The 72,089-nt window shown below is 45.4% G+C and overlaps 1 long non-coding RNA gene across 1 annotated transcript; it reads left to right on the plus strand.

Annotated features, from left to right (window-relative positions):
- The first annotated feature begins 31,478 nt into the window (after positions 1 to 31,478).
- On the plus strand, positions 31,479 to 52,280 carry LOC137528130 (uncharacterized). Its single transcript, XR_011023277.1, has 3 exons — positions 31,479 to 31,534; positions 37,776 to 37,845; positions 51,695 to 52,280. It is a non-coding gene; the product is annotated as an uncharacterized lncRNA (long non-coding RNA).
- The last annotated feature ends 19,809 nt before the right edge of the window (positions 52,281 to 72,089 follow it).

Here is a 72,089-nt window from a genome sequence, read left to right on the forward strand (position 1 = left end):
CACCAGTGCCATAGTCTTCTGTGCTGCTGCTGAGTGCTTAGTCCTCTTCCTCTACCTGCTGCCGCTGATGTTGTTATTCACTACTGCAGTCTGTGTTTCCACCACCAGGGTCCACGGATGGTTACAATTTTTGGGCAGAAATATCATGCTGTGGTTCCACCAGTGAGGTGCCATAGTCTTCTGTGCTGCTGCTGAGTGCTTAGTCCTCCTACTCCACCTGCTGCCGCTGATGTTATTCACTAGTGCAGTCTGTGTTCCCACCGCCATGGTCCACGGATGGTTATTGGTTACAATTCTTGGGCACAATTATCGTGCTGCGGTACCACCAGTGAGGTGCCATGCTCTTCTGTGGGGCTGTGGAGTCCTTAGTCTTCCTTCTGCTGCCACTGATGTTCTTTTTAATTATTAAAGTCTGTGTTCCCACCACCGCACTACTTTTAAACTTTTAAAGTAATAAAATGGTATTACTCTATACCAGTGTCTTTTTGAGTTTTGAAGGAATTTAAAGCGACTGGAAAGTGGAGATAAACTGAGTGCTGTTTGCTGGTCTGTACTGGGTCCGCCATATAATCCGGTGAGAGGCTTGCATTTTTTTTGGTGTGGGTTCACACAAAGGGTTTTGGAGTGTGCGGGAGCACTGAAGGTGTTTCAAACCAATATAGACATATTACACCATGTATTTTTTTTCCTTTCCCCTCTCTTATGAGCTTGTGAAGAATCTATTTTTTCCTTTGGGAAGAGAGACCTACTAGCTGCTGGGTCAAAAGTGCAGTTGCTAATCTGATCACGATTAGCCTGGAAGTCTGGTGAGCACATTCTGTTGAATTTGCTGTTGAATTAAGATACAATTTATTGCAGTTGGTTTACTGGGACTGTTTATGTGGGATTGAAAAACATAACACTGAAGGACTTTGTTGAGTGCCAGACCATTCACAAATTTAGATTTTTCTAGACAGGGGTGCCCTCTCTCTCCAGGTCTATTTGCCCCAGGTTTAGAGCCCCTGGCAGATAAATATTACACCTCCCCTGACATTCCAGGAAATGCACTGGCAGGTAAGAATTACAAGGCCAATTTATTTTTGGATGATCTGCACCTTACCCTCACCTCCCACACATCTCTATTCCAAACTTATAACGACTAGTTAAAAAAAATTTTGAGCCATTTTTGGATTTTGCCTTAATATTTATAAGACGAAAATAATCTGTAAGGAAAAAAAAGTGCTCCTATGTGGTTCTTACCTCAGGAGGGGGAAGCCCATGAATCCTAATGAGGATTCCGCTATACTCTTCAGACTAGGGGATCTAGCCCTTTTAGCCCCCGTAATTCCGCCAACAAGCTTGCACAAGTAGGGGTTCAGCGTGGGGCAATATTTGCCAAGCCTCGCTCCGGTGCACTCACCATACAAACTTCCTCTTGGGTACTGCAGGAAATAGCTGAGCCCGATCAGGTCCAGTTTACTGTGCAGTAGAGGGTACCCGATCAGGCTCGGGTATTTCCGCTGGATTCTGGAAGCTTGTACTGCGGATGCTCTGGAGCGCGGATAGGTAAATATTGCTGCATGCTCTTTGGGGGCTGCAAGCGCTGGATCCCCAAGTCTGAAGAGAACAGGGAAGCTTTATTAGGATACAGAGGGTTTCCCCTTACTAGGTAAGTACCCCATAGGGTATTTTTCCTTACAGATTCTCTTGAAGTTCTGTTCACTAATTTCCCTCAGTAAAAAGATGTTCACTTAGCCTCATCACTACGGTGTCATACTGCAAATACATCACCTACCTAGGCATAAAGATTCCTGTGGATCATTAGGAACTTTTTCAGCTCAATTATAAACCAAAGAAAGTGCAGCTGAAGCAGGACATGATCTTGTGGGGTTCCCCTTCCATATCCTGAACAGGAAGGTAGTGTTGAGCTGAAATTTGTGTAATTTCAGGTTTCCATAATTTAAGGATGCAAATTTTGCTGCTACGACGCAAATTTGTAATTTTGTAATTGCCATACAAACCATAATTAACCTCCCTGGCGGTAAGCCCGAGCTGAGCTCGGGCTATGCCGCCGGGAGGCACCGCTCAGGCCCCGCTGGGCCGATTTGCATAATTTTTTTTTTGTTACACGCAGCTAGCACTTTGCTAGCTGCATATAACCTCCGATTGCCGCCGCTGCCCGCCGATCCGCCGCTATACCCGTCGCTGCAGCCGCCCCCCCCCAGACCCCGTGCGCTGCCTGGCCAATCAGTGCCAGGCAGCGCCGTGGGGTGGATCGGATTCCCCTTTGACGTCACGACGTCAATGACGTCGGTGACGTCATCCCGCCCCGTCGCCATGGCGACGGGGGAAGCCCTCCAAGAGATCCCGTTCTTTGAACGGGATCTCTTGATCTCCGTTCGCCGGCGGCGATCGGAGGGGCTGGGGGGATGCCGCTCAGCAGCTCATACATGAAAAAAAAAAAAAAATTAAAAAAAAGGTATTTGCTGCCCCCTGGCGGATTTTAACAAACCGCCAGGGAGGTTAAGAATTCTGTAAGCGTAATTTCTGCTGCATAATTTTGCGTTTCCATGCAAATTTGCGTTTTAAATTTAGTCATTTTGTGTTTTCTATTGAAACAAAGTCGCTTTAATTATGAAAATGGACTTAAGTTCGTTTTTAATAGTAATTATGTAAATGTAACTAATAACTACACTCAGGAAAGTCACTCATTGATTGCAACTACTGATAAAGCAAAGGCCTCTGTACGTGCTGTCGCTTTAAATGTATCAGGAGTGTACCTGCAGCCAGTTCTAAGAGAGGTGCTCTTTGCCAAGGTACACTTTGAGGTAATGCTGAGACACTTGGCTTTGGGCCTTGCAATATTTGATAATGCAAAGGTCTCTGCACGTGCTGTCACTTTAAAGTGGACCCAAACTAAAAATACAAGATTTCAGAAATAAAATCTATTTTCTAAATTATAATAATAAATAGCAGCCTTTTTTCAGCTGCATGATGACAAATATAAAATATTTTACATTTATTGAAGGAACCCCTCCCTTCCTTTCATATTGCCGGGACAGAAGCCGGCAAACTGGTGGAGTAGATGGTGTCCAGCAATGGAGGAATTGCTAATGGCTGCCCCCAGTATAACCCTAGCCATGAAAAGAGATGGGTGAAAAGCATGCACTGAAATGCTCATAGGTTTGAAGGAGTGTTTATCTTTGTATGTGTCCGAGTGGTGCAACTAAATATTTTGAATTAAAAAAATGTTTGGTTTGGGTCCACTTTAAATGTATCAGGAGGCTCTACCTGCAGCCACTTCTAAGACAGGTGCTCTTTGCCAAGGTGCACTTAGCGGTCATGCACGCTGGGACACTTGGTTTTGGGCCTTGCAATATCTGATAATGCAAATGTCCCTGCACGTGCTGTCACTTTTAGGCTACTTACACACCAGGACGTTGTGTTTAGGGGACGTTATAGGTCTCATAACGTGCCCCTAACGCAACGCCTGGTGCTCTCTGATGTGGACGTCGGAGTGAGCCGCGTTGTGCAGATCACTCTGGCATCCGTGATGCCGTGATACGTACTCTTGGACGCATGCGGCATCACGTGCGCCTGTAACGTCCTAATGTGAAAGCAGCCTAAATGTATCAGGAAGCTCTGGACTGGAACGCAGTTTCAAAAATGGCTGAATATCCGGATTAAACACGAATTGTTTCCATTACAGAAACAATCGTAATTATGAAAAACAATCTGAATTACAAAATTGCGCATAAACGTGAAATTTCTTATTATTTCACAAAATTACGAATGTCGCGAATTATGCAAAATGTTGCGTAATTGTAATTGGGTCATTACGCTCATCACTACAGGTAGAGCACAAGTGGTATGGATGACAAATCTGCACTGCATTCTACACTTATTTAGAACACTCCCCATCCCTCTCACACAAATGTCCTTCAAAAATCTTCAATACTCTATTTTATAAATTAATCTGGACTGGTAAGAAAAGCAGGATCAAAAGAAAAACTATTGAAAAAAAACCCCCTAAGTTTTAAAAGCTGAATCTATCAGGGTTAAGGAACGTAAACGCTGCACCTTTTCCAGAGAAAGGAGTGTGAAGTGTGTAAGAATGACTCACCTTGTGTACGCTGTAATCTAAATGACATGGAGCGCTTAATGCACCAGATAATAATTGTGATAAAACAAAAGCTTCCTGTTCCCTTATCAAAAATCATTCTCCAACTGCTATTCGTACAAGCAACATAGAAGGTTTTAATACATAGACATTATTTATTTATTACCCTACATTAAACAATAATTAGTAATACAGCCCCTGTGGGGGCAGATGGGGGAACCTGGGTCTATGGGGCTTGGCCTTTACCTTATTTCCTTCCACATGTCCCCTTTCCATGGCAATTCCTCGAAAGCCACTGCTTACCCACCTTCTGAGTAGATCAGTGGTGATGGAAGGTCAGTTAGTAAAGTACCAAAAACATAAAGAAAAGTGGGTGCAAAAAGGCAAGGCAAGCCAATAAACCAGCTGATGTCTGTAATTTTTTACAAATAATTTCTGCCCCAATCAATACAAATCATTGTCAGATGGTTTAGTCCTAACTGGATTCTTAGCTTATACTTATACTTAGCTTTTTATCCTTTGTATTCACTGATGAGACAATAAAGACCTCTTTTCACCCAACCTTTAGTGCAGCGGAACCTTTTTCTTCTTGATTATTTCCTCCCATTATATGCCCCGTTTCCATGGCAATTCCCTAAAAGCCACTGCTTACCCCCCTTCTAAGTAGATCAGTGGTGAAGGAAGGACAGTGAGTAAAGTATCAAAAACATGAAAAAAAGGGGGTGCATATAGGGAAGGCAAACCAAATCAGCAATTTTTTATAAATTAGTTCTGCCCTCATCAATACAAATCAATGTCAGATGTCAGCTGGTTTAGTCCTAATTGGCTTCTCATTGCCAATCACAAATGCATCCCTAAACACACCTCATGATGGGTATAAGCAAAGAACTCTCTCAAGACCTTTGCAACCATATTGTTGCAAAATGTACTTATGTTGTTCTGTACACAAAGGCAGACCAGGCACTGTCACTTGTACGCTTTATTGCCTCTGTAGCCATACATGCAAATTGTCTTCGTATAGAAAATACATTACATCTGCCATACAATATTGGATCAGTCAAACCTGGTACATCTGGTGCTGGGGTGCTGGGGATAGTGGTGACCGTAGGGAAGAAAAGGACGGTACTTATGTTGTTGCATACAAATGTATTTCTAAGCTTCAGAATGTTTTTGTGACCACTATAGGAGCAATAATCGTAATACACCGTGACGTAGTGGCAAGCACTCTAACCTTGCAACGCTCAGGGCCGGATTTGTACTTTCCAGTGCCCTAGGCCTGCTGTCACCAAGCGCCCCCCCCCCCCCCCCCAAAAAAAAATGTGTCCAACACTCTGACTAGCGATCATTGGTTTGAATGGGTTCATCTCAGTTGTGCTGCTCTGCCTCCCATTCAACAAATAATTCCTGTAATTTGCGCTCCTGCCCGAATGTGCACAGCACGCGATAGTGTTCTGGGCATGCATACTTGAGAAATGACGCTGATGTATGACCGGTACTTGTCAAGAATGCATAACACTGTACCGGCCTCAGTTGCTGTGCACATCTGGGCAGGAGCGAGATATTACAAGGAGCGCGAGTGGCCAGAGCATGCGCTGCTTCTTTGTCCTCTGTGCGACTGGCTGCAGTCAGAGCCACATACAGGTGACAGGGAGCGCGAGTGGCCAGAGCATGCACTGCTTCTTTGTCCTCTGTGCGACTGGCTGCAGTCAGAGCCACATACAGGTGACAGGGAGCGCGAGTGGCCAGAGCATGCGCTGCTTCTTTGTCCTCTGTGCGACTGGCTGCAGTCAGAGCCACATACAGGTGGCAGGGAGTGCGAGTGGCCAGAGCATGCGCTGCTTCTTTGTCCTCTGTGCGACTGGCTGCAGTCAGAGCCACCAACAGGTGGCAGGGCAGTTCAATGGAGAGAAGCCCATCCAAAACAGAGAACAGGTAAGTAGAAAACATCCTGTCAAGACCCACTTTGGATGTTCTGTTGTAATTACAGTGGACCTGAACTCAGAACTTCCTCTCTGCTCTAAAAGATACGCAACAACATAACCTTTCAATAAAAACATTTTTGTTACAGCTGATACAAATCCTGCAATAAATTTGCAGTGTGTCTACTTCCTGCTTTTATGGAAGCAGACATATTTTTAACATCCTGTGCTTTCAAATGAGCTTAGCTGTTGTGGCAGTCAGGTGACACAGTGTAGAGAGCAAATTACAACTTGTGACACAGAGGAGGGGGAATTAGACAGGCTCTCGAAATACATACAGGGTACATTTCTCTGTTTTCCCTCTGTCCTGTGCAAGAGTTCAGCTCCACTTTAAAGCATCTGAATGACATTTATTTATATTTGCTGAAAAATCTATGCATCTCTTGAATGCTGAATGTACATATGGTGGTGTGCTCTAACATATTGACAGTATACAGGAACAAAGTTTGAAGAAGGCTTATTTAAATTGCCTTTAAAACGTTTTTTTAGGGTAAATGAGGCATGTAGCATCATGTTTTTTTAATGATGTGGGGACTTAAAATCCCTCTCTCAGATGGGAAATCCAAGTTTGCTCGGATAGTGCCATTCAGATTTTAAAAAATATCCGAATTGCTATTCAAAGTTCGGATAGTGGAAAACGTTCAGATTATCTGGGTAGTTCGGATACCAAAATATTGGATGAGCACCACTGCTCAGGTGTATTTAAAATGACAGTTTAGCAATGAAAGGGAAAAAAACAGCATTTTTTAGCCTGCAGTCTCATAGATGGTGGGAGCTGGAAGACAGAAAATGAGTCAGGAAAGAGTTAACTAAGGAAGAGAAGCGACCACTGCTAAAACAGTCATAAATTAGGACTAGCTAAATTAACAACTGCTGGGGTCAGTGTCAAAGTTGTAAAAGTGGTGAAGAAACTGCAGATGCTTGTGAATGTCTGCATTAAAACTCAGCGTAACTTCGTTCTATTTGCTTTGTAATGTAAATCCCTGGTATTTCTCACATCGATCTGTAAGTCTATCATACAAAGAAAGGAATGGATTATCAGGTGACCGTTATGATTGATCCTGATTGTTTTAACACATCAGGAAGTGAGAGAGAGATGCAGGGATTGGGGAACTGTGGAATTCAGCTATTAGTGCAGAGCAGGGCGCTGGCTGGCTGCGCTGCGGGACCAGAAGAGATGATTTACTTTGACATATGACCTCTTGTCTCTCCATGAAGAAGAGAGAACCGAGAGCCCGATATGGTGTAGTATGTCAAGGTAATTGGATAATTAGAAAGAGTATGAATTGTATACTCACAAACCAGGGTTACCTCCAGGCAACCACTGTGTAGGCAGGTGAGGAGATTAGCCTGTCCTCACTCAGGAATAAGAAGTCGCTCTCTGTAGGCTTGAAAAACAAGAAGGGGTATCCCCCTCCACCAAAGGTGGATACAATCAGTATTATGGTAGAGAACAGAGGCGCCAAAAGGATAAAAACAATATTTAAAAGTTTTAAAATTATTGCTTAGGAGGCAGTGGTGGACTCACCTCCCACAAGCAGACACAACAACTGTGTATTCACAAAAGGGACATTTATTGGTATACTCCAAATAAGGTTGCAACGCGTTTCGCAGGTCAAACCCGCTTCATCAGGCAATTACAGGAAGGAGCACACAACAGCAGTATGTCCAGATAGCACCTGGCGCCTCCTCTTGTCTCTCCAAGTCATGCCGCCCTTCTTATCTTATCTAATTTTATCGCCCTAGGCCGTGGCCTTTCTGGCCTTTCCAGAAATCCGGCCCTGGCAACGCTGGGTCATCATCTGCAAGGAGTTTGTATGTTCTCCCCATGTCTGTGTGGGTTTCCTCTGGGCACTCCCGTTTCCTCCCACATCCCAAAAATATACATGTAAGTTAACCATTTAAGCCGTCTGGACGTAGAAGCTACGTCCAGAAGGCTGTGTGCGCTTATTGCGTGCACGCGTGCTCCCGTGCGCAGACCATTAGCCCAGGAATCAATCAATCGGGACATGGTGCCAGATGATTGATTCCTCTTCCACGCAGAAAAAGCAAATGCTTCTCTTGGAAGCCTCGCTTTTTCTGCCTCTTGCATGCCCCTACGTTCCTCTAAGCGTACATGTTACGCTTAGAGTAATGTCATGTAAACAAACTCATGGCTGCCATCTTGTGGCTAAAAAGTAAAACTACATCTACATATACAAATAAACATATATTTACATAAAAAAATTACTATTTACATCCCACCCTCCCAAAAATACCCAAATAAAATGTTTAATAAAAAAAAAGAACAAAAAAAACCCCCAAACATTACAATAATAATAAAAAAACGTAAATATTTTCTTAAGGGTCTAAACTTTTTAAATATCAATATAAAGATGAAATATTTATATTTTTTTTTATTATAAGCTTGTAAATAGTGATGGATGCAAACCAGAAAAAAATGCACTATTAGGCAATTACTACGGGACTATTAGGCAAATACAATACATGGGTTTTAATCATGAAAGCATGTATTATTTTAATACTATAATGGTTGGAAACTGAGAAATAATGATTTTCTTTCTGTTTATTTCTTATTCTTCCTGTTAAAATGCATTCACAGTACAGTGGCTCTAAGCAAAATGTACACCCCAAATAAAGCCTAATTGGTGGCAGAAAAAAGATCAGTTCATTGTGATAAGTAGTGATAAAGTTATAGGCTAATGAATGGGAGGTGAACATTGCTCGGATGCATAAAGTGAAAGTGACTTAAAGAGACTCCGTAACAAAAATTGCATCCTGTTTTTTATCATCCTACAAGTTCCAAAAGCTATTCTAATGTGTTGTGGCTTACTGCAGCACTTTACACTATCACTGTCTCTGTAATAAATCAATGTATCTTTCCCCTATCAGACATGTCGGCCTGTGTCTGGAAGGCTGCTAGCTATTACACAGCAATTGGGCTTGTTTCACAAAGCGGCGCTAAGTGTTAGTGTCGCTGTGAAAAGCTACTTTGTGCCTCCTAAGTAGCTTTGCGTGCACTAACAGTCGTGCAAAGCTACTTTGCGCACAGACTTGCTAAGTGCGCGCGCATCGCGGGTTATCTGTACCCCCAAAACGGCGCATCAATGCGCTGCTTTAGGGGCACCCGATGCGCCGTTGTTTACAGGGCAGCGGGTGCGATGTTATTGTTGCACCGCGCTCTATTACCCGCGCTGCACATGCACTGAACGGGACTTTATTCAATGTTTGGGCGCAAACCACCTAACACCCAGGTTTGCGGCCATTAACTGTTAGGGCTTACTAACCGGCTTAGCGCCAGTTAGTGAATCAAGGCCAATTGTGTTTTGGGTTAAATATAGGTGGTATCAGCACAGCAGCAGTGGCCTGTGGCACCCTGGCGGTGGAAGCAGCAGAGGCAGCAGGAGCAGAGCAAAGCAGCAGCAGCAGGTGTAACGTCTGCCAGGAGCATGTCGGACGTGGCACGTGACACGTGTACGTGGCACGTGTATGTGGCATGTGTACGTGGCATGTAGCGTTGGTACCATGGCTGTAAAAAAAATTGTGAACCAGGTGGCTTAGTTAGTAATAGTTAATAGAGTTGGGCCGAACGGTTCGCCTGCGAACGGTTCCATGCGAACTTCAGTGGTTCGCGTTCGCGTCCCGCAGGCGAACCTTTGCGGAAGTTCGGTTCGCCCCATAATGCACATGGAGGGTCAACTTTGACCCTCTACATCACAGTCAGCAGGCCCAGTGTAGCCAATTAGGCTACACTAGCCCCTGGAGCCCCACCCCCCCTTATATAAGGCAGGCAGCGGCGGCCATTACGGCCACTCGTGTGCCTGCATTAGTCAGAGTAGGGCGAGCTGCTGCAGACTGTCTCTCAGGGAAAGATTAGTTAGGCTTAGCTTGTTCCTGTCTGGCTGCATACCTGTTCTGTGAACCCACCACTGCATACCTGTGCTGTGAACCCACCACTGCATACCTGTGCTGTGAACCCACCACTGCATACCTGTTCTGTTCAGTGGACCCGCCACTGTATACCTGTTCATTGAACCCACCACTGCATACCTGTGCTGTGAACCCACCACTGCATACCTGTGCTGTGAACCCACCACTGCATACCTGTTCTGTTCAGTGGACCCGCCACTGCATACCTGTTCTGTTCAGTGAACCGCCACTGCATACCTGTTCTGTTTAGTGAACCCGCCACTGCATACCTGTTCTGTTCAGTGAACCCACCGCATCAGTGCGCATACCTGTGCAGTTAAGTGAACCCGCCACTGCATACCTGTTCTGTTCAGTGGACCCGCCACTGCATACCTGTTCTGTTTAGTGAACCGCCACTGTATACCTGTTCTGTTTAGTGAACCCGCCACTGCATACCTGTTCTGTTCAGTGAACCCACCGCATCAGTGCGCATACCTGTGCAGTTAAGTGAACCCGCCACTGCATACCTGTTCTGTTCAGTGGACCCGCCACTGCATACCTGTTCTGTTTAGTGAACCGCCACTGTATACCTGTTCTGTTTAGTGAACCCGCCACTGCATACCTGTTCTGTTCAGTGAACCCACCGCATCAGTGCGCATACCTGTGCAGTTAAGTGAACCCGCCACTGCATACCTGTTCTGTTCAGTGGACCCGCCACTGCATACCTGTTCTGTTTAGTGAACCGCCACTGTATACCTGTTCTGTTTAGTGAACCCGCCACTGCATACCTGTTCTGTTCAGTGGACCCGCCACTGCATACCTGTTCTGTTTAGTGAACCCGCCACTGCATACCTGTTCTGTTCAGTGGACCCGCCACTGCATACCTGTTCTGTTTAGTGAACCGCCACTGTATACCTGTTCTGTTTAGTGAACCCGCCACTGCATACCTGTTCTGTTCAGTGGACCCGTCACTGCATACATGTTCTGTTTAGTGAACCGCCACTGTATACCTGTTCTGTTTAGTGAACCCGCCACTGCATACCTGTTCTGTTCAGTGAACCCACCGCATCAGTGCGCATACCTGTGCAGTTAAGTGAACCCGCCACTGCATACCTGTTCTGTTCAGTGGACCCGCCACTGCATACCTGTTCTGTTTAGTGAACCGCCACTGTATACCTGTTCTGTTTAGTGAACCCGCCACTGCATACCTGTTCTGTTCAGTGGACCCGCCACTGCATACCTGTTCTGTGAACCCGCCACTGTATACCTGTTCTGTTCAGTGAACCCACCGCATCAGTGCGCATACCTGTGCAGTTAAGTGAACCCACCTACCTACGTGAGTGCACGCAGTGTGATATACCACTCCGTGCATACCCGATATGGACAAAACAGGTAGAGGAAGAGGTAGTGGCGGAGCCAGAGGAAGGCCACCCGGCAGGTCTGCGCGAGGTCGTGTAAATGTAATTTTGTGTGGACCTGGCCCACAGTACAGTGCTCGGAAGAAGGCACGTCCCATCACCTCCCAAGATTGTCAGGACGTGGTTGAGTATTTAGCGACACAGAACACCTCATCTTGCTCAGCCACCAGTGCTACTACTAGCACCACTTCCGCTGCATTTGACACTTCGCAAGAATTATTTAGTGGTGAAATCACTGATGCACAGCCATTGTTGTTACAGCCAGATGAATTTTCACCAGCTCATATGTCTGAGTTACGCGGCAACATTATGGACAGTCACTGTTCTGTCATTCAGCTACATCAGCCAGGTGACCATATGGGCTGTAAAGCCACCAAAACCTGCACTCTCGCCATGGTGCGCACCAGTAAAGCACGGCCGTCACTACACAAACAGCTGTTTGCGGTGCGTTACACGATGAGTTTGGTGTGTCAGTGTGAAGCAGTACCTTAATTACACTACCTGATTGATGTATACACATGCAAGATGTTTGAAAGCACTTTAGGCCTGTCATTTAGCATTCAATGTGATTTCTGCCCTTAAAACGCTGCTTTGCGTCAAATTCAGATTTTTCCCGGGGACTTTTGGCATGTATCCCACTCCGCCATCCCCCCCTCCAGGTGTTAGACCCCTTGAAACATCTTTTCCATCACTTTTGTGGCCAGCATAATTATTTTTTTTTTCAAAGTTCGCATCCCCATTGAAGTCTATTGCGGTTCGCGAACTTTAACGCGAACCGAAGCTTTCGCGAAAGTTCGCGAACCCGGTTCGCGAACCGAAAATCGGAGGTTCGGCCCAACTCTAATAGTTAACAATCAGTAGGAGCCAGGAGGTTGTGGTGGTGGTGGTAAAGGGTGGTAAGGCAGGCATAGTGATTCCCAGCTACTTCATGTCCCCCTCTTGCCAATAACAGGGAAAGACTCGCCCAACAGGGTCTGGCGGTGGTCTTTCCTTGCACGGGAAGCGGTGGAGGGAGCAGAGGAGGCCACTGAGGGCTCTCTGCCAGAACAGCCCTCAGTGTCGGCAGGAGTGGCAGAGGGGGTTCTGGTGCTCCAAGTCTGACCACTGCCAGTGCCAGCTTGCTGCGAACAGGACTGCTGGTGGGTGTGGAGGTCTCAGTTGTAGAGCTGGTGGTGGCCTGGTCATCCACCATCAGCTGGAAAATGGCTGCTACATGCTGCTGCGCCTCTGCAGCTTGACTACCCCTAACAGCTGGACGGCCAGTGGGTAGCGGCGGAATGGACACTGACGCGGCTGAACTGCACACGGTGGCTGCAATGTTGCTCGCTCTCCTTTTGGCATTGCTGCCCCTCCCCCGACTGCCAGTGCCAGCAGACATAGTACAACTTATATGTGATGATGTCACCAGATGATGTGGGGTACTTGTACTTTAGTAAAATTGGGGTTGGACTTTAAAGCAAAACAGCCCAAAGTGGCAGACAGCAGAGTAGAAGACAGCTCACACTAACTGTGTAACTGTCACACTGAGACTGCTCAGCACAGCAGCACTGCAGTAATCTGTAGTAAGCTAACACAGTACAACTCTAACAGCTAAGTAGCACTGCAGTACTAACTACTCAATAACACAGTAATCCTATTCCCTAACCTATACTGTAGCTAAGGCTAATAGCAGGCCAGCAGCAGGCCTGGTCTGTGCACAGCGCACACGGACACAGGACCTAACTAGCAGCTGCTGCAGCACAGAGTCTGACTGTCACTGAATGAAATCAAGCTAGCTAACAAATAAACAATACTGTAGAACAATAGTGTAGTGAATGTGTTTAGCACTGAAAAGCTTTAGGTTTATCACTGAATACAGCAATTGCTAGGCCAGCAGCACTGGAGCATGTCTCTCAGTGAGCAGCAGTCACAAGCAAGGATGAGATTTCTCATCATGGCACCCCTCCTTAATATCCAGGGGGGGCTGGCCAGGGTTCCCTTCTGTGATTGGGTGCTAGGGCTTAGGCTCGGAGCGCTCTGATTAGCTCAATGAGGTCAGGACAGGAGGGGCTGGCCAGGGTTCCCTTCTCTGATAGAGTTTAGGCTGGGAGCCCTCTGATTGGCTCAATGACATCATGGACGTCATCTCCTTAGTTACAGTATCCGGATTCGGATATCCGAACTCAGTATCCGACTGGATTCCAGATAGATATCTACATTAACTCGAATAGCGCTATTCGGATTTGCACAGATATCCGGAATCCGAGGTCGGATAGTGGAAAAAGTTTGGATTATCTGGGTAGTTCGGGTACAGAATTTCCGTCAGAAGACCGAGTCACTGCAATAGCCAGAAGAGTTGTCCAAGAACCCAGGACCACTTGCAGGGAACTTTAGAAAGACCTGGAATTAGAAACTACAGTTGTTCACGGAAAAAAAAGTAATGCACTCAACCGACACAGTGGGGGTGGGGGGGATTTGGGTGGGGGTTTGGGCAGGGGGACGGCTGCGGGAGGGAGGGGCGTGGGGGGATGCTATGCATGTGACCCTGTTGGCGCACTCTGCTGCAGGGTCATATGTGTGACTTTTTTGACGATGCAATGCCCCATCACATTGCAATGCCAAAATCAAGTATGAAAGGGGCCTTAGATGTTAGAACACAAAACTATTTGCATTTTCAGTGATGTACCTTGTGATACCACCACCAGTTATACTGTAGATCTTAAGAGAGGAAAGATATTACAATGGGCAAACTGACTAAATAATCTATAAATGGAAATTATAAAAAAATAAATAAACAATTTCATTCATTTCATTATTTCACTACAGTTCCTCTTTAAGAACAGTATATAAGTTATAAGATTAACTGGTGGTGACAAATGTGCCTCCCTTTCCCCTCTCCATAAAGGTAAAACTATACTGTTCGCTAAGTCAGTCATACATGTTTATAAATGGGATGAAAGACAGCAATCTGAGAGTGGCCAAATCCTGCGACTGATGACATTCTAAAGGTGGCCAATTTCTAGCGAAAAATTATTGGAGAGATCAGAAATTCTGATCGGATTGGTTGTAAATAATCTCAGTTGATGGGCACAATCAATTACGAACGTTTATAAAAATAGTCCTCCGATTGGATTTTCATCGAACCAAATTTGGATTTTCTTGTTGGCTGCTGTGATAGATAGGAAGCAAAGATTGGTTCATTGATGGTGTAGTGAACTATTTTTCTTCCGATCAGAGCGATAAGATAATTCTGATTGTAAGAAAAATCGTTCACTACACCATCAACGAACCAATCTTTGGTTCCCATCTATCACAACCAACAAGAAAATGCAAATTTTGGTTTGACCAAAATCCAGTCTGACAACTATTTTTATAATTGTTCCTAATCAATTGTGCCCATCAATGGAGATTATTTACAACCAATCCGATCAGAATTTCTGATCACGATTTTTTGCTAGAAATTGGACTGTTAATGGCCACCTTAAGGCTGGGTGCACACATAATATAAAAGGAAAGGTCGCATTTTCTGGGGGGATTATTTTCTGGGTGCGTTTTTACTGCGTTTTATTATGTTTGCATTTTTTGTTCCCCATATGCATTTTTCTAGCATTTTGCCTGTGTTTTGAATTTGATGCATTTGTGGTTGGCATATACCAAACACATATGCGTTTTGTATGTGTTTTCCATGCCTTTTTGCCTTGCGTTTTATGCAAATCACTTGGAAAACAACAGGAAGCGGAAATACACCACAAAACAATTTTTTTGGGTAAAAAAACGCATGAAAAACGCATACAAAACGCAATTCATTGCGTTACTATTGACTTTTATTGTGTGCGTTTTTATGCATTTTTGAAGATTATGCAACAAAAACAGCGTTTTTAAAAACACACGCATACAAAACGCATATGCATTTTTTATATGCATTTTGAAGATTATGCAACAAAACCAGTGTTTTTAAAAATGCACGCATACGCGTTTGCCTATGTAGAGTACATCCTATTGCAGAGGCGCTATTCGTGCTACTGACGAGCTACTGTTTGTCCCCCTATCTTTTTGCCTGATGATGCGGGCTGTGCCTGCGAAACGCGTTGCATCATTTGGGGGAACCAATAATACATTTATTTGTTTAATTCAGACAGTATTTTGAGTCTGCTTTCCGGAGGTAAGTCCACCACTGCCTTCCAGCAAATGTTAAAATTTTTATTACCTTTTATCCTGCTGGCGCCTCTGTTCTCTTACGATAATATTGTGTCCACCCCTGGTGGAGGGGTGACCTACCCCTACTTTCCTGATATACAGAGAGCGACATCTTAATCCTGAGTGAGGACAGGTCTAATCTCCTCACCTGCATCTACAGTGGTTGCCTAAGAGGTAACCCATGTTTGTGAGTATATTCATCTCACACTTACATTTATCCACGGTTTCCAATACATACTACACTATATTGGGCTCTCAGTGTTTCTTATTTATAGCAGAAAATGTTATTGTGGTATACACAGAGAGACACTCAATATTCACACAGACAAAAAAAGAAGGCTTCTAACTCCTAAAAATGAATTAATTAATTAATGAGACACCGAGCACTTCCTAAAAATGAAATTTCCACTTACCTGGGGCTTCCTACAGCCCACCGTAGGCCGCAAGGTCCCCCGGCATACTCCTGACTCCTCTCCCGATCCCTGGCTGGCGGCTCCGACCTGAAGTCGTCCGGTCTGGTTCCCTCTTTCTGATGAGCCTACTCACACTGGCCGGCTACACGTCATCACACCGGCCGGCGTGAGAGTCCTGCGCATGCGCGGTTCAATATTGGAGAACCGCGCATGCGCAGGAATCTCATGCCGGCCGGCGTGATGACGCGCAGCTGGTCGGCGTGAGTACACTCATCAGGAAGAGGGAACCAGACCGGACTACTTTAGGCCGAAGTCGTCTGCTAACGGAGTCGCCAGCCGGGAATCGGGAGCGGAGCCAAGAGGACGCCGGAGGACCTTGCGGCCTACGGTGGGCTGGAGGACGCCCCAGCTAAGTGGAAATTTCATTTTCAGGAAGTGCTCGGTGTCTCCTTAAATAATTCTCTAACCGTTTATTGCTATAGCTGTCCACTTAAGCTGCAACCCAAAATTCTTAATCCTTTATGAATTTCTGTAACATTAACTTTAGTGCATGATGTGTTTTAATATTTCTGCAATCCTGAAAAAAACTGTGTGCCAAGAATTTAGGACACTGGAATAATAGGAACTGTTCAATCAAAAATAATAGCATTGCGAAATGTAATTAATTGCTTTATTTTCCAGGTAAATGTGGATTGAGCAGAATAATAATTCTGAGATAAAAAAAAGATTAAAAGCACACCTCTTGATTGGACTTTGGAGTCATCATACTCCTCTTATGTACACTTATCCCTATATAAGGAGGAAGCAAGAGAGCATAAGACAGTCCATGAAGGCCGAGTCTCTCTACATACCAGGTAAGAGGTCTTGAGGGAAGCTCACTGTAGACACATATTGATGTGACATGATTTATGTCTCACAAGGGGGTGTGGGCCGCTCCAGGGTGTGACCTTAGAAGGGGTGATACCAAGGCAGGGGAGAGGGGTGCAGACAGTATCAGTTGAAAAGGGCACCTGAGCCATCTGTGTAAAAAGGTCGCCGCCATAGACTTTATAGAAATGTTATTTGCTCTGAATCTTGGCTATAAAGTGGTGAAAAGGCGACCACGTTTTTTTTCTGGCTATGAAAGGGCGCCCTTTTATAGCCGGCCCGTGATGTTTTTTTGGCTAGAAAAGGGTACTGGATATAGCCGAGATTTTTTTTTTTCACTATGTAAATACAGCTACAAGATTGGCTATATCAGCAGATGACTAAATTTGGTAATGTCATTTAATTTAGTTATATCAGGCCATAGTAACGTGTACTTGACATGAAATGCAGTGAAGATTGAACACTACCATGGGGGATTAAGGTTAGGCATCACAAGGTGGGCATTTAGGTTTAGGCACCACCAAGGGGGGTCTTAGGGTTACGAACCACCGGGGGAGTCTTAGGGCTAGGCACCTCCAGTGGGGGGGTCTTAGGTTTAGACACTGCAGGGTGGTCTTAAAGTTAGACACCACCAGGGGGAGTTTTAACCACTTGAGGACCACAGTCTTTTCGCCCCTTAAGTGGATCTGAGATGAACTTTTACTCAATGCATAATTGTGTTCCTTTCCTATTGTTTATAGGGCATTCCTCAAGCCAAATACTTTTTTGTTTTTGTCTTAATACTCTAATTCCCTATAAACTAAAGAAGCCACGCCCACAGGTTTTCAGAGAGCCAAGGCACTTTCAGACAGTAGCAAGGGCTCATGGGAGCTCAGTCTGGGCAGGAGGAGGGGGAGGTGTTACTAGCCAGAGATTTCAGAGGCAGAGGGGAGGAGGGAGGAGGAGGGGGGATTAGGTTTTTTTTTGCTCAAGATGCAGATAAGCCTGCTTCTGTGTAATGTTTACAAACAACATGGCTGCTGTCATTGTATCACAGGAATAATCAATCATATTCTATTAAAGCTGTTTGCAGCTAGATTTGCTGTGTAAACTATCTAAACTTTAGATAAGATATATAGACAAGTTACTTGTTATAGTTAGTTTTTCATCTCGAATCCGCTTTAAAGAGGAACTCCAGTGAAAATAATGTAGTAAACAAAGTGCTTCATTTTTTACCATAATTATGTATAAATTATTTAGTCAGTGTTTGCTCATTGTAAAATCTTTCCTCTCCCCCATTTACATTCTGACATTTATTACATGGTGACATTTTTACTGTGGGCAGGTTATGTAGCTGCTGCTAGCTGTTTTGGCAGTTAGAGACCGCTGTAAACAGCTAAACAGCTTCCTGTCTGTGAACCTTGTTACATTGTAACAAACTGCCAAAAGTACCGCGGTCCCAGAGCTTCTTGTGGGAGGGGTTTCAGCACAAAATCAGTCATACAGCACCCCCTGATGGTCTGTTTGTGAAAAGCATTATATTTCTCATGTAAAAGGGGGTATCAGCTACTGATTGGGATAAAGTTCAATTCTAGGTTGGAGTTTCTCTTTAAGGACCAGAGCCTTTTTCTCCATTAAGACCACTGCAGCTTTCACGGTTTATTGCTCGGTCATACAACCTCTCACCTAAATGAATTTTACCTCCTTTTCTTGTCACTAATACAGCTTTCTTTTGGTGCTATTTGATTGCTGCTGCGAGTTTTAGTTTTTATTATATTCATCAAAAAAGACATGAATTTTGTCAAAAAAATGATTTTTTTTACTTTCTGTGCTGACATTTTTCAAATAAAGTAACATTTCTGTATACATTTTTGTCCAAATGTATTCTGATACATGTCTTTGATGAAAAAAAAAAAAAAACATTCAGTGTATATTTATTGGTTTGGGGAAAAGTTATAGCGTTTACAAACTACGGTGCCAAAAGTGAATTTTCCCATTTTGAAGCATCTCTGACTTTTTTGACCACCTGTCATGTTTCACGAGGTGCTAAAATTCCAGGATAGTATAAATACCCCCCAAATGACCCCATTTTGGAAAGTAGACATCCCAAAGTATTCACTGAGAGGCATAGTGAGTTCATAGAAGATTTTATTTTTTGTCACAAGTTAGCGGAAAATGACACTTTGTGACAAAAAAAAAGTTTCCATTTCTTCTAACTTGCGACAAAAAAAAATGAAATCTGCCACGGACTCACTATGCTCCTCTCTAAATACCTTGAAGTGTCTACTTTCCAAAATGGGGTCATTTGTGGGGTGTGTTCACTGTCCTGGCATTTTGGGGGGTGCCTAATTGTAAGCACCCCTGTAAAGCCTAAAGGTGCTCATTGGACTTTGGGCCCCTTAGCGCAGTTAGGCTGCAAAAAAGTGCCACACATGTGGTATTGCCGTACTCAGGAGAAGTAGTATAATGTGTTTTGGGGTGTGTTTTTACACATACCTATGTTGGGTGGGAGAAATATCTCTGTAAATGACAATTTTTTGATTTTCTTTACACACAATTGTCCAATTAGAGAGATATTTCTCCCACTCAGCATGGGTATGTGTAAAAATACACCCCAAAACACATTATAATACTTCTCTTGAGTACGGTGATACCACATGTGTGGCACTTTTTTTGCACCCTAACTGCTCTAAGGGGCCCAAAGTCCAATGAGTACCTTTAGGATTTCACAGGTCATTTTGCGACATTTGGTTTCAAGACTACTCCTCACAGTTTAGGGACCCTAAAATGCCAGGGCAGTATAGGAACCCCACAAATAACCCCATTTTCGAAAGAAGACACCCCAAGGTATTCCGTTAGGAGTATGGTGAGATTTTTTTTGTCACAAGTTAGCGGAAATTGATTTTAATTGTTTTTTTCACAAAGTGTCATTTTCCGCTAACTTGTGACAAAAAATAAAATCTTCTATGAGCTCACCATACTCCTAACGGAATACCTTTCGGTGTCTTCTTTCTAAAATGGGGTCATTTGTGGGGTTCCTATACTGCCCTGGCATTTTAGGGGCCCTAAACCGTGAGGAGTAGTCTTGAAATCAAATGTCGCAAAATGACCTGTGAAATCCTAAAGGTACTCATTGGACTTTGGGCCCCTTAGCGCAGTTAGGCTGCAAAAAAGTGCCACACGTGTGGTATTGCCGTACTCAGGAGAAGTACTATAATGTGTTTTGGGGTGTATTTTTACACATACCCATGCTGGGTGGGAGAAATATCTCTGTAAATGACAATTTTTTGATTTTTTTTTTACACACAATTGTCCATTTACAGAGAGATTTCTCCCACCCAGCATGGGTATGTATAAAAATACACCCCAAAACACATTATACTACTTCTTCTGAGTACGGCGATACCACATGTGTGACACTTTTTTGCAACCTAGGTACGCTAAGGGGCCTAACGTCCTATTCACAGGTCATTTTGAGGCATTTGGATTCTAGACTACTCCTCACGGTTTAGGGACCCTAAAATGCCAGGGCAGTATAGAAACCCCATAAGTGACCCCATTTTAGAAAGAAGACACCCCAAGGTATTCTGTTAGGAGTATGGTGAGTTCATAGAATAATTTTTTTTTCGTCACAAGTTAGCGGAAATTGACACTTTGTGAAAGAAAAAACAATACAAATCAATTTCCGCTAACTTGTGACAAACAAAAAAATATTCTATAAACTCGTCATACACCTAACAGAATACCTTGGGGTGTCTTCTTTCTAAAATGGGGTCACTTGTGGGGTTCCTATACTGCCCTGGCATTTTAGGGGCCCTAAACCGTGAGGAGTAGTCTTGAACCCAAATGTCTCAAAATGACCTGTGAAATCCTAAAGGTACTCATTGGACTTTGGGCCCCTTAGCGCAGTTAGGCTGCACAAAAGTGCCACACATGTGGTACTGCCGTGCTCAGAAGAAGTAGTATAATGTGTTTTGTGGTGTATTTTTACATATATCCATGCTGGGTGGGAGAAATATCTCTGTAAATGACAATTTTTAGATTTTTTTTTACACACAATTGTCCATTTACAGAGATATTTCTCCCACCCAGCATGGGTATGTGTAAAAATACACCCCAAAACACATTATACTACTTCTCCTGAGTACGGCGATACCACATGTGTGACACTTTTTTGCAGCCTAGGTGCGCTAAGGGGCCCAACGTCCTATTCACAGGTCATTTTGAAGCATTTGTTTTCTAGACTACTCCTCACGGTTTAGGGCCCCTAAAATGCCAGGGCAGTATAGGAACCCCACAAGTGACCCCATTTTAAAAAAGAAGACACCCCAAGGTATACCGTTAGGTGTATGGTGAGTTCATAGATGATTTTATTTTTCATCACAAGTTAGTGAAAAATGACACTTTGTGAAAAAAACAATAAAAATCAATTTCCGCTAACTTTTGACAAAAGATAAAACCTTCTATGAACTCACCATACACCTAACAGAATACCTTGGGGTATCTTTTTTCTAAAATGGGGTCACTTGTGGGGTTCCTATACTGCCCGGGCATTTTACAGTCCCAAAACCGTGAGTAGTCTGGAAACCAAATGTCTCAAAATGACTGTTCAGGGGTATAAGCATCTGCAAATTTTGATGACAGGTGGTCTATGAGGAGGCGAATTTTGTGGAACCGGTCATAAGCAGGGTGGCCTCTTAGATGACAGGTTGTATTGGGCCTGGTCTGATGGATAGGAGTGCTAGGGGGGTGACAGGAGGTGATTGATGGGTGTCTCAGGGGGTGATTAGAGGGGAAAATAGATGCAATCAATGCACTGGGGAGGTGATCGGAAGGGGGTCTGAGGGGGATCTGAGGGTTTGGCCGAGTGATCAGGAGCCCACACGGGGCAAATTAGGGCCTGATCTGATGGGTAGGTGTGATAGGGGGTGACAGGTGGTGACAGGAGGTGATTGATGGGTGTCTCAAGGTGTGATTAGAGGGGGGAATAGATGCAAGCAATGCACTGGCGAGGTGATCAGGGCTGGGGTCTGAGGGTCTTCTGAGGGTGTGGGTGGGTGATTGGGTGCCCTAGGGGCAGATAGGGGTCTAATCTGATGGGTAGCAGTGACAGGGGGTGATTGATGGGTGATCAGTGGGTGATTAGATGGCAGAACAGATCTTAACAATGCACTTTGGAGGTGATCTGAGGGTAGGTCTGGGGCAATCTGATGGTGTGGGAGGGTGATCAGATGCCCGTAAGAGGCAGGTTAGGGTCTGATCTGATAAGTGGCAGTGACAGGTTATGATTGACGGGTGATTGACGGGTGATTGACGGGTGAATGACAGGTGATTGACAGGTGATTACAGGGCGAATATATTTATACAGTACACGGGGGGGAGGTCTGGGGGGGTCTGAGGTCGTTCTGAGGGTGTGGGTGGGTGATTGGGTGCCCTAGGGGAAGATAGGGGCCTAATGTGAAGGGTAGCAGTGACAGGTGGTGACAGGGGGTGATTGATGGTTGATTGATGGGTAATTAGTGGGTGTTTAGAGGAGAGAACAGATGTAAACAATGCACTTGGGAGGTGATCTGATGGCGGGTCTGCAGGCGATCTGATGGTGTGGGTGGGTGATCAGATTGCCCGCAAGGGGCAGGTTAGGCGCTGATTGATGGGTGGCAGTGACAGGGGGTGATTGATGGGTGGAAGTGACAGAGGGTGATTGATGGGTGATTGATAGGTGATTGACAGGTGATCAGTGGGTTATTACAGGGAAGAACAGATGTAAATAATGCACAGGCGAATTGATAAGGGGGGGTCTGAGGGCAATCTTAGTGTGTGGGCGGGTGATTGGGTGCCCGCAAAGGGCAGATTAGGGTCTAATCTGATGGGTAACAGTGACAGGTGGTGATAGGGTGTGATTGATGGGTGATTGATGGGTAATTAGTGGGTGTTTAGAGGAGAGAACAGATGTAAACAATGCACTTGAGAGATGATCTGACGCCGGGTCTGTGGGCGATCTGATGGTGTGGGTGGGTGATCAGATTGCCCGCAAGGGGCAAGTTAGGGGCTGATTGATGGGTGGCAGTGACAGGGGGTGATTGACAGGTGATTTACAGGTGATTGACAGGTGATCAGTGGGTTATTACAGGGAAGAACAGATGTAAATAATGCACTGGCGAATTGATAAGGGGGTCTGAGGGCAATCTGAGCGTGTGGGCAGATGATTGGGTGCCCGCAAGGGGCAGATTAGGGGCTGATTGATGGGTGGCAGTGACAGGGGGTGATTGATGGGTGGAAGTGACAGGGGGTAATTGATGGGTGATTGATAGGTGATTGACAGGTGATCAGTGGGTTATTACAGGGAAGAACAGATGTAAATAATGCACAGGCGAATTGATAAAGGGGGTCTAAGGGCAATTTTAGCGTGTGGCCGGGTGATTGGGTGCCCGCAAAGGGCATATTAGGGTCTAATCTGACGGGTAACAGTGACAGGTGGTGATAGGGTGTGATTGATGGGTGAATGATGGGTAATTAGTGGGTGTTTAGAGGAGAGAACAGATGTAAACAATGCACTTGGGAGGTGATCTGACGTCGGATCTGCGGGCGATCTGATGGTGTGGGTGGGTGATCAGATTGCCCGCAAGGGGCAGGTTAGGGGCTGATTGATGGGTAGCAGTGACAGGGGGTGATTGATGGGTGATTGACAGGTGATTGACAGGTGATCAGTGGGTTATTACAAGGGGGATAGAGGCATACAGTACACAGGGGAGGGGGTCTGGGGGGGGGGGGGTCTGGGGAGAATCTGAGGGGTGGGGTGATGAGGAGGGAGCAGGGGGCAGTTTAGGGCATAGAAAAAAAATAGCATTGACAGATAGTGACAGGGAGTGATTGATGGGTGATTAGGGGGGTGATTGGGTGCAAACAGTGGTCTGGGGGGTGGGCAGAGGAGGTCTGAGGGGTGCTGTGGGCGATCAGAGGGAAGGGGGGGAGATCAGTGTGCTTGGGTGCTTACCGTGCTGGCTGCAGCCTGCCCTGGTGGTCCCTCGGACACTGGGACCACCAGGGCAGGAGGCAGCCTGAATAGGCTTTGTATACATTACAAAGCCTATTATACACTTTGTCAGCGGCGCTTCCGAACGGCCAGCGGGTTACAGCGCGAGGGGGGGCGGAGCCTGTCGCCGGCGGCTGATCGCGTCACAAATTATGCGATCGCTGCATAACCACGCCCGCCGCCGCCCCGTCGATGGGCGTATTGAGGTCATTTAGGCCCAGCCTTTGCCGCCGCCCGTCGGCTGGGGGTGGTCCTCAAGTGGTTAAGGTTAGGCACCACCAGGGTGATCTTTGGCTGAGGCACCTCCAGGGGTGTCTTAGGGTTTGGCACAACCAGGGGAGTCTAAGGTTAGACAAGGGGAAGGCTCTGTGTGAGAGCAGGGAGAAGTTAGGTCATAGTAATCACTTTTCTTGGCTATATCCTTTTTCTCGGCTATGTTATTTTTTTCAACTATATTCTGCACCCTTTTATAGCCCAAAAAAATCTCAGCTGTATCTAGCACCCTTTTATAGCCAAAAATAATCTCAGATATATCTAGCACTCTAGCACTCTTTTATACCCAAACAAAATTCTTGGCTATACCCAGTGCTCTTTTATAACCGCAAAAAATAAAATAAAAAATAAAATCTTGGCTATACCCAGTGCCCTTTATAGCCACAAAAAAAAATCTTGATAATATCAAGCATCCTTTTATAGCCGAAAAAAACCTTGGCTATATCCAGAGCCCTTTTATAGCCGTAAAAGAAATCTTGCCTATATCCGGCACCCTTTTTTCCAGACACCCTTTTCAAGTGAATGCACAGATGTGGATGTTGGGTGCCCAAGTTCTTTCCTCACTCCTTTCTATGGCTACCCTCCTTTGGTCAGAGTAGTGCAGTGGATGTGATGTATGGTAAAACCTGCTACGCATTATGCACAAATTCCGTGTCTCCTGTGCAGTCAGTCATGGGCGGCGCTACACTTGTGCACGATGGGGCACTAGCCCCCCCCCCTGGGAATCATTGTTCCCTCCTCAACTCAGTAACATACAGATAACTGTTTCCAGGCTCTGGCAGCGTACAGTAAACAGGATAGGGTCTGTAAAAAAAATTCTCCATGTCAGCCTGAGTCTATGCAGGCATTAAGTAAACCAAGGGTCTTATCTATTTGCTATAAATAAACCACAATCCTTGCAAGATCCCTTGTAATGAATGTATCTGGATGACACCTATATTTGCAAAAAAAATTCTTTACCTTCTTCTGATTGTATGTTCTAACATTGTCAGTCAACATGAATAAAGTCTGAAGAAGGCTTAAAACTTTTTTTTTTTTTAAAAATAGCTAATAAACTAGAGCTTGTATTTTACAGACAGGAAGTTTTGAATCAGGATAATAACCCTGGATCAAAACTTCCTGCCTGTAAAATGCAAGATCTAGTCTCCAGCACTGCTTAGCTACTAATACAAGAAATTAAACACACAACATTTCTCTTCCTCCTGCTTCTCCCCTTCCCATTGTTTCTAAAGTCATGAGACACAAGGGCTGGAATAATGTGTCTATGATCTGTCCACACATGAGCAGCTTGCTAGCTAGTAAGGATTAAATAACATCAGCAAACTAGCCAAGTACATCTGTAGGTACTTTTTTCTTCCATCATTTGGACAATCTGCTCTGCTCAAAAGCCTCAGAGTTCTGTTTGTGATGTATACATTTGGTTCCTATCACTGCTGAAATAGTTAGCATTAATTTTATCACTTTATCACCTTAAAGAGAGTCAGCTTCCAAAAAAACTGTTTTTACTTTACAGGTCTCATCAGCATTAATGCCCTAGCTGAAACGCCGCATCCCTGCGGCTGAACACTCAATGAATCCCCCCAAAATCCTGAGGCAAACTTCCACGACTTTCCAGGTCGTGGATTTTGCTGCCCTGGGAGGCAGAGCTTTGGGCTGTAGCTCTGCCTCCATTGGCGTCAAACTGTGCTGATCGCCGCCTCTCCCCGTCCCTCTCAGTGAAAGAAGACTAAGAGAGGTGGGTAGAGGCAACGATCAGCACAGATTGACGCGAGTAAAGGCAGACCTACTGCCCAAAGCTCTGCCTCTACCTGGAAGGAGCCCCAAATCTTCCCCCGGGGATTTTGGGGGGATTAATTGCGTGTTCAGCCATGTGGATGCGGTATTTCAAATAGGGCATTAATGCTGAAGAGGCCTGTGAAGTAATAACCGGTATTTTTGGAGGCTTCAAATTCTCTTTAATTAGGCAAAATATATCTTAAGCTCGCCATACAAACATCAGTTTTGATCATCCAAATGTTCCCCACCAGCCAGCCATTGAATTTGTGCCCCCCTTTTTTACCCCCTAAATACTGTCTCCACTTTGAGGTTCTCCTGTCATGTGATTACACAGCATGTGCAGAAGTGCCAGGAGGTGAGACCCAGCTGGCAACTGCAGCAAGTGGAGGATGGACTGGATGGGAGACACGACACTTTAATGGTAAAACCCGCTCTGCATTATGCACATCACATCCACTGCTCTACTCTGCCCAAAGTAGGGGAGCCATAGGAGGGAGAGAGGAAAGGTCACACCCCTTCCCGTTACTGGTGTAGGATTGGGAGTGTGTGTGTGTGGGGGGGGGGGGAGGCCACAGAGGGAGTGACACTTTGTGTTACCGGCCGCACCGGATGACACCCACCCTAGTGACGCCTCTAATTTATGTGTTTGTCTGCATTTTTATGCACCCCTTTATTTATGGCACTGGCCGTATAACATATACGCTATAGCAGCATAGAGGGTGATATAGCGGCTGGGAACGCGGAGAATCACTCGCATTCACAGCCTGGCAGCAGCTGCCGCCGAACCCGGAAGTAGCCGCCGGCGGGGACAGAAGGATTGGAGTGAGGCTGCGAGGGCACCACACAGCTTCAGGGGGCTGAGGGATGCCCCAGGTGAGTAAAAATCATTTTTTATTTTTGACTTAAGTATTCCTTTAAGTAGAGCGCACTCACTTGTCTGTTGGTGTGCTCGCTCCTGTGTCCTGTCTCCATCCTTGCTGAGACACCTGTTCATTGTGACCCGAACAAGGGCGTAACTAGGAGCTAGGAGCCACCAGCCCCCCCCCCCCTCATATATATAGATAAATACTACTTCTACTTACATACCAGATGTATTGTACCATCCACGTTATGATTCCTGTGAATTTTATTAAGGAAAAGCAAAACATTCTATTCTAGGCAGTGGCCATCTTGCTAAGCTAATGCTGACATCATATCCTCCCTGACACTTGTTTTCGCCCCTCCCTTCTCTTGCTCTTTGTGTAGTCATTGGCTGCCCTCCTCTCAGAGTCTTCAGCCACTCCCACTGAGGTGTATACTAACAACTGCACTGTCTATTTTTTTATTTACACATGCAATCACTGAGTCACCTCAGCCTTGCTTGTAAACACAAGTAATCAGAGGGTGTTTCTGATAAGCAGCTAGATAGCGAAATACATGGAAGAGGAGGAATATATTATAGATAAAAAGAACTCCCAGCATTCAACTCTGTGGCACTATAAAATAGAAAAAAACCGAGAGCCCAATATGGTGTAGTATGTTAAAGACAATTGGTAAGTGGTTTAGTGAGAGAATTTATACTCACAAACATGGGTTACCATTCAGGCAACCACTCAATAGGCAGGTGAGGAGATTAGACCTGTCCTCACTCAGGATTAAGAAGTCGCTCTCTGTAGTAAACAAACAAGAAAGGGGGTAGCACTCCCCTCCACCAGGAGTGGACACAGAGTATTTGTATGTAGAACAGAGGTGCCAGCAGGATAAAAGTCAATAACATTTTTAAAAATTGCTTGGAGGAAATGGTAGGCTTGCCTCCCAAAAGCAGACACGAGATCCTGTCTTCATATAAATCAATACATTTATTATACGGTACCCCAAAAACAGTGCAACGCCTTTCATAGGCCCAGCCCGCTTCATCGGGCAATAAAAGTAGGGACAAAACAGAATTTCGTCAATAGCAGGTGTAGCGCCTCAGTGAGGCGCTACACCTGCTATTGACGAAATTCTGTTTTGTCCCCACTTTTATTGCCTGATGAAGCGGGCTGGGCCTGAGAAACGCATTGCACTGTTTTTGGGGTACCGTATAATAAATGTATTGATTTATATGAAGACAGGATCTCGTGTCTGCTTTTGGGAGGCAAGCCCACCACTTCCTCCAAGCAATTTTTAAAAAATGTATTGACTTTTATCCTGCTGGCGCCTCTGTTCTACATACAAAAACTCTTTGGCACTGTTTGGCACTAGGGCCAGTGCTCCTAAAGTATGTGATAACTACAAGCCATAACAGCAGAAAAAGCGCTTGACCTGCAGCCGCTAAGACACACTCAGTAGGCAGTAGCAGTGTTAGGGAGTCTAGCCAAAGGACTCCTTACTGAATAGGTGCTGGCTTACTGAACAGGAAGACCCGAGATTCAAACCCAGGTCACCTGTGTCAGAGGCAGAGCCCTTAACCATTACACTATAGGCCCAGGAAGGTGCCCCCAGTATAGGTAGTAAGGTGCCCCTCTAGGTAGTAAGGCGCCACCCTAGGTAGTAAATTCCCCCTCCAGGTAGTAATGTAATGTGCCCCAGGTAGTAATGTAGCCCCCTAGGTAGTAAGGTGCCCCCCGAAGGTAGTAGTCGGACCCCTAGGTAGTAAGGTGCCCCCCGAAGGTAGTAGTGTGCCCTCTAGGTAGTATAGTGCCACCCCAAGTAGGAATGTGCCCCCTAGATAGTAATGTGCCCCCCCCCCAGGTAGCAATGTGATTAAATACGCATCATAGAGGATTGGGCGCTCAAAGAGGTGCCTGCTGCCTACAGGGGACACGCCGCATGGAGCGAGCGATCAAGTGAGTAATTACAACCCGACTGCTGCTCCAGCATTACTGGGAGCCACAGGAGGGGGGCCCATGTGGAGGGAGGATGATGTAGGCCTCCCTCTCGCATTGGCCCCTATCCCTGCTACCTATACTGGGGGTACCTATACCTACTACCTATATTGGGGCACTTACACCTGCTACCTATACTGGGCCACCTATACCTCTTACCTATACTGGTTCACCTATTCCTGGCTACCTATGCTGGCTGCACCTATTTCTGGCTACCTATACTGGCTGCACCTTTACCTACCTGTATTGGCGGCACCTATACATGGCTACCTATACTGGCTGCACCTATATCTGACTCCCTGTACTGGTGCACCTATTCCAGGCTACCTTTACTGGCTGCACCTATATCTGGCTACCTGTACTAGTGCACCTATTCCAGGACAGGAAAATTGGGATACCAAAACATATCTGGTATCGTTGGATTCAGCAGAATCAGGGCTTTTACAAACCGTAACATTTTTGTCAGTAAATGTAATTCTTCTTTGAAAACAAAAAACATCAGAAAAATATTTAATTTTTTATTTCACTTTTTCTCTAACATATTTTACTCAAAACTTTTATCATATCTCCAGAAAAAGTACAAAATTTTGTTTCAGTCAGTGTTCAAGCCCAATTCGTTACGGAAAAAACAATATATAATATGTCTTATTTCATGTAGGTTTTCTTGTAATAATAATCCGAACATTTGTATAGCGCTTTTCTCCTGTCGGACTCAAAGCGCTCAAGAGCTGCAGCCACTGGGACGCGCTCAAGAGGCCACCCTGCAGTGTTAGGGAGTCTTGCCTTGAACTCCTTACTGAATAGGTACTTGACCTAGCCAGGATTCGAACCCTGGTCTCCCATGTCAAAGGGAGGTAACTACCCCCCGCCTGTTTGTGTAGGCCCGGGGGAAGGGGGTTCAGGGTGACATCCGGGGGGGGGGTCCCCTTTAACAGGGCATCCCTAGATACCCAGCCCATCCCCAGTTGAAATAGGAATAGGATTACAGGAGTACTAATATTAAAGTATAGCAAGCCGAGGCAGAGCATCTTTGAAAATGGCTCCCCATGCTTCTAAAGAAACTTCTTGCTAACATCTTAACAGAACTTAATGTTGAATATGCATGTGCATATTTTATACTGGATACGTCCTAGATAAAGTCATTGTTTGGAATCCTGGACTGGTGCGGACCTTTCTGCTGAAAAATTAATAAAGTAAATCACCAGAATATTAAGCATATTACCCCTTCTCTGTCATCTCTTCAGCATCTAGAACCACTTGTGGGAAGGTAGCTTCTGCCCCGTGTGTCTTCTCAGGAGATTGGTAGGCTAGTGCAAACTATGAGCTTTCAGCTCCTACTTTTATAGTGATGGCTTTCCCTAAATCCCAGGTTCTGATTGGCTAAAACTTCCATGCGCCAAACGCTATCATGTTTTGAATACTGTAAATAGTTGACATTTAAAATAACCATAACAGATTTTTGTTTATACATACTAACATTTGATTATCAGGTCATATTGACGTCTTTAATGAAAAATGGATGTCAACAGCCATCTTGTCTGCTGGTTGACTTATTTGCCCCAGACATTGGGACTTTCAAACATTAAACAATGTCATTCATGACACATTTCTGATAATGTGTCCTTCTGCTAATTAGCTTGGAATGTGTCTTTCCTTTTCCAAAAAAAAACTGGTCATTTTGAACCAGTAACACAGACCTTTAAGAGTCTTCAGCAATTTAATGCTTAGTGAAGCATACAGGACTTCCCCCAAAGTGCTTATTTAAATATAAAGCTTATTATATAATTCTTCTTAACACAATGAATCATATAAGGTATAATTGCATATTAGAACTTAATAATTTTCTATTATGAACAAATATATTTAACAATTTCCACCGGCAGATGTCACCATTTAATCATTTTTAAATAATAGCAGTATCATTAATGTTATAAGACTATGAAACCGCCAGGTGGCATATTTTTCCTAAATATGGGACAACCTTGCAATATTCTATAATTGACATTCCAGAATTTTTGATAAGATCTCCTAACCAAAACATCCATGTGGAACACATCTAATGTGTTTTGAAACTTTCACTGCAGAATCCAGCATTTAAAATGTATTTCAAAGTAATAAATTCTATCATATGTAATTATAGCGTTTAACAATAATTATTTCTTTCTTTAGGACTGTATTGATTATTAATATTTATATGTAATAACTGAGCAAATATACATATGATTGCTGCAGTAATGTGACTTTTAAACTTGTTTCTTTTAGTATTTACACAAAAAGCTTATCTACAACCTTGACATTTGAAAGATGCTTGTAACATAAAACAAACATGTTTTAGCTTCTGTAACTAAAATAATCTTATCAGTTTCACTGCCTGGAATATGCTGAGATGTCCCAGAGCAATATTTTAAAGAAGTACTCTAACTTTACAGTTGACCATGAAACTTTGCATAGAACATTAAAACTTAAAACTGACACATATGACAGCTTTTCCTGCATAAATAAACTACTAGAATACTGACACAAGTTCTCCTGTATTCATTAAAAAATAACCTATTATGTCAAGTTTGTAGAGTCCCTTATGTTCCTCAATGCTGTCTGGGGTTTCCCAGCACTGAAGAACCTCAGTGGATCTGGTTATGTTGTGACTTTATGCTTTATGCTATATTTCCAGATGGCATCAGTTGCTAAGACATACTTATGCTCTATTTCAGATCTCATCTGTGACTGCCACTTTATCACAAGATACAACAAGACACCAGAAGGGTTGTAAGTAACACCATCAGTTTTATGTAGTTTCACTCTATAATCATTAAAAAAACAATAAGTGGACGCTATGCACGCTACGCTCACTCCTTGCAGCATAGCATGCCTAAGTTATGCGCGTTGCTTACATAGTACTGCGCTCTTCTTTAAACAGCAGCCGCACTAGTGAAGTATTACAGTTGCGATACTTCACAGCAGCGGCCGCTATTTAAAAGAGCGTGTGTGGCTAATTGTTTTTTAACGAGCGTTGCAGAAGCATTATTAAGCATTATTTTTCTTTGAAGAACCAACATTATTGTTCACCAGTGCAAATGCGCCTTTGTGTCTGCAATCTGGCATTCACAAGTGAACTTTTGGTTGTTTTCCCAAGCACAGGACCCATTACCCATAATGCCCACCATGTCCAGGTCAGGTGGGATGAAAGGGAAACTGCAATTTAAGAAGTTCCTGTCTCTACTCAGATGATACGTCTCCTTCTTTAAAGATAACCCATAGCTAAAGATATGTATTGCAGCACACACACAGCTTAGCACTCTCGCTTTGCAGCGCTGGGTGTCCGGTTAAAATCCCAGGCAGGGAACTATCTGCAAGGAGTTTGTAGGTTCTACCTGTGTCTGTGTGTGTTTTCTCCGAACACTCCGGTTTCCTCCCACACCCCAAAAACATATAGATAAGTTAACTTAAAGACCACCTCCAGGCAAAAAAATGGCAATACATATATATAGTCTAGGCACTGTGTACAGTTAGATGAACATATAACGTTTACATCTGGTACATCGTATTTGATAGAACAGACTCACATTTATATCTACAGTAGGTAGAGATAAAGTGTGAGGCTGGCACTCGAGCAATTGACTGGTTAAACAGCTGGATCCTGGTTAGACAACTGTGCTCACCTTTGCGCACATTTTTTTTAAAGGTACAGGTAAGTATTTCTGGTTAATTAAGATTAATAAAATAATTTTCTCGTGGTTGTGTTTTTATTTAATTTAGCCCTTTGTGGAAATGGGTAAGGGGTACTTTGTACCCCTATACTAATTTCTCCTGGGAGGGGGTGGGCATCTGGGGTCCCCTTCTTAAAGGGGACTCCCAGATGCCACCATAAACCCCCAGGAAGTCGTCACCCCCACCTCCTCCTGGGTCACCGGAGGTAGGGAAGAGCCCCTTTGTCCATGGATTGGACAAGGGCTCTGGGGGGAGGGGAAGGCTTGGCCGCCGCCCTCCTCCAGAGCCCCCCCATACCATTGACTATGCAGGCTGGTTTAGCTCAGGGTGCAAAGCCCCAGTCGGGTGGGGCTCCGCATTCTGGCTATCTCAGCCTGCATGGGGGACAAGGGGTTAAGGATGCTCGGGAGGGGGGACCCCATGTCATTTTTTTTACATTTCCCACCTTCTGAACATAATTTTTTTTTAAAAAAATAGGAAAATATTTTTTCCCACTGTTCTGTTTAACATATCCTGCAAATTTTGTGTTTCTAGCATGCAAGGGGGCTTTGCTATTAACCATTAAAGTCAGCGGGTTTGTAATCACGAATTACGATTAATGATTCATGATTAAATGCAGTAATTCGACTCAAAACCGTACTCGAGTCAGATATCTGTTTCTATTCGTAATTGTGATCATGACTCTATTCGTAAGTGGGCGGAGTCGAATTCGTGATCACTCAAATTTGTGATTGGGGGTATCCGAGCATCTCTGCTTACCACTAGCATAGATGCCTCATTGTCAGGCCTAGCTAAAGGGTAGGTTAGCCTTAGACTTAAATGTAGGGAAGGAGTCTAAGCATATATTGAAATGGTGTTAATTTTTGTAGTTCTACTAAAACATGCTCAATGCTAAAATGTAACACCGGATTAACCACTTCACCGCCCGGGTACAGTATATCTACGCTCCTTAAAGTTCAGTTCCCCGCCCGGAGCGTAGAAATACGCATCCCCCACCGCTATCGCCGCTGTCTGCGCTCCCGCTCGCACGTGCGCGCGCTCCCGCGATCGTGCACGCCGCTGCCCGCTCGTCCGGAGATCAATGAACAGGAAAATCCATTCCCGTTCGTTGATCTCTGCTCCCCAGCAATGATCGGCTGCTTCTATGAGAAGCAACGCGATAATTGTGAAAAAAAAATCAGTTTCCCAGCCTCCCTGAACTTCCTGCAAGCGTACTTCCGACGCTTGTAGGACACAGTTATAAAAAATTACTGTGGCCATCTTGTCGCCAAAAAGTAAAACTACACCCAAAAACATTTTTCACATACAGTACAAATACATTAGTTTACAACATAAAATTAACTCATTAACTCCCACACTCCCCAATTGTTACCAATTTTTTTTTTTTTGAATAAAAAAATAAAAAAAATTACAATTAAAAAAAAACATAAATAGTTACATTAGGGACGGAAATCTTTAAATATTTATATCAAGAGGGTATAACACTGTTATTTTATAAATTATGGGCTTGTAATTAGGGATGGACGCAAAACTGAAAAAAATCCACCTTTATTTCCAAATAAAATATTGGCGCCAAACATTGTGATAGGAACATAATTTAAATGGTGTAATAACCGGGACAAATGGGCACATAAGTTACATGGATTTTAATTACAGTAGCATGCATTATTTAAAAACTAAAATGGCCGAAAACTGAAAAATAATGATTTTCTTCCCCAAATGTTCTCCTATTTTCCCATTAAAACACATTTAGAATAAAATTATTCTTGGCATAATGTCCCACCTAAAGAAAGCCTAATTGGTGGCGAAAAAAACAAGATATAGTTCATTTCATTGCGACAAGTAATGATAAAGTTATAGGCGAATGAATGGAAGAAGCGCTGAAAGGTGAAAATTGCTCGGATGCTGAAGGGGTAAAACCCCTCAGTTGTGAAGCAGTTAATCAAGCCTGTTTTTATACCAACTGTTTAACATGTTTGTTAACTATTTTTTCAAAATATTCAATAAAAACTCATTGTTGTAAAAAAAATAAAATAAATAAAATAAAATAAATGTAGGGAAGGATTGTTGTTAGGAGTAGGCAGGTAGGTTAGTGTTAGTCATACATGGAGGAAAGATTAGTGTTAAGTGTAGGTAGGGGATAATTAGTGCTAGGAATAGATGGTGGAAAGTTAATGTTAGGCATAGATGCAGGGAAGGTTAGTGTGAGAACATGATAAGATAAGGTGATATTAGAATATCGGTAAAATAACTAATATGGTACTATCTAGAATAGCCGCTAGTAGAATAGCTGTAAAATTATATATCGTTCTACATAGAATAGCTACTAAGCAACTAGTAGAGTAGTTGTAAAATTACGGTACCAATATACAAATATCTGCAATGCTCACGGCCACATTTCCTTAAAGGGAACCAGAGAGGAACGTAAAAAAAAAAAAGAAAAAGATTTTATACATACCTGGGGCTTCTTCCAGCCCCATAAGCCTGGATCGCTCCCACGCCGCCATCCTCCGCTTTCTGGATCTGCCGGTACCGGGCCCGTCACTTCCGGTGGACGCGGCCAATTGTCCGCATCACAGGGGCTCCCTCCATACCCGTACGCATGCGGCTGCGCAGTAAGCAGCCTCACGCGTACGTATATGGGGGGAGCCACGTGTGATGCGAACAATTGGCCGAGTCTGCCGGCTGACTGGCCGACTGGCGGCCATGACGGGACCCGGTACCGGCGGATCCAGGCAGCAAAGGACGGCGGCGTGGGAGCGATCTGTGCGTATGGGGCTGGAGGAAGCCCCAGGTATGTATAGAATCTTTTTCCTGGGGCCTCTGGTTCCCTTTAAAGCTTTTTTTAAATAGATGTCAGGTCTTCTTGTCAGTAGGTAAGCCAGATGTTAACACTATATTTTACATTTTAATTATTTTATCCTTTTTTGGTGCATTGCCGGAGAGTACAAGTAAACAGTGGAGAGCACACTTAATCATCAGTACCAAAACATTTTTTTTTTCAGTATAGCTGTAGCACTGCATTGATGTATCTTTAGTAGTTGTTCTATCCTCTATGCAAATCATTTAAATCTGATTTTTGTAAACAAGTTTATCATCTCATTAATTTAGAAGTATTGTTATTATATAAATATCCATTTTCTTTCATAGGTACATTTACATAAAATATACTGTATACGGTTTTAATATTACCTGCCTATTAAGGTTTCAAAAACAAGAATACTCAAAATAATAATATTCAATTTTTCTATGACAAGCTAAGCTTTTTTTAAAAAAATATATGTAGTAGATTTGTATTTTGTCTATAAAAACATCATATCTATACACAATTACAACTGATATTATTTCTTTAGTTTAAAGAAGCAGGTCAATCATTTAAATCTGATTTAATTACTGATGTAATTACTTTTTTCCATACTATACAGAACTTTCTAGTAGTAGAGAACTTACATATTTATTTGCTTTATTAACCACTTGAGGACCGTAGGCTTTACCCCCCTTAAGGACCAGATCCTTTTTTTCCATTCAGACCACTGCAGCTTTCACGGTTTATTGCTCGCTCATACAACCTACCACCTAAATGAATTTTGGCTCCTTTTCTTGTCACTAATAAAGCTTTCTTTTGGTGCTATTTGATTGCTGCTGCGATTTTTACTTTTTATTATATTCATCAAAAAAAGACATGAATTTTGTCAAAAAATATATTTTTTTAACTTTCTGTGCTGACATTTTTCAAATAAAGTAAAATTTCTGTATACATGCAGCACGAAAAATGTGGACAAACATGTTTTTATAAAAAAAAAAACCATTCAGCCTATATTGATTGGTTTGGGTAAAAGTTATAGCGTTTACAAACTATGGTGCAAAAAGTGAATTTTCCCATTTTGAAGCATCTATGACTTTTCTGACCACCTGTCATGTTTCATGAGGGGCTAGAATTCCAGGATAGTATAAATACCCCCCAAATGACCCCATTTTGGAAAGAAGACATCCCAAAATATTCACTGAGAGGCATGGTGAGTTCATAGAAGATTTTATTTTTTTTGTCACAAGTAAGCGGAAAATGACACTTTGTCACAAAAAAGAAAAAAAAAATTCCATTTCTGCTAACTTGCGACAAAAAAAAAAAAATGAAATCTGCCACGGACTCACTATGCTTCTCTCTGAATACCTTGAAGTGTCTACTTTCCAAAATGGGGTAATTTGTGGGGTGTGTTTACTGTCCTGGCATTTTGGGGGGTGCCTAATTGTAAGCACCCCTGTAAAGCCTAAAGGTGCTCATTGGACTTTGGGCCCCTTAGCGAAGTTAGGCTGCAAAAAAGTGCCACACATGTGGTATTGCCATACTCAGGAGAAGTAGTATAATGTGTTTTGGGGTGTATTTTTACACATACCCATGCTGGGTGGGAGAAATATCTCTGTAAATGACAATTGTTAGAAATTTTTTTTACACACAATTGTCCATTTACAGAGATATTTCTCCCACTCAGCATGGGTATGTGTAAAAATTCACCCCAAAACACATTATACTACTTCTCCTGAGTACGGCGATACCACATGTGTGGCACTTTTTTGCACCCTAACTGCGCTAAGGGGCCCAATGTCCAATGAGTAACCTTTAGGATTTCACAGGTCATTTTTGTTTCAAGACTACTCCTCATGGTTTAGGGCCCCTAAAATGCCAGGGCAGTATAGGAACCCCACTAATGACCCCATTTTAGAAAGAAGACACCCCAAGGTATTCCGTTAGGAGTATGGTGAGTTCATAGAAGATTTTATTTTTTGTCACAAGTTAGCGGAACTTGATTTTAATTGTTTTTTTTTTTCCCACAAAGTGTCATTTTCCGCTAACTTGTGACAAAAAAATAAAATCTTGCCGTCTAAATTGATGTTTGATTACTTTCCTGGTTGTGCCTAATTTATATTTGGTTACAGTGACCACTGTTGTTGTTGAGCACTGGGTGTCTGCAGTAGGAGGATGCATGGCTTCTTATTGCATCTATTAAAAGAGAAGCAAGCTGTGTTTGATTGCTAGTGCTGAGGAGATTTGACTTCCAAGAAAAACACATTTTACAACATTTGCTGGCAATAGAAAGGCGATCCTTATGCTATTGGTAAAATTCAACTGAGACTAGTAGAGCGTATATACTGTAAATCCAAGAAATGTTAAAGTCAGTGAATGTTTCTTTTCTGAACAACTGCATAAAAATTAGACATTTGTTAAGGGCAGTAAATATTAATTTTGTAAAAGGCAAGGGGACTTTACTCAATTAACTTGTTCTCCTGTGTTTTCTCCTAGAAGATAATTCTTCATCTTTTCTACAAAATAACTTTTCAGCATTCTGCAATTGGAAAAGTACCAAAAATAAGTAGGTGAAAATAACTATCAAAATTATTGTATGTATTTTCTTGTTTGCTGATGGATTAAAATGCATTTTATTGAAAAAGTATAAAAATATCACATAGGAAAAAACTCTGGAAAAATATCACGTAGGAAAAAGGTCTTTAAAGTTGGTGAAAGTAAACACCCTCTATTGTAGTGGTTATACTCCTTCCTTTTACAGAGCCGCTTAGTATAGTGCCCCACATTAACTTGCACTTCACTATACTGGATCCATATTACAGATAGAGATGGCCCGAATGGTTCGCCGGTGGAAGTTCCCGGTGAAATTCAGCTGTTCGCGTCCGCGGTGGGACGCGAACACATAGCGCATTCAACCCACCCCCAATACCTCATCATTGGGCTAAACTTTGACCCTCTACATCAAAGTCAGCAGACACATGGCAGCCAATCATGCTGCACTCCCCCACTGACCCCATGGTCTGCTGCTGCTGCTGTAGTGAGAGGAAGGGAAAGACATTGCTGGAAAAAGGGAAAGCTTTAGTTAGGCTGTTGTTAGCTTGCTCCTCGCTGAAATTTGTTGCTGAAAGCACCCGAAAAAAAACCTTTTGAGGACTAATATTTTTCTGGTGTGTGTGTGTGTGTGTGTGTGTGTGTGTGTGTGTGTGTGTGTGTGTGTGTGTGTGTGTGTGTGTGTGTGTGTGTGTGTGTGTGTGTGTGACACTGCATACAGCCCACAGTCACAGCTGGCCCTTACTGTACTCCACCGGCACACTGTATTACCAGTGCATATCTTTTCACTGTATTTGTGCTTGAACTTACTATAGCATAGCTCTCTGTGTGGGTGACGCCACATACAATCCACAGTCCCAGCTGGCCCTTGCTGTACTCCGCTGGCACAGTGTATTACCAGTGCATATCTTTCCACTGTATTTGTGATTGAACTTGCTGTAGCATAGCTCTCTGTGTGGGTGACACATTGCATATAGCCCCCAGCCCACATAGCCATTTGATTGCACACACTGCTTTTACAGCACTTTAACCTTTTTACAACCATTGTAATATATATATCACAACTGCATATCTCTGTGAGTGTGTTAATGTACACAACAAAGTGATATACACACACACACACACACACACAGCTGCTGTGTATTTGATGCTGATTGTGTGCCTCTTTGTGATTACACACACTGTCTACCACTATTGAATATGGTTAGTACTACTGCATACCCAATATGGAAAAAATGACAAGCAGAGGCAGGCCAACCCGTAGGTCTTTTCAAGGTCCTGCTGGTGTGATTTCGTGCAGCCCTCGACCAATGCAGAGTGTTCAGTGGGCACGTACCCTCAAACCTTAAAATTCTGAGGACTTAGTTAACAGGTTAACACAGAACGCCTCATCTTCCTCAGATTCTGGACGGAACCATGACATATCTTCCTCCTCCTGCTCTGATTCAGGCACCCCACAACTACTTACCACTCAGCCGGCAGCCACCACTACTACCACTACTACTAGCACCACAGCCGCTCCACTTCAGATGTCGCAGGAGTTATTCACACATGTTTGTGGTGAATTTACTGATGCACGAGCATTATTGGTAGAAGATGGAGGCGCTAAGGATGTTACACCACCTCATATGTCTCAGTTAGGTGTCACTACACACATGGACATAAGGTGTGAGGATGATGATGAAGTACCTGTTGTTGGTGCAGTTTTGGAGGTGTCTGATACAAACTGTGGAGGATGATGATGATGATGATGATCATAGCATGGATGTCACATGGGATCCCGGAAAATGAGATGAACAGGGGGACAGTTCAGAGGGGGAGACAGAGAGGAGGAGGAGATGAGTTGCTGTAAGCAGCATGGGGAGCTCATCGCAAACAGCTTATGGCAGTGTCCGATGGTATGTACCTCCACCTAGGGACAGCCAGCCAACACGCCTTTTAAAGAGAACCCGAGGTGGGTTGGAAGAATATTATCTGCATACAGAGGCTGGATCTGCCTATACAGCCCAGCCTCTGTTGCTATCCCAAACCCCCCTAAGGTCCCCCTGCACTCTGCAATCCCTCATAAATCACAGCCATGCTGCTGACAAACAGCTTGTCAGAGCTGGCTGTGTTTATCTCTATAGTGTCAGTCTGCTGCTCTCCCCGCCTCCTGCAGAACTCCAGTCCCCGCCTGCATCCTTTCCCTCCCTGCTGATTGGAGGGAAGGGACGGGGGCAGGGACCGGAGCTATGCAGGAGGCGGGGGAGCAGCTGAGACTGACACTACAGATGTAAACACAGCCTCACAGCACTGCTGTGATTTATGAGGGATTGCAGAGTGCAGGGGGACCTTAGTGGGGTTTGGGATAGCAACAGAGGCTGGGCTGTATAGGCAGATCCAGCCTCTGTATGCAGATAACATTCTTTAAACACACCTCGGGTTCTCTTTAACGCCTGCTGCTGCCACCACCAGAATGGCATTACTGTATACCAGAGCTAACCAGTGTGGCATTTTTTGTGTGTCTCTGCCTCAGATTACAGCAATGCCATCTGTAATCTCTGCCAACGAAAACTGAGTCGCGGAAAGTGCAACACCCACCTAGGGACAACTGCCTTACAAAGGCTCATGATCTTACTGCACAAACACCAATGGGATGAGCACATGAGAAAAAGCAGTACACAAACGCAAAGCTACCCTCCGCCTCCTCTTCCTCCTCTTGGTCCAGCATCTTCAGCTGCTTTATTCCTTTGCACCTTTGCAGCCACCCTCCTCTACTCTGCCTCTCACCTTGAACAGTTCCTGCTCCTCTGCCCACAGCCAGGTGTCCGTTAAGGAAATATTTGAACGGAAGAAGCCAATGTCTGTCAGTCACCCCCCCCTCCCCCCGACCCGTGTCTGACAGCTGGCTTGGCGGAACTGTTAGCCTGCCAGCTGTTACCATACAAGCTGCTGTACTCTGAGGCCTTCCGAAAATTTGTGGCGATTGGGACACCGCAGTGGAACATACCAGGCCGCAATTATTTTTCCAAAAAGGCGGTGCCCAAACTGTACCGTGATATTGAAAGGTAAGTGGTGTCATCTCTGGCACAAAGCATGCCTGGTCTGCAAAGCACGGTCAGGGCAGGTATATTACTTATACGGCACATTGGGTAAACCTTCTGACCGCTGGCAAGCATGAGTATGTGGCTGTGCAGCAGAGTTGGTGGTGACACCTCCACGGTTTGCAGGCAGGCCTGCTGCCACCTCCTCTTCTTCTCCTCCTACTCCTCCTCCTCCTACATTCTCTTCACTGTCGTCCTCCTCCTCGGCTGAGTGCTACTCTACTGCTGCGCTTCCTCTCTAACTGCACACCCCCAGCTCCCCAGGGCCTATTCCGCATGCCAGGTATGATGGTGTCACGCCATCTTGGACATGTCTTGCCTCAAAGCCGAGAGTAACACCGGACCAGCACTCCTGGCCGCTTTGAACAAACAGGTGGATCAGTGGCTGACCCCGCACCAACTGGAGATTGGCAAAGTGGTGTGTGACAACAGAAGCAATCTCTTGTCGGCTTTGAGTTTGGGCAGGTTGACACATGTGCCCTGCATGGCCATGTGCTGAATCTTATAATCCAATGATTTGTGTGTAAGTTCCCAGGCTTACAGGAGGTCCGGAAGCAGTCCAGGAAGGTGTGTGGGCATTTCAGGCGTTTCTACATGGCAATGGCGCGTTTCTCCGATATTCAGCGGAAAAAGGAATTGCCAGTAAGGCGCTTGATTTGCGATAGCCCGACTTGCTGGAATTCAATGCTCCTCATGTTTAACCACCTGCTACAACAGGAGAAAGCCGTCAACCAGTATGTGTACAGCTGCAGTGCTAGGGCAGGCTCTGGGGAGTTGGAGATTTTCTTGCCAAGATACTGGACACTCATGCGTAATGCCTGCAGGCTCATGCATCCGTTTGAGGAGGTGACAAACTTGGTAAGTCGCAGTAAAGGTGCCATCAGTGACCTGATCCTATACACTTTCTTCCTGGAGCGTGCCATGAGTAGAGAGGTGGATCAAGCTGTAGAGGAGCGTGAACAGGAAGAGTTGTGGGAACCAGAACCAGATTTGTCATCAACACCTGCAGCAGTACAGAGGAGGTGGGAGGAGAAGGAGGGGGAAGAGGAGTCAGAGGAGGAAGGTGGCTTGGAGGAGCAGGTGGAAGAACAACCGCAGCAGGCATTGCAGGGGGCTTGCACTGCTCACCTTTTGGGTACCTGTGGTATTGTTCGTGGCTGGGGGAAGGAGGAGAACTTACCTGACATCAGTCAGGAAGAGGAGATGACTAGTAGGTTGACATCCAACCTTGTGCAGAGGGGGTCTTTCATGCTGTCCAGCCTGTTGAGGAACCACCATATAAAAAGACTCAAGGACCAGGACCTGTACTGGGTGGCAACGCTACTAGACCCTCGGTATAAGCACAAAGTGGCGGAAATGTTACCAAATTACCAGAAGGCAGAAAGGATGCAGCACTTGCACAACAAGCTGGCAAGTATGCTTTACACTGCAATTAAGGGTGATGCCACAGCACAACGGGAAAGAGGTGCCAGTAATCTTCCTCCTCCTCTCATGTCCACGCAGGCAAGGACAGGACACTCTAGCGATCTGATGGTGATTATGGACATGCAGACTTTCTTTAGTCCAACGCCTCACCTCAGCCCTTTGGGATCCACCCTCCAACAATGCCTCAACCGGCAGGTAGCCGACTACCTGGCCTTAAGTGCGGATATAGAGAGATGTAGATAAATATATGAGCAGCGATGATGAACCCCTGGACTACTGGGTGCGCAGGCTTGACCTGTGGCCAGAGCTGCCACAATTTGCCATCGAACTTCTGGCTTGCCCCTCCTCAAGCGTCCTGTCAGGAAGGACCTTTAGTGCAGCAGGAGGCATTGTCTCCAAGAGAAATCGCCTAGGTCAAAAAAGTGTTCAGTACCTCACCTTTATTAAAATGAATGAGGCATGGATCCCGGAGGACTACTACCTGCTCGAAGAGCAAGTCAGTCCCCGCACAGCATCTCTGCCTGCATGCCAGGTAACTGGCTGCCCAAAGACTAAGTCAGTCCCCACACGACATCTCTGCTTGCATGCCGTGCCACTGCCTGCCCCAAGACTAAGTCAGTCCCCACACAGCATCTCTGCCTGCAGGCCGCTTGACTGCCTTCTCCGCAACCACCAACAGGGTCCAGGACTCCAGGTGGATTCCTGAATTTTGAAGGCCGCTTCTAATAAAAAGAATAATAATTTTTCTGGTCCGTGTACATGCCTAATTTTTCTGGCTGCACTGCTGATGCAACAACAACAACAAAACCAAAGGCGTAGTGGCTGGATAGTGTAATGGTTAAGGGCTCTGCCTCTGACACAGGAGACCAGAGTTCGAATCTTGTCTCTGCCTCTTCAGTAAGCCAGCACCTATTCAGTAGGAGATCTTGGGCAAGTCTCCCTAACACTGCTACCGCCTATAGAGTGCGTCCTAGTGGCTGCAGCTCTGGCGCTTTGAGTCCGCCAGGAGAAAAGCGCAATATAAATGTTCTGTGTTTGTTGTTTGTTTGTTTGATGTGTCAATTCCCCTTTGTGATATTTACCCTGCCGCGGTGAAGGGGCTTGCATATCACAATGAAGCAATGACCTATATGAGTGTGAGTGGGGTGGCACACCCCAGATAATAAGGTCGCTGCTTCATTGTGGACAGACCAAATTCGAGCTGTACAGTCACTGTTGTTCTGTCATTGAGCTACCTCAGCCCAACCATATGGGCTGGAAAACCGCCATCGCCTGCACTCTCACCAACGTGCGCACCAGTCCAGCACGGCCGTCACTACACAAACAGCTGTTTGCGGTGCGTTAAACAGTGAGTTTGGTCTGTCAGTGTGAAGCAGTTCACTAATTACACTAACTGCTGATCCATGTATACACACGCAAGATGTTTTAAAGCACTTTATGCCTCCAATTTAGGAATGTAATGTGATTTCTGCCCTTTAGGGATAGCCCTACTCTGCTTCAAATACATACATTTCCCAGGACTTTTGGCATGACCCCTTGAAACAACTTTTCCATCACTTTTGTGGCCAGAAATAGTCCCTATATGTTTTAAAATTCGCCTGCCCAATGAAGTCTATGGCAGTTTGCCCGGGTTCGCGCGAACTCAAACTTTTGCGGAACCCAAAATCTGATGTTCGGGCCATCTCTAATGACAGATTGCCCAGCATACTCGTGGTGAACCAGAACTGCTAGGAGTGAGTAAAAGTTTGCTTTCTTAAAACGGATAGAAATTTGTTATTATTCAGATTGGAGTGAGCATATTATGTCTCCCATGATGCATCATTGCTGAATATGCAAATCACCCTTTGTTGTTCCTGAAATCTAAACATACCTCCAGAACCGCTGGAATGCAATGATATGTCAGCTACTCAGCTTGGTAATTTTACAGAGCCACAATAATCCAACATACTGTCCATACAGACTGTTTTGGATCGGTTGATCCTCATCAGTAGTGATGACCGTAATCAGCTAATTTCAATGACGTAAAAATGTAACCTACATTTTCGCAAGTAATTGATTGTGTGTAACAATTGGTAATTTGGCATGCATTTTCACGTAATTTTAACATAATGTTGTGCCAATTTTAATAGGACATAGTAAAGCCCTCATACATGTTATTGACACCAATATTGCTATATATATATTAAGGAGAATTGTGGGTACAAGTCAAGAAAAATAATTTTTCAAAAAGACCTTGTAGTTTTTTTTAATTCTTTAAAATCAATGTTTTTAAATCAATTTTCTCAAAAACTACAAGGACTTTTTGAAAATTGTATTCTCCTTAACATCGGCAGCCATTTTGGTGGTAATAGCATGTATGGGTGCTTTGCTATTAACCGGTAATGTCAGCACAAAATGATGAGAAAATTAAGTGAAAATGTATGCAAAATTACGAATGACTACAATTACAGACAAAATTATGTTTTTTCCCAAAATTTTGCATCATGATTTTGCATCAGAATTGAGAATTTCAATGAGAAATTATGTCCATGCAAAATTTGTGTTCATCATCACTACTCATTAGTGCATGGCATGGATTAATGAGGCTCTGTGGGGTAGGACTTGAAGCATTGCGACTTCTGCCAGCCACGCAGGGTATGCCTGTATGTCTTGGGGAGTCCAGTGAGGTGAGAGGTCCATCAAGCCTCACAAAATTACCAGGTGATTAGAAACATCCACATAGGACTCGAACCCTTTTGGGAAAAATCTTCCAGCGTATTTTATGAATACATCCGCGGTGATACAGTACACATAATAGCACAAAATTGCGGGCTAGAGGCCCTTTGTCAAGTGCTTAATGATCTGGTGAAACAATGTGAACATAAATAACATAATAATCCAAATATTTGTATAGCGCTTTTCTCCTGTTGGACTCAAAACGCTCAAGAGCTGCAGCCACTGGGAAACGCTCAAGAGGCCACCCTGCAGCGTTAGGGAGTCTTGCCTTGAACTCCTTACTGAATAGGTACTGACCCTAGCCAGGATTTGAACCCTGGTCTCCCATGTAAAAGGCAGTGCCTTTAACCAGTACACTATCCAGCCATAACAAAGAGAATGCTTAACACATCGCACCCAAACAAGTGGCACCTCTAGGCTGCAAGCCGGTGGCTAGATCTCAGGACAGTTAACTATGCAAATTGCCGGTACATGTCGCAACCCCTGAGGGTCTCGCTCTTTTTCTCTCTCTTTTCTTCTGTTTCTCTCTTATCTTTTTACTTTCTCTTTCTCTCTCTCTCCTTCCATCTTTATCCCTCTGTCTTTTTCCTTCCCTCTCTTTTCTCTCTCCCCTTCTCTTTTCTCTCTCAATTTCTCTCTCTCGCTCTCTTTCTCTCTACCTCTCTTTCGCACTCTCTCCCTCTCTTCTCTCATTCTCTTCATTCTCTCTCTCCCAAGGACGTACTGCGGAGTGCCTGAATTGTTGCAGAGCAGTTGAACACTGTAGTATATGTGGCTACTCCGCTCACATAGCAATCAGACCACCCCTCTGGTCCTTTTCCTTTGCTCTATGCTCTTTTTATGTCTGATATGGTGTGTGTTATGTATATGCTTACGCTATGTATATTATGTACCGTGTGTATATTCTACTGTTACTGTACCATCATCGACCCTGTACGTGCCAAAAATAATTCTAGGTACAATACTTTTTGTTCTTGGTGAAATAAATTGATTCTAATAGAAGGGACCAGGACCAGTGTAGTTTGAATTATAATACTGTATGTCATCTACTTATAAGTTATATATAGTAGGCATGACCAGGGGTGTGTTGGAGGCGTGATTAGACAAGGCAAGACTCATAACATTTATATTGTGCTTTTCTGGCAGACTCAAAGCGCCAGAGCTGCAGCCACTAGGCGTGCTCTACCTAGTAGCAGTGTGTAATAAGACGGCGGCCTGACCGCATTCAGCAAGCGGAACGCGGAGGTTTGGCCGCGTCCGCATCAGCGGCACCATCCACCACATGGTCGCATGCGGAACGCGGAGAAACATCCGCATCGGCGTTGCGATCCACCGTTCGGTCACAGGCCTCTCGGCATACTTTACGTCGAGGCTGTGGTCCAGTTCTTCCCTCACAGGCCTCAGGGCCTGCCACACACCAACGCTATCCTCAATCCAGTCTGGACCCCGTAGGGGCTGCGCGCGTGTGCAATAAAGCCTTTTATACTCTTAGAAGGAGAGTCAGCTGACCAGCTGGTCAGCTGACCTCAGTAAGGTCCTTGAGCTGTGCTGCAAGGTCCTTGAACTGTGTTGTGATCGGCTGATTGGCTGGGCGGGCTGGTTGAGCCCAGCACAGTATAAAAGCAGGCATTCTGTCAGTTGCAAGTTGTCTGCAGTAAGCGTTACTTTGTGATAGCCCTCAGACCTTAGCTAGATCTGAGAGAGACAGTCCTAGCTGGAGCAAGGCTCCTGTCTCTCATCAGTCAGTCTTTGTTGTTTTCCTGATTATTGTATATTTGTATGTAACCTGATCTCTGTTATAGTCAGCCAGTCAGTTGATCTAATAGTCAGCCAGATAGTGATCTGACAGTCAGTACCATCGTGGGCCAAGTGCGGCTTGCCGTAACTAGCCCACAACAGTCAGATTTGTTATTTTCCTGATCTGCGACATATATTGGTTTTGCCAATATATTCGCAAGCACTATTGTTATCTGTGCCATTTTCTGATCTCCAGTTGCCGAACCTCTGCTTGTCTATTTCACTACGAGTTCGGCTTTCTGACTTTGTACCTCCGCCTATCTGATTTCCGTTACTGACCTTGGCTAGATTTCTGACTCTGCTCTCTGTTTCACGATTCGGTACCTCGCAGCCAGTTTGTTACCGAACCGTTTCCGTCTGACTTTGCCCCCTTTAGTGGTTCTCCCACTAAAGGGTTTATTCTGCTGAATCCCTCCTTGCGGAGGTCTCAGTGGTTCCCCAGTATATCATTGCTGCTGGGGAACGCGATTCTAGCGTTACGTCATCTAGTCGCAGAATCGCACACACTGCGTTTCTCTTTTAGAGGTACCCAGTCCTCTTAAAGATATCAGTGTGGTGGGTTTTCCACTGTCGTTATACCCGGTATCCAGAGTTACAAATAAATATCCGCATTATTGGCGATTCCGCAGATCGCCACATAATCGGATATATCAGCATTATTGGTGATACTGCGGATCACCAACAATCTGAATACTCTGAGTGTGCACCAAACACCACACATTGTTACACAGTGTTAGGGAGTCTTGCCCAAGGATCCTTACTGAATATGTGCAGGATTACCGAACAGGAAGAGCTGAGATTCCAACCCTGGTCTCCTGTGTCCAGGCCCGTTTTTAGCGCCGTGCGGCCCGTGCCGCCGCCCGGGGCGCTGTTGGGAGGTGGGCGCTGAAATGGAGGGGGGAGTCGGAGCCGCTGGGAGGGCAGCCCGACCTCTCCCTCCCTCCCTCTCCTGGGCCGCCCTCCGTGCTCCCCCCTCAGATGTTGAGCGCAGCAGCAGCAGCAGCAGCAGCCAGGGAGGAAGCGCTGTATACAACATACCTCCCTGCGTTCCAAGCGCTGCTCTCTCGCCGCCGGTCTCTTCCTCTCTGCCGCCTATACGATGATGCACACGCTGGTTCCGGCTAACAGGAACCAGCGTGTGCATCATCGTATAGGCGGCAGAGAGGAAGAGACCGGCGGCGAGAGAGCAGCGCTTGGAACGCAGGGAGGTATGTTGTTTACAGCGCTTCCTCCCTGGCTGCTGCTGCTGCTGCGCTCAACATCTGAGGGGGGAGCACGGAGGGCGGCCCAGGAGAGGGAGGGAGGGAGAGGTCGGGCTGCCCTCCCAGCGGCTCCGGCTCCCCCCTCCATTATGGGGGACAGCTACCTATCTAACCTACGCTGGGGGGCACCTACCTATTTATCCTATTGGGGGGCACCTACCTAATGTAACCTACCCTGGGGGGCACCTACCTAATGTAACCTACCCTGGGGGGCACCTACCTAATGTAACCTATACTGGGGGGCAGCTACCTAATCTAACCTACGCTGGGGGGCACCTACCTATCTAACCTACACTGGGGGGCACCTACCTAATCTAACCTACACTGGGGGGCACCTACCTAATCTAACCTACACTGGGGGGCACCTACCTAATCTAACCTACACTGGGGGGCACCTACCTAATCTAACCTACACTGGGGGGCACCTACTTAATCTAACCTACGCTGGGGGGCAGCTACCTAATCTAACCTATACTGGGGGGCAGCTACCTAATCTAACCTACACTGGGGGGCACCTACCTAATCTAACCTACACTGGGGGGCACCTACCTAATCTAACCTACGCTGGGGAGCAGCTACCTAATCTAACCTATACTGGGGAGCAGCTACCTAATCTAACCTATACTGGGGGGCACCTACCTAATCTAACCTATACTGGGGGACAGCTACCCATCTAACCTATACTGGGGGGAACCTACCTATCTAACCTATGCTGGGGCAACTATTCTGGCTACCTATATTAGAGGCACCCACCTAGCTAACCTTTACTGGGGCACCTACCTAACTAACTTATACCGGGGGCGCCTGCCTATCTAACCTATACTGGGGGCAACTATACTGGCTACCTATACTGGAGGCACCTACCTGGCTAACCTATAGCGGGGGCAACTATACTGGCTCACCTATGCCTGGCTACCTATTCTTGGCTACCTATACTGGGGGGACCTATACTAAGTGCAACTAGACCTGGCTAACCTATACTGCGGGCACCCATACCTTGCTTGGGAAGGGGGGGGGGGGCGCAATTTGTACACACTCGCCCTGGGTGCATTTTAGCCTAGAAACTGCACTGCCTGTGTCAGAGGCAGAGCCCTTAAAGAAAACATCCGAGGTAGACAAAAAAAATGAGAGCTACTTACCCGGGGCTTCTTCCAGTCCCTGACAGCCGATATGTCCCTCGCAGCCGATCCGGAGTCCCAGGTCGGCATCTCAAGTCTGGAGTGTTCTGTGCAGAACACTCCAGACAATGTGAGAGTGATTGACAGTGGCGCTCGCACAGAAGCAGTAGATACTGATCAGTGGCGCTCGCACAGGCACATTAGATGCCGATCTGGTGAGGTCGGCAACTAAAACAGAGGGGATCCCGGGACTCCTTTATCTCAAGAAGTTGGGAGGTGTGGTGCAAGCAGGGGAACGGAAACTGTTTGTCAATGAATACTGTTATTCAAAGCACATAAAAATGTGATCCTTACCTCTATAAAACAAGTAAAGAGCTCATGCAGAGCAGCAAAGGCTGAGGAAGGGCCAGAGATGGGACCTCAGATCTGGGGACACAGGTGCAGACGCAACCTCTTCAATCCATATTACTACACAATCATTTAAGTCCTTTGCAAGGCGTGCATGAAAAAAGGGCGCAAGGAAAAAAGGGCCCGGCTGGATAACGAATTGGCTCTGGTGGATAATGAAATCTAAATAACGATAAACATCGTTAACTAAAATCGTTAGACAACGATAAATACAGTTTTAAAACAGATGGGAGTTGATAGCGGAAATATATTATTAACATTAAAAATCGTTATGTAATTCAACAATACAGCTTAACCCAACCCTACTCTCACACAGAACCCTCCCCTGGTGGTGCCTAACCCTAACCACCCCCTCAGTGGTGCCTAACCCTAACCCTAACCCAATCTTCCTGGTGGTGCCTAACCCTAACCACGCTCCCTGCAGAAACACCCTTTTACACATAAAAATCTGTACGTACAAACAAAATAATATGACAAAAATTATAACACATACTGTATTTACACAATGTATGTGTGTGTATATATATATATATATATATATATATATATATATATATATATATATATATATATATATATATATATATATATATATATATATATATACATATGTATGTTATACCGTCTTTCCCCTAAAATAAAACATCCCCTGAAAATAAGACCTAGTGGAAAAATCACTTATACTGCAAATATAAGGCATCCTCCGATAATAAGACCTAGCTCCGGGTGGTCTCCGAGTACAATCCATTCATGCCAGGAAGCATTCATGCATAATGAGCTGACCCGCATGACATGTTACACACACCGCCGGTATAATCATCATTTCCGCCTGTCTATGCGCGGTCTATGTTCTCTAGGGTCACGCTCTCTATTCAACAGAGCATGACCCCGCCTCTGAGACTACGGGTATTGTGTCCAATTAGAATGCTTTAATATCAGAATTTGAACTGTTCCGCGACTTTCAATCACAGGCGGCCAGCATGGGGACACACTATGCAGTGCCGATCAGGCACTTGTCATGTCATCCTTGCACACAGCAGGTTTAAATGTGTGCAGGGATGACATGACAGATGCCTGATCGGCACTGTAACATTACACTGAGCAGCAGGCAGACGCGGCCAGCGTGGGGGCACATCGTGCAGTGTGGATCAGGCACTTGTCATGTCATCCTTGCACACAGCAGGTTTATCAACTGTGTGCAGGGATGACATGACAGGTGCCTGATCGGCACTGTACCATATAAGACATCCCCTGAAAATAAGCCCTAGCACATTTTTTGAAACAAAAATTAATATAAGACAGTGTCTTATTTTTGGGGAAACATGGGTAGTTGATATATGATAACATACCTCAAAAACTTTTTGTGAACGATATTTATTGGGCACCCTTATTTTCTGCTATTATTCACCATATTACTGATCATTGCATTAGAGTCTATGGCGGCACCCCTTTCGTCCACTAGCTGGCGGCGCCCTTTTTTCCTTCTACCCTTTCCAAGACCCTTGTGGTTCTGATTCTCCATGACTTATACTCTGTAACTGCTACGAGATTCTCAGTGGCATAGCTAAGGAGCTTTGGGCCCCAGTGCAAGTTTAACATTGCCCTCCCCCCCCCCCCAGCACTCTATACATTGATTGAAATATTATCTATTGATATGGTGCACCAAGACCTGCCAAGGACCGCCACAGTATACGAGGTGTAGGCAGGGGATGAGGAGCAGTTTGGTAATGATTGCCACTATTCAAAGCATCTATAGATGTGATCATTACTAGCACAGGACCAATAGAGAGCTAATACTGTCATTGAGGGAGGGTCCCTTGGGGCCTCTCTGGTCCAAGGACCCCGATGCGGTTGCTACCTCTGCGTCTCCTATTGCTACGCCACTAAAGATTCTGTAAAATAGCTGTTGGCTTACTGAATCCATTGCTACAAAAGTAATTCATAATAATAACCCTTTAAGTTCTTACTTTATATCTCATCTTATATTCCCTCTCATATTTCTCAGAGTTCATAAAACTACGGTACTGATTACATTTTGTCCTCATTTCCTTTTGCAGTTGTCACCGGACAGGATGCTGCTGACCATGACCAAGTCATCTCTGCTGCTGCTATGTGTGGCGTCACTTGTGCTCCCACCTGCTTCATCACAAGGAGGAACTTGGGAGAAATTTCAGACTCGCCACATTCATGAAGGGTTAATCAATTCTGATGCCGAATGTGACAACCTCATGAAAGCAGTATCGAATAGCGCTCCTGCACGGGACCCCACCACCTTTATTCATGCAAAAGCAAATGTTGTCAGGGCAAAGTGCAATAACAAAGCGAATGCAGAAGTAGAGAGTTCATTTTATATTACTAATTGCAAAAAAAATGGTAACAGCTGGATAGTGGATACAACTACTAAAAACCAACAACGTCCAATATGTATCAAATGTGAGAATAACCTACCTGTACATTTAAAAAAAATAGGGAAGTGTTAAACCCACTAAACCCCAATATACCAACATGAGTGACAGAACACCAGAGGTAAATTGCTATGAGTCTGTCACTCATTTCCAGGGATTTTTCTGCTGCAAATGCTTTTCTGTACAGCGTAACAGTCAACTACCAATGAAATCTGAAAATAAAGGAATGTGGAGGCTGCCATATTGTTGTCACATTTTTAAATGCCAGTTGCCTGACCGACACACTGATCTCTTGGCCTCATTCTTGCTGTAGGCACATGCCTAGAACAAGCATGCAGTCTGTGGAGCATTCAGCGCTGCTTGCCAGGTATCTCTTCTAATTCGCAGTGCCACCCTCTGTCTGGCTGCTCTGTGCCTGCACACATCAGGTCTGTGCCGGCACAGTAGCATGGAGCTGTTTGTGCATAGAGGAAAAAGCTCTTCATGAGCAGCTTCATGTTACTGTGCAGGCGCAAACAGGACTTGCGCAGATACATCATGGTCATGCTCATACAAGCCCTAGTTGGATTTACTTAGAGAGTTCCAGAGCTGAAGCAGGTTTCCCTCCTCTAAGCTAACTATCTAACTTTTTACAAAATATCACTTCAGGTTCACTTTAAGGTCTTGTCCACAATGGAGTTCAGGGGAGGGGGGGGGGGAGAGAGGTTATAAACTTTGGAGTAGACAGACAAATGCCCAGGACAAGACAATATACTCTGTACAGCGCTGTGCAGTATGCCGGCACTGTATAACTACCTAAATAAAAATTGCAAATGTATTGCCATGACATTGAGAGAGGCACTTAATCTTCCCTGTCACAGTGGATTCACTGTATACTAGTCCTTAAAGTGAAATTGAGGGGGGGGGGGGGGGAATGGTTAAGAGAGCCTGACTTTGATGATGTGTATGCTTTCTTGACAACTCCTGACTCCGAACTGTGACCAGTCAAGCCCCCGCCCCCCCAGTAACTTTCTCCATGTCTTGCCGCTGCAGCATCTATTTGGGATGTGTAGGCTGCATGCACAGACTATACACGCTCTCTCCCTGTATGCATTCCCACAGAGCTGCGTATTGCAGCTGTAACCAGGAGTGTCCTAGGCATGTGCAGACAGAGGAGAGGCCAGTCCCAGTAAAGGGACCGGAGATGTCAGGAGAGCCCATACATCATCTAGGTTAGTAAATCCTTTAAACGTTTTCCCCTCAGGTACACTGTATACAGAAAATATTATATATTTCATATTCTCATGAGCAAGAAATAACATCCATAATGCATCCCTACAGGCGGTGAATGGATATGCACTTTTTTTTTTTCTTTCCTTAAAAGCCAGGCATACATCCAGAAACACTGGCTTACATGAAATCTATTCATTAATCTTCCAAAGCCATGCAACTTGCATATAACTGTGTTGGGTTGTTTTGCTCTGATGAAGGTCATAACAACCTGAAACAGTCGTCTGCATGGTGGGATGAATGTCTCTGTAACATTAATGTGCTACAAAGCAGGTGTTCTGGATGTGCACCTGAATTTTCAGGAACATAATGGAATAATTTGCATATTCACTAGTGATAGATATTAATTCTTGATCTTCATGTGAAGGGATGACTTGCGCATACTTTTTGCTTTAAGAGGTCAAAATTGTCCTTTATTTTTTCGAAGGCGATAACGATATGTTTGTTGGGCTTGGCATATAATTAAAGTTCTTTATAGCCTAGAAGGCACCACAAAGTAATATTTTTTTACTGTATATTGCTGTATAAACAACAGAACTGTCTCTGCACAACACAAGGCAATGCATGGAACTGACCCTGTAGAAAAGACTGGCATTATTATGTGGCAATGTATATGCAGCATGCTTGTATGACGGATCTACCAATATATTACACTGATTGTAAATCTTTTCTTCCTGCAAATCAATAAACACCTGCAATATAAAAGAGGATGGTCTGTGTGTTTCTGTATTATTGCTTGTTTTTCTAAAGAGACTGCATAGATTATTTAACTACTTCACCATTAAGGGTCCTTTTACACTTAATCCATTGCTATGCTTTAGTATGAGTTAGTATGTGTTGATTAGAGATGTCGTGAACTGTTCGCCGGCGAATGGTTCCAGGCGAACTTCGGGGGTTCGCGTTTGCCTACCAAACGCGAACTTTCGCGGAAGTTCGATTCGCCCCATAAAGCTCTATTGAGCAAAACTTTGACTCTTTATATTACAGCCAGCAGACACATTATTGCCATTCACACTGCTCTCAATGTTCGAGGCCCACCCCCCCTCCTCCAAGTAAGGTCCTTATACTGCCTACACTAATTAGTTAAGGAACAGCTGCTACACACTCTGCTAGGGAGATTTTAATTAGCCTGTTTTTGGGTTTCTCCCACCCTTCTACCTATTTCTCATCTGCCAGGGAATTCCAGTATTGCAAAAACCAGCTTATATACCATGATAGGGATTTGAACCCGGGCCGCAGCGTACGGTAGGCAACTAACATATCCATTGTTCCACCAACACTAGTAGCTGAAAGTAGCTGAAAGTAGCTGAAAGTAGCTGAAAGTAGCTGAAAGTAGCCTAGCATGTACCATTTATGCTTAATGCAAGAGAAAAATTAGACAAGACAAATAACATTTATATCACACTTTTCTCCTGGCAGACTCAAAGCACCAGAGCTGCAGCCACTAGGGCACACTCTATAGGCAGTAGCACAGATATGTAGCCAGACATGGCCTTGTATTTTGTGTTCAACAGTTGTCAAGAGAAAAATTAGACAAGATGGCAGTGTTAGGAAGACTTGCCTAAGGTTTCCTACTGAACAGACAGAGACGAGATTCGAACTCTGGTCTCCTGTGTCAGAGGCAGAGCCATTCACCATTACACCATGCACCCACTGCTTACAGACATGTAGCCAGACATGGCCTTGTATTTTGTGTTCATCAGTTGTCCAAAGAGAACCCCAGACAGCCAGGTAGATTCATCTCTCTCTCTCTCTCTCTCTCTCTCTCTCTCTCTCTCTCACCAACACTACATGCTGAAGCCAGCCTAGCATGTACCATTTATGCTCAATCCATTTATGCTCAAAATACAATTCCGCGGAAAGCGGTGACCATCCCTACTAGAGAGAGAGAGAGAGAGAGAGAGAGAGAGATATGAATCTACCTGGCTATCTGAGGTTCTCTTTGGACAACTGTTGAACACAAAAGACAAGGCCATGCCTGGCTACAGATCTGTAAGCAGTGGCTGCATGGTGTAATGGTGAAGGGCTCTGCCTCTGACACAGGAGACCAGAGTTCAAATCTCGTCTCTGTCTGTTCAGTAAGCCAGCACCTATTTAGTAGGAGACCTTAGGCAAGTCTTCCTAACACTGCTATCTTGTCTAATTTTTCTCGTGACAACTGTTGAACACAAAATACAAGGCCATGTCTGGCTACATGTCAGTAAGCAGTGGCTGCATGGTGTAATGGTGAATGGCTCTGCCTCTGACAAAGGAGACCAGAGTTTGAATCTCGTCTCTGTCTGTTCAGTAAGCCAGCACCTATTCAGTAGGAGACCTTAGGCAAGTCTTCCTAACACTGCTATCTTGTCTAATTTTTCTCGTGACAACTGTTGAACACAAAAGACAAGGCCATGTCTGGCTATATGTCTGTAAGCAGTGGCTGCATGGTGTAATGGTGAATGGCTCTGCCTCTGACACAGGAGACCAGAGATGGAATCTCGTCTCTGTCTGTTCAGTAAGCCAGCACCTATTCAGTAGGAGAGCTTAGGCAAGTCTTCCTAGCACTGCTATTTTGTCTAATTTTTCTCTTGACAACTGTTGAACACAAAAGACAAGGCCATGTCTGGCTAAATATCTGTAAGCAGTGGCTGCATGGTGTAATGGATAAGGGCGCTGCTTCTGACAAAGGAGACCAGAGTTCAAATCTCAGCTCTGTCTGTTCAGTAAGCCAGCACCTATTCAGTAGGAGACCTTAGGCAAGTCTTGTAACACTGCTACTGCCTATAGAGCATGCCCTAGTGGCTGCAGCTCTGGTGCTTTGAGTCCGCCAGGAGAAAAGTGTGATATAAATGTTATTTGTCTTGTCTACTTTTTCTCTTGTATTGAGCATAAATGGTAAATTTTAGGCCAGCTTCAGTTGGTACAGTGGTTAGTGTGCTTGCCCACCACACAGTGAGTCCCAGGTTTAAATCCCAGCCAATGTGAGTTGGCTTTTATGCTACAAATCCTTAAAGGGAACCTAAACGGAAAAGGATATGGATTTTTCCTTTTAAAAGAATACCAGTTGCCTGAATCGCCTGCTGATCCTGTGTCTCTAATACTTTTAGCCACAGCCCCTGAACAAGCATGCAGATCAGGTGCTCTGACTGAAGTCAGACTGGATTAGCTGCATGCTTGTTTCAGGGTGTGATTCAGCCACTATTGCAGTCACAAAGATCAGCTGGACTGCCAGGCAACTGGTATTGTTTACAGGAAACATCCATATCACTCTCAGTTAAGGTTCCCTTTAAAGGAGAACTGTAGTGAAAAGTATATGGAGGCTACCATATTGATTTCCTTTTGAGCAATACCAGTTACCTGGCTATCCTGCAGATCCTCTGCCTCCAATACTTTTAGCCCTAGACCCTGAACAAGCATGCAGCAGATCTGGTGTTTGACATTTTTGTAAGATCTGACAAGATTAGCTGCACGCTTATTTCTGGTGTGATTCACACTACTGCAGCCAAATAGATCAGCAGGGCTGCCAGGCAACTGGTATAGCTTAAAAGGAAATCAATATGGCAGCCTCCATATACCTCTCACTACAGTTCTCCTTTAAGCAACCTAATGGTTCTATTGCATTTAGCATAAATGCTAAATTTTAGGCCAGCTTCACTTACTACTGTAGTGGTACAGTGGTTAGGGTGACTTGCCCACCACACAGTGAGATCTGGGTTGATTCCCAGCTATGGTATGATGTATACTGGTTTTTAAAATAGTATAATTCCCTGGCAGAAGAGACCCTCCTCCCTCCTGTAGGTGGGAGGAGGCCAATTAAAATCTCCCTAGCAGAGTGTGTAGCAGCTGTCCCATAACTAATTAGTGTAGGCAGACAACTGAGTCAAATGGTATAAAGGACCTAGCTTGGAGGAGGGAGGGTGGGCGGGTCCTCCAGCAGTGTATTTCACTCAATCAGTTGTGCCTCCAGGTATTAGAGCTCTTGAAACATGTTTTATATCATTTTTCTAGCTGGTAGAATTTTTTCAAATTTTCAAAGTTCGCCTCTCCATTGAAGTCTATTGCGGTTCGCGAACTTTTTCGCGAACCGAACCTTTCGCGGAAGTTCGCGAACAGGGTTCACGAACCGAAAATCGGAGGTTCGCGACATCTCTAGTGTTGATACGTGTTTTTTCCATAGCAGTGCATTGTGAAAAAGCTTTCAGTTAAAACGTGTGTAGTGGGAACTGTGCCAGAGTGAAACATGGGCATTACCGTATTTTCCACTGTATAAGACGATCCGGAATATAAGACGCACCTACCTAGGTTTAGAGGACAAAAACCAGGGGAAAAATATATGTGTGAGAGATCGCGGAAAAGCCGCCGCATGTACTGGCAGTAAGGCGGCTGTTTCCGCGTCCAACGCGGCGGTTTGCACGCGGCAGCATGCGACTGGTGTGGCTGGGTCTGTTAGTTCACACAGATGGATGGAGAGCTACGCGCGCGCTCGCCAGAAGTCAGGACCTTTATACCAGCAGCAGAGGTATCAGCTGATCCGGACGATCAGCTGATTCCTGCTGGACTCCTGATTGGCTGAGTGGCTCGGGTGGGGCGGCAGAGTCCTGCAACTATAAATACAGCTTGCTTGTCAGTTGCTGGTTGTCTGCCACTGCGAACACTTACGTGGAAGCATTCAGACCATAGTCAGATCCTACAGTGTGTTTGAACCAGGAGGACCTGGGAATTCACACTGAGCCAGATTACTTCTGTTTATTATTGTATTATTATCCAGACTAGTTCCAGGGTGCTGAGACCACGGACCTCGCATCCAAGATTAGGGAACTGTATTATCGTTTGTGTTATGCTCAAGACTAGTTCCAGGGTGCTGAGACCACGGACCTCGCATCCAAGACTAGGGAGCTGTATTGTCATTTGTGTTATGCTCGAGACTAGTTCCAGGGTGCTGAGACCACGGACCTCGCACCCAAGACTAGGGAACTGAATTATCATTTGTGTTATATTCCAGACTAGTTCCAGGGTGCTGAGACCACGGACCTCGCACCCAAGACTAGGGAACTGTATTATTATTTGTGTTATTCTCCAGACCTGCTTGTGACGCCCATCTTCCAGGGGTCACTAGCCACCGGGTCTTCTTGCTATTCAGCCTGGGACTCCGCCCCCTTGGATGTCTCAGGCTGCTGCAAGATCTCTGCACTTCCAAAGGGAGGTATTTCTCATACTGCCAAGGACCACCTGCTCCTCGGGTGGTCCTCACTCAAAGTTATTACTGTTGCACCAAACGCTCACACTATATAGGTGTCCAGAGGTTAGCAATATATCTGTATTATCGGTGATTCTGCAGATCATCAATAATCAGGTATATATCTGCATTCTTGGTAATACTGCAGATCGCCAATAATCAGATTCTCTCTGCGTGCTGACACCCATCGTTACAATATGTATACTAAACCTGGTGTGCCTATGTTCCAGGAGCGTCTTGTACATGTTCTCCCCCAAAATGGTGTCCTCCTGTGTCCCCCATGTCTCCACCATTGTGTCTCCTATGTCTGCCCTAAGTGATGCATGCCCCATGCGTCCTCTGTGTCCCTCATCATGTCTGCCCAATGTGTCCTCTGTATCCCTCATGCATACCCCATTTGTCCACCTGTGTCCCATATGCCTGCTCGCTCCCCCACGTCATGTCTCTGCCTGTGTCCCCTCATATAATGTGCCCGCTCCCGCTACGTGCCTTATCTCCTTTCCCCTTGTGGTTGCTGGCCCCCAGGGTGTTTATCTGCAGTGGGCTTACCTCTCCGCCATGCCGGTGAGGATTGCAGACCTCTTTCACGTTCGCATGGCTTCCCCTAGTGATCGGCATGTGATGATGACGCAACACATGCCGATCACGAGAGCAAGTTGCACAAACGTGAAGGAGGTCTGAAATCCTCGCCGGCATGGTGGAGAGGTATGCCTGCTGCAGATATACACCCCGGGGGCCAGCAACCACAAGGGGAGGAGATAAGGCATGCAGTGGGAGCACGCACATTATACACTCATGGGGGACACAGGTGTTGGACACAGAGCAGGCATGGGGAGAGCACGGAAGCACGCAGGGAAGTCCGGCACACTACACACTCACGGGGTACACAGACAGGGAATCCCCGACGTGGTGGGTTGGTGGTTTGTATCGGTGGGTGTTCAGAGGTCAGGGGTTACCTGCCTTTGCCATATAGGACACAGGGACTTTTTCTCCCCATTTTTTGGGAGAAAAAGTGCATCTTATACTCCGGGAAATACAGTACTTTGAAAATCAGTGTTCTTTCACTTATAAATGAGAGCAGCTGTTTAAGTGTAAAAGGGGCCTAAAGGGGCTTGATTCACTAACCGGCACTAAGTGTTAGCGCCGGGGTGAAAAGCCACTTGGTGCCCTAAAAGTAGCTTTGCACACTAATAGCTGCGCAAAGCTACATCGCACACGGCACCCGCTGCACTGTAAACGTTGCACCCGGCGCGCCGAAAAGGGAGCATCGTGTGCCCCAGAAGCAGCGCATTGATGCGCCGTTTTGGGGGCACCCGATGCGCCATTTTCCGAGTGCAACGTTTACAGCGCACCGGGTGCGCTGTTATCGTCGCACCCCGCACTATTACCGGCACACCACGCTGCATGCCCTATGCACGGTTCTGAGCACGATGTGTGGGCGCAAACCACCTAACTCCGTGGTTTGCGCCCACTAGGTATTACAACTCACTAACCGGCTTAGCGCCGGTTAGAGAATCAAGCTCAAGGTGTTTTCCCGATGGACCAGAGCAATTTTCACATTTCAGCGCTACTACCATTCATTTGCCAATAACTTTATCACTATTTATCACACTGAAATTATCTATATATTATTTTGTGTTTTTTCCACCACCAATTAGGCTTTCTTTCTATGCAGCAGTGGCTGGATAGTGTAATGGTTAAGGGCTCTGCCTCTGACACAGGAGACCAGGGTTCTAATCTCGGCTCTGCCTGTTCAGTAAGCCAGCACCTATTTCAGTAAGGAGTTTCTTGGGCAAGTCTCCTTAACACTGCTACTGCCTACTGAGTGCGCTCTAGTGGCTGCCTCGCAAGCGCTTTGAGTCTGACAGGAGAAACGCGCTATACAAATACTGCCATTATTATTCTTTGGGTGATACTTTTTACTGCACGCTGTGCAGTATAGCTACACCTTGCAGGACTTCATTTTGAAGTCCCAGGGATGTAGATATTTGTAGGCAGAGAAAAGGATGAGAAATGCCGGCACTGCTGTAAACTGCTTGTTTATTCATAACACATGGTGCAACATCATGGATTCAATTGTATGCATATTGAGACATAACATACCGGTTTGCTGGTAAAGCTGTGCAGTGGGTGCTGGGGGATGAGAGCCTTACGGCCGTTTCGCGCAAATGCGCTTCTACTGAGGCTGCCTCCGTAGAAGCGCATCTGCGCGAAACGGCCGTAAGGCTCTCATCCCCCAGCACCCACCGCACAGCTTTACCAGCAACCCGGTATGTTATGTCTCAATATGCTGTGACAAGGTGTCACAGTGCTTTACAGAAAGGGTCTGGGAGGGGGTTTATATTTCACCCAGACTCCAGCGCTGTATTTTCTAAACTCCAGGAAAATGTAGATTTTCTTTTATCTGCAAGTTATGTGGAAAAAGGAAATCCAGTTAGGGTCTTTTAGTTGGCCAGGGAAGAGCAGGGTGGGTTCCCTGGCCATCCGGTCCAGTCCGGGATGTGTTTCAGCCTGTGTTGTTACACAGGTGAGTTATTTAGTCTAGCAGGTCTGAGATTAGGTGGGGCTCTGCATTCAGTTTGACACTGAGTGCTGAGAGGAAAGGAGCCCTTGGCCTGCTGTGAGCTGGTGAGAAATTACAGCTAATGTAAGTTGCTCTGCATTTGTTTCCTGTTGCTAAAAAAAGACTGTTTTTGTTTAGACTAGTTAGTGTTACCTAGTGAGGTGTTTAGGAGCTAGACGGCTAGGATTTGTTTTGTGTTTGTTTATTTTTTCTGAGAAACTAGCTAATAAAGCACAGGCATTAGCCTGCTTGCACTTGCGCCTGCTGGAAGTATTCTTATTTCTGCACTCAAGACCCCCTGAGTGTGGGTAGCACCCCACAATTGGTGGAGAATGTGGGCACTCTGATCCACTACAGTGTGCAAAGAATATCACTGCAGAAGCGTGGTGTAAAGACAGAAAAAAAAATATTTTTTTTTGCATGCAAATTATATGCACCTGAAATGGAGGATCTTGTGCTGCGGTTAGCACAACTGAGTGGAGCACAGCAGGAAGCCAACAATGTACAGCGAGAGACAAATTCCCGGCTTCAAGAAGCCAGTGACAGACAGCAGCAGGCACTCCAAGATGCAAATGTCAGGCACCAGGAAGCTCATCTGGAGACAGTCCGCCTTCTCAGTGCACAGATTTCAGCTCTGTCAGATGCAGCTGAGAGGGACAGGCTAGCCCAATCACAAGCGGCTGAAAGGGACAGACAAGTATATGCTGAAGCAACAGCCGCACTAGCCAAGGCAGCGGAGCAGGACCGAAAAACTTTGAAAGAAGTTCTGACGCAGCTGTCTCAAAGAAATCAGGAGAACCTATCCAGTGGTATTACCCCAGGGATTGTACGAGCAAGCCATTTCCTGCAGAAAATGACCCCTCATGACAATGTAGAGGCCTTTCTCCATACGTTTGAACGCACAGCTCTGCGGGAGGATTGGCCCAAAACTCAGTGGGCAGGCCTAATTGCTCCATTTCTAACTGGAGAATCACAGAAGGCATACGCATATTTTGACTTGACTCCTGAAAGTGCACATGATTATGATAAATTAAAGAAGGAGATTCTTTGCCGACTGGGCGTTACTGTAGCAGTAAGGGCTCAGCGAGTTCATCGGTGGTCGTATCAAACTGACACGTCTCCTAGGTCTCAAATGCATGACCTCTGCCACCTGGTACAAAAATGGCTACAACCAGAAACCTTGACAGCACCACAGATTGTCGAGCGTGTGACCATGGACCGTTTTCTCACAGCACTACCACACACCTTGAGAAAATGGGTCAGCCACGCAGATCCACAGACTGCAGATCAAATGGTTGAGATGATCGAACGATATCTAGCTGCAGAAGGGTATCTTGCAGGAGAAAGACAGTCAGAAAGTCAAGGGCCAAAGAAGAGGCTGCCCGGGGATACAGACAGGTATGCTGGAGCTCGGTGGTCCCGGAGTGGTCGACTGCAGCCTGATATAGGGGGTTCTGCAGCTGCTACAGCCCCAAGCTCGTCCGGCCTACCTACCTGCTGGCGCTGCCGAGAGCCTGGGCATATAGCCGCCAACTGCCCTTCCACTGCTGAACCCATGGAATGTGACTCAGCTCGGCGAGTGTCATTCTTCGCTCGCCCAGCATTTCTCTCTACCACAGGCACACATATGGCTGCTGTTAAAGTTGGAGGCAAGGCAATACAGGCGCTGCTGGATTCTGGGAGTCTGGTCACGCTGATAGTAGTGTTGGGCGAACAGTGTTCGCCACTGTTCGGGTTCTGCAGAACATCACCCTGTTCGGGTGATGTTTGAGTTCGGCCGAACTCACGATGGTGTTCGGCCAAACCGTTCGGCCATATGGCCGAACTAAGAGCGCATGGCCGAACGTTCCCCGAACATTCGGCTAGCGCTGTGATTGGCCGAACGGGTCACGTGGTTCGGACCCGAATACGCTCTGATTGGCCGAACGAGTCACGTGGTTCGGGTAAATAAATACCCGATCCACGTCATTTCTCCGCCATTTGTCTGTGGGTTTAGCTTTGGGTAGGCAGGCAGGGTAGTTCTCTCTCCAGCCAGGCTAGCCAGGGTCCCCCCAGTCATTGTGTCGCTGCTGGGAACAGTAGTACACCGCTCACCCACACTATATAGCATTGTGTTTACTGCCACTCTGTGTCTCTGCTGGGAACAGTAGTACACCGCTCACCCACCACTGTATAGCACTGTGCTCTGTGTCGCTGCTGGGAACAGTAGTACACCGCTCACCCACCACTGTATAGCATTGTGCTCTGTGTCGCTGCTGGGAATAGTAGTACACCGCTCACCCACCACTGTATAGCATTACGCTCTGTGTCTCTGCTGGGAACAGTAGTACACCGCTCACCCACCACTGTATAGTATTGTGCTCTGTGTCGCTGCTGGGAATAGTAGTACACCGCTCACCCACCACTGTATAGCATTGTGCTGTGTGTCTCTGCTGGGAACAGTAGTACACCGCTCACCCACCACTGTATAGCATTGTGCTCTGTGTCGCTGCTGGGAACAGTAGTACAGCGCTCACCCACCACTGTATAGCATTGTGCTCTGTGTCTCTGCTGGGAACAGTAGTACACCGCTCACCCACCATTGTATAGCATTGTGCTCTGTGTCGCTGCTGGGAACAGTAGTACACCGCTCACCCACCACTGTATAGCATTGTGCTCTGTGTCGCTGCTGGGAACAGTAGTACACCGCTCACCCACACTATATAGCATTGTGTGTACTGCCACTCTGTGTCTCTGCTGGGAACAGTAGTACACCGCTCACCCACCACTGTATAGCATTGTGCTCTGTGTCGCTGCTGGGAACAGTAGTACACCGCTCACCCACCACTGTATAGCATTGTGCTCTGTGTCGCTGCTGGGAACAGTAGTACACCACTCACCCACCACTGTATAGCATTTCTGTTCTGCCACTGTACTGCTGCCAGTCAGCGTGTACTTTAAGGGTAAGTGAAATGAAGAAGAAATCCTGTGAAAGAGGGAGGGGCAAGGGAAGATGTGTTTCCCCTGACGGTTCACGTACAGGCCACAGTGGAGCACCAAAGAAAACCCACTCAATACCGCCCATGTTGTCCAGGAAATCAACCCTCACAAATCCAAAAGAACAGGACCAGATAATTAATTGGATGACCTCTCAAGCGTCCAGCAGTGGGTTAAGCAGCACCAGCACATCACGCATGAGGTCCGAGTCCTTAGCCAGTTACAAGGAGCCAGTGGGCACAAAGCTGACACAACCGGCAGCGACACCACGCACACAACTGCCAAATAACCAGTCCGAAGAATTTCCTCAGGACACAATGGGGTATTCGCAGGAGCTATTCCCAGCCCAACAAACTTCCCGGACCCAAACCAAGTAACATGAACAATGAACATCTGTGATGGGTTAGCGTTTCCGGTCCCTGTTTATTGAACCTCTCATCTGTATTACATTTATGACTGCATGCCGACAAAATGCATTGCTATCCGCACGCTTCTTGTCCTCATGCAAGGCCTGGGTTGCGCCTCAAAGCGTGGCCTTCTCCTCCTGCGCCTCTGCCTGTTCCATCATGTGTGCTGCTGCTGGGTTAGCGTTTCCGGTCCCTTTTTACGGAACCTCTTATCCGTATTACATTTATGACTGCATGCCGACAAAATGCATGTTACCTGTGCAAAGAAAACAGACATTTCCCGCATTTAAAAGACAGTTTTCCCTTTGAAACTTTAAAATCGATTTTCTCCAAAACTATAAGCTCTTTTTGCTACATTTTTTTTCCTCTTGTACCCACTCCCAAGGTGCACATACCCTGTAAATTTGGGGTATGTAGCATGTAAGGAGGCTTTACAAAGCACGAAAGTTCGGGTCCCCATTGACTTCCATTATGTTTGGAGTTCGGCGCGAACACCCGAACATCGCGGCCATGTTCGGCCTGTTCGGCCCGAACCCGAACATCTAGATGTTCGCCCAACACTAGCTGATAGATGCCAAATTGATGGACACAAACCAGATCCTGGGACAGCAGGTTACAGTTCAATGCATCCATGGGGATGTGAAGACCTACCGAACAGCCATAGTGGAATTCGAGACCCATGTCGGGACTGCCTTTCATATTGTGGCTGTATCTGAGGCTCTAGCTTACGGTGTTATCCTGGGACGTGATTTTCCACTGTTCTGGAAGTTGTGGGAAGCTAAGTCTCTGGACTCTGCCAGTACAGGTGTTTTCCTAGAAGGAGACTAAAAAGCAGAGTTTGACTATGTGAGAGATGAAGTCCCAACTCCAAAAGTAGCTCCCCCGGAGCCTGATGATTTCCCTTTAGAGGTGTTTGCAGAAACATCAGAAGAGACTCTGGTGACACAGGAAGACGTTAATCTGCCAGATTTGGAATACTCCCGAGACCAGTTTGGCATTGCCCAGCTACAGGACCCTACCTTAGCTAGAGCCTGGGAGAATGTGACCGTGATTAATGATAAAACACAGTCTGGGCATCTTGAGAGAGTTTTTCCCCACTTTGCAGTTAACCATGACCTTCTGTACCGGGTAGATAACTTAAATGGGGAGGTTGTTGAGCAACTGGTCGTACCTCAGTCACACCGCAGGGTGGTACTGGATCTGGCCCATAAGAATCCACTAGGGGGTCACCTTGCTACAGAAAAAACTCAACAAAGAATTCTGAGGAGGTTTTATTGGCCTGGGGTGTTTGCAGAGGTTAGGCGCTATTGTGAGTCTTGCCCAGAGTGTCAACTGACGTCTCCTGCCCCTCATTACCGGGGTCCTTTGGTACCTCTGCCCATTATAGAGGTACCCTTTGAAAGAATTGCCATGGATTTGGTAGGACCCCTGGTAAGATCGGCACGGGGATATCAATACATCCTAGTGGTTTTAGACTATGCCACCAGATATCCTGAAGCTGTACCTCTGCGAAACACCTCAGCGAAGCTAATTGCTAGGGAACTAGTTCATATGTTCGCCAGAACTGGTATCCCCAAGGAGATCTTAACAGATCAGGGGACACCTTTCATGTCGAAAGTAATGAGAGATTTGTGCAAGCTACTTGGGATAAAGCAACTAAGGACATCAGTCTACCACCCTCAGACTGATGGTTTGGTTGAACGCTTTAACAAAACTCTCAAAGGGATGCTGAAAAGGGTGGTCGAAGCAGATGGGAAGGATTGGGACTGTCTGTTACCTTATTTATTGTTTGCTGTGCGCGAGGTACCCCAGTCTTCCACTGGTTTTTCCCCATTCGAGCTCTTGTACGGGCGACATCCTCGGGGACTCTTGGATATAGCTAAAGAGTCCTGGGAGGAAGAGCCCTCTCACCATCGGTCTGTGGTGGAGCATGTCCTACAGATGCAGGATCGCATTTCAGCAGTGATGCAAATCGTGAGAGAACATATGAGACAGGCTCAGGAGGCTCAAAGCCGCATTTATAATCAGCAGGCCCGACTTCGAGTTTTTCACCCAGGGGATCGGGTATTGGTTCTTGTGCCCACTGTAGAAAGTAAGTTTCTAGCAAAATGGCAGGGGCCCTATGAAATCGTAGAAAGAGTTAATGATGTAAATTACAAGGTCTACCAGCCCAATAAGCAAAAAAAGGAACAGATTCATCATGTAAATCTGTTAAAAGCCTGGAAGGAGCCACCAGTTGCTATGGCGGCTGAGTTGCTCAGCATCCCGCAGCAGGGAGGAATCCCTGATGTAAAAGTATCTGAAGCTTTGACGGGTCCCCAAGCTCAGGAGGTTAGGGAGTTCCTCCTTAGGAATTCTGATGTGTTCTCGGATAAACCTGGTTGTACCCATGTCATTGAACATGACATTGTCACGGACCCTCAAAAGTACATCCGGTTGAAACCATATAGGATACCGGAAGCCCGCAGACAGGCAGTGGCTGAGGAGGTGCAACGAATGCTGGACTTAGGTGTCGTTGAAAGGTCCCATAGTGGGTGGAGCAGCCCCATCGTGTTAGTGCCGAAACCTGATGGATCGTTACGGTTTTGCAACGATTTTCGGAAACTAAATTACATCTCAAAGTTCGATGCGTACCCTATGCCACGGGTGGATGAACTAATTGAGAGGTTGGGGCCGGAAAGATACATTACTACTCTAGATTTAACCAGGGGTTACTGGCAGATTCCGCTTATACCAGCAGCTAGAGAAAAGACGGCATTTGTCACCCCACAGGGCCTGTTTCAATATGTTAGAATGCCGTTTGGGTTGCATGGGGCCCCAGCCACATTCCAAAGGTTAATGGATGAAGTCCTCAGACCACACCAACAATTTGCATCAGCTTACTTAGATGATGTGGTTATATTTAGCCAGGACTGGGAGAGTCACTTACCCAAGGTTCAAGCAGTGGTAAATTCAATCCGACAAGCTGGGTTAACAGCTAACCCAAAGAAATGTGCCATAGGCCTTGAGGAAGCCCGGTATTTGGGCTACATTATTGGGAAAGGTCTCATTAAACCACAAGCCCAGAAGGTGCAAGCAATTAAAGAATGGCCCCAACCTCACACCAAGAAACAGGTCAGAACGTTCTTGGGTATGGTTGGGTACTACCAAAGGTTTATCCCAGATTTTGCCACTGTGGCTGCTCCACTTACAGATCTAACTAAGGGGAAAAGCTCAGGGGGAATCACCTGGAATAAAGATGCAGACCTCGCGTTCAGCAAACTTAAGATGATCCTATGCAGTGAGCCAGTTTTGATTGCACCCGATTTTAAAAAAGAATTTGTGGTTCAGACAGATGCCTCTGATGTGGGTTTAGGGGTTGTTCTGTCACAAGCAGTGCATGGGGAAGAGCACCCCGTTATATATATGAGTAGGAAACTGTCCCCAGCTGAGCGTAACTATAGTATCGTGGAACGAGAGTGCCTTGCCATTAAGTGGGCACTGGAGGCTTTGCGGTATTATTTGCTCGGCCGACAGTTTCAGTTGGTGACAGATCATTCCCCCCTAACTTGGATGTCTCAAGCCAAGAACAATAATGCGCGGGTAACTCGCTGGTTTCTGTCCCTACAAGACTTTAGTTTTTCAGTGGAACACAGAGCAGGAAAACTACAAGCCAATGCTGACGCTCTGTCTCGAACATATTGTATGATTGGGAACAGTGTCCGACCCCACAGGCTCGAACAGAGGGGGGGGGGGATATGTGACAAGGTGTCACAGTGCTTTACAGAAAGGGTCTGGGAGGGGGTTTATATTTCACCCAGACTCCAGCGCTGTATTTTCTAAACTCCAGGAAAGTGTAGATTTTCTTTTATCTGCAAGTTATGTGGAAAAAGGAAATCCAGTTAGGGTCTTGGAGTTGGACAGGGAAGAGCAGGGTGGGTTCCCTGGCCATCCGGTCCAGTCCGGGATGTGTTTCAGCCTGTGTTGTTACACAGGTGAGTTATTTAGTCTAGCAGGTCTGAGATTGGGTGGGGCTCTGCATTCAGTTTGACACTGAAGGCTGAGAGGAAAGGAGCCCTTGGCCTGCTGTGAGCTGGTGAGAAATTACAGCTAATGTAAGTTGCTCTGCATTTGTTTCCTGTTGCTAAAAAAAGACTGTTTTTGTTTAGACTAGTTAGTGTTACCTAGTGAGGTGTTTAGGAGCCAGACGGCTAGGATTTGTTTTGTGTTTGTTTATTTTTTCTGAGCAACTAGCTAATAAAGCACAGACATTAGCCTGCTTGCACTTGCGCCTGCTGGAAGTATTCTTATTTCTGCACTCAAGACCCCCTGAGTGTGGGTAGCACCCCACAATGCATACAATTGAATCCATGATGTTGCACCATGTGTTATGAATAAACAAGCAGTTTACAGCAGTGCCAGCATTTCTCATCCTTTTCTCTGCCTGCATATGATGTCTATCTAAGCCTGAGCACGCTGGTCTATCTGCATCGCACCGGATACCTGGTCTGCACCCCTGCAACCCTCCCTGAACCCCTAGCTGCAGTGCCAGCACCTTTCTATCCTACCTTCCTATGTAGATATTTGTTTCTTGCCGCTGCGCTCCTGCTCACCACTGCGCACATTCCCACGCTTCTTCTCTTCGCCACCCGTTAGTGGGGAGATCAGTGAATGTGAATGCAGTTCCCATTCATTGATCTGAAGTCCCCGTGTCAATGATCACCAGCATCAATGAGATGCCTGCAGTCACTGTAATAAAAAAGAAACACATACACGCGTTACTTCCTGTTAGCGTACAGTACGCATAGGAAGAAAAACTTTGAGGACATCTTATGGCAAATAGGAAAATTACACCTACATACATGTTTTGAATAAAAGTACATACCCCTGGCAAAATTTTACTTCAAGTTGCTTTCATTCAACCAGCAAGTAATTTTTTGACGGGAAATTACATACAGTAGATGTCTCCCAAAAGATAATAAGATGATGCACAAGAGGCATTATTGTGGGGGGGAAAAAACATTTCTCAGCTTTTATTTACATTTGAGCAAAAAGTGTCCAGTCCAAAATTATTAATATCCTTCACAAACTGCCACAGTCTTTGGGAAAATCCTAAGTTCTATACCATTCCAAATAGTCCAAGCTGTTCCAAAGCATCCTAATTACACTGATTAATTGGGAACAGCTGTTTTTTTCTTTTATAAATTATTTCCCAGTTTTCAATATAAAAAGCATTACAAATATGAGCATATCAATCTTATACATAATTTACATCATACTACAGATAGACTCATCGCTACTCTAATCATTTGTCTATATAAAAAAATTGGATCTTAACTATTTTCTTTCTTATTCAACTACCAGTGTTACATTACTTATCAAATTAATAATTCTATTTATATTGTCTTGACATAGGCCATTTTATCTAACTAGATCATATGTCTTGAATATACTGTATGTAAACAGAAGAACAGAGGCTCCTGGCCAGTAGAGATGGCCGGAAAGGTTCGCCTGGTACGCGTTTGCCGAGAACCGCGAACACATAGCGAGTTCGACCCGCCCCCTATAGCACATCATTGGACTAAACTTTGACCCTCTACATCACAGTCAGCAGACTCATGGCAGCCAATCAGGCTGCAATCCCTCCTGGAACCCCTCCCCTATAAAAACGCTGCTGCATCAGTCATTTTCTCACACTGTCTGCTGCCTGCTTAGTGAGAGAAGGGAGAGGTTGCTGGAGAGATAGGGAAAGCGTTAGTTAGCTCGTGTGTGTGTGTGTGTGTGTGTGTGTGTGTGTGTGTGTGTGTGTGTGTGTGTGTGTGTGTGTGTGTGTGTGTGTGTGTGTGTGTGTGTGTGTGTGTGTGCCACTGCATATACAGCCCTGTCTGTCGCAGCTGGCCCTTGCTATACTGTGCCAGGCCCAGCACAGTCAATAAATACCTTTCACTGCATCTGTGTGACTGCACATTGTATTAGACCAGTCAGTGCATACCTTTCACTGCATCTCTGTGACTGCACATTGTATTATACGAGTCAGTGCATACCCTTCACTGCATTTCTGTGACTGCACATTGTATTACTCTAGTCAGTGCATACGTTTCACTGCCTCTCTGTGACTGCACATTGTATTATACCAGTCAGTGCATACCTTCACTGCATCTGTGGGACTGCATATTGTATTATACCAGTCAGTGCATACCTTTCACTGCATCTCTGTGACTGCACATTGTATTTTACCTGTCAGTGCATACCTTTCTCTACATCGGTGTGACTGCACATTGTATTATACCAGTCAGTGCATACCTTTCACTGCATCTCTGTGACTGCACATTGTATTTTACCTGTCAGTGCATACCTTTCTCTACATCGGTGTGACTGCACATTGTATTATACCAGTCAGTGCATACCTTTCACTGCATCTGTGTGACTGCACATTGTATTAGACCAGTCAGTGCATACCTTTCACTGCATCTCTTTGACTGCACATCGTATTATACCAGTCAGTGCATACCTTTCCCTGCATCTCTGTGACTGCACATTGTATTATACCAGTCAGTGCACACCTTTCACTGCATCTGTGTGACTCTGCACATTTTATTATACCAGTCAGTGCATACATTTCACTGCATCTATGTGACTGCACATTGTATTATACCAGTCAGTGTATACCTTTTACTGCTACTGCGTGACTGCACATTGCATTGTACTAGTCAGTGCATACCTTCACTGCATCTGTGGGACTGCATATTGTATTATACCAGTCAGTGCATACCTTTCACTGCATCTCTGTGACTGAACGTTATATTATACCAGTCAGTGCATACCTTTCACTGCATCTGTGTGACTGCACACTGTATTATACCAGTCAGTGCATACCTTTCACTGCATCTCTGTGACTGCACACTGTATTAGTACAGTCCAGTGCATACCTTTCACTTCATCTCCCCCCCCCCCATATGGACAAAACAACAGGCAGAGGCAGACCACCCGGCAGGTCTATTGGAGGTTGTGCTGGCGTGATTTCGTGCGACCCTCAACCAAAGTACAGTGTTCAGAAGGCATGTACCATCAACCCCCAAGATTGTCAGGACGTAGTTGACTATTTAACACAGAACACCTAATCTTCTTCAGCTTCCGCACAGAACTGTGACACATCTTCCTCCTCCTGCTCTGATTCTGGCACCCCACTTAACACTCAGCCAGCAGCCACCACTGCTACTACTAGCACCACATCCGCTCCATTTGACAGTTTGCAGGAGTTATTTGGTGGGGAATTAACTGATTTACAGCCATAACTGTTACAAGATGATGGCGCCAAGCATGTTACACAACCACCTCATATGTCTGAGTTAGGCATCAGTATGGACGTAAGGTGTGAGGAGGATGAAGTACCTGTTGTTGGTGCAGCTTTGGAAGTGTCTGATACAAGCAAAGCTGTGGAGGATGATTATGATGATGATGATGATCCTGCCATGGATGTCACTTGGGTTCCCAATAGCAGTGGTGCTCAGCAGAGCTCGAATATTCGAGTAGCTCGAATATTCGAGCTCTTTTTCAGCTATTCGAGCTCGAATACCGAGCTCGAATAGCTGCAGCTATTCGAATGGGCTATTCGAGTGAACTCGAATAGCCCACTCA

This window comes from Hyperolius riggenbachi, chromosome 8 (assembly GCF_040937935.1).
Source record: "Hyperolius riggenbachi isolate aHypRig1 chromosome 8, aHypRig1.pri, whole genome shotgun sequence".
In the NCBI taxonomy this organism is placed as follows: Eukaryota; Metazoa; Chordata; class Amphibia; order Anura; family Hyperoliidae; genus Hyperolius; species Hyperolius riggenbachi.